Raw genomic sequence first — 72,089 nt, 5'->3', positions numbered from 1 at the left:
AAGGTAGATAACTCCTATAAAATTTCATCGAATCGCTTCGATCCAAATACGCCAAAAATTACTGAGGATGTAACGAACAATTTGTTAAAAGAATTTTGTCGCTATCTTGTTTTGTTACGAAGGAGATGCACACAGAGGATAAACAGTGAAAAGGGAGATAACTCTTACGTAGAAAATGGTTCGCCTTAGCAGGGTGAAATTTAAAAGCGCATAAACTATACGATACCATATGAGAAATATCTAAGCGACATATTGCGAAACAAACATTTTGCGCAAGAACAAAATTTGGCGGAAGAAAAAAAAAAAAAAAATAATAATAATAATAATAATAATAATAATAATCAGAACAAAAACAATAAGTCTTTCCACAGAAAAGTGGAAAGACTTAATAATCAGAACAAATACAATAGGCTTTCCACAGAAAAGTGGAAAGACCTAATAATCAGAACAAATACAATAGGCTTTCCACAGAAAAGTGGAAAGACCTAATAATATGGAAAAAACTGGAGTTGTCGTTCGTTTTCCGTTGAAAGGATAGATAGCACACAACCTATATTCAGTTGTAAGTGGAGGGTTAAAAAAAAAAGGGGGGGGGGGGGCAAAAGGGGGTCTCGGGGAGATTTTTTTAATTTTTTTATTAACGGAACAGAATGGTTAAAAAGGTTTTTTACAATATAAATCAATTGCTTTTTTAAAGCAATTGTAGGGGGTCTTTCCCCCTTTAAAATTAATTGAATTTGGGGGGGGGGGGGTGTTTGTTTGTTTGTTTGTTTGTTTGTTTGTTTGTTTGTTTCTGTATGGGGTCTATATTATTGTTACCGGAGAAGTTTCATGTTTAGTTTGGAAAGTTTTTCTTTTATTTTAGGTACAGCGCGCGCGCCACATCACGTGACACGGGTTTATAATAACGAAAAGATAGTCTTTTTATTCCTTTTTAGGTGGGGACTTTGAACAGACAACATGTATAGAGACGGAATGCACACAATGTAATTTCTTTTGTCATTGTAGGAAATTGACATTTTGATGACAGTTCACAAACAGTGCATGATTTGGATTTATTTGATCCGGTGTAACTTTAAAACACATTTATGGATTATTTTCTGATAATGTACATTTTTCAGCACCTGTTTGTAACACAGATTAGTATTTCAATCTCGGAGCGGACATTTTATTGTAGGCTTTTACTGAAATTTACGGACCTAGCAAGCAATTTTTACGGCATTGCAATTTTTTTTCTCTAGGAAAAGCTTTGAGAGATATCTGCACCAAATTTTTTTACAAACTTTTAGTACATGTATGCCCTGCTGACTGCAAATTTTGAGGTCGATTGTATTCGTAGTTTCAGAGTACATGTGGATTTTTTTTTCAGAAGTGACGCAAGAACAATATTAAATTTCAATTTTTCATGAAACATGATTGATTGATCATGAAACATGATTGATTGATCATGATCATGATTGATTGACCATGATTGATTGATTGATTTATTGATTAGTTGGTTGGTTGGTAAAACACGTTGGATAGGGCCAATTCAAACAGCGAAAAAGAAACAAAAAAGATCTTGGACCCTATATTAAACACACGAGACGGAAACATGATTGATTGATTGGTTGGTTGGTTGGTTGGTTGGTTAAACACGTTGGATAGGGCCAATTGAAACAGCGAAAAAGAAACAAAGAAGATCTTGGACCTTATATTAAACACACGAGACGAGACGGAAACTTGATTGATCATGATTGATTGATTGATTGATTGATTGATTGATTGATTGATTGATTGATTGGTTGGTTGGTTGGTTGGTTGGTTGGTTGGTTGGTTAAACACGTTGGATAGGGCCAATTGAAACAGCGAAAAAGAAACAAAGAAGATCTTGGACCCTATATTAAACACACGAGACGAGACGGAAACTTGATTGATTGATCATGATTGATTGATTGATTGATTGATTGATTGATTGATTGGTTGGTTGGTTGGTTGGTTGGTTGGTTGGTTGGTTGGTTGGTTGGTTGGTTAAACACGTTGGATAGGGCCAATTGAAACAGCGAAAAAGAAACAAAGAAGATCTTGGACCCTATATTAAACACACGAGACGAGACGGAAACTTGATTGATTGATCATGATTGATTGATTGATTGATTGATTGATTGATTGGTTGGTTGGTTGGTTGGTTGGTTGGTTGGTTGGTTGGTTAAACACGTTGGATAGGGCCAATTGAAACAGCGAAAAAGAAACAAAGAAGATCTTGGACCCTATATTAAACACACGAGACGAGACGGAAACATGATTGATTGATCATGATTGATTGATCATGATTGATTGATTGATTGATTGATTGATTGATTGGTTGGTTGGTTGGTTGGTTAAACACGTTGGAAAGGGTCAATTGAAACAGCGAAAAAGAAACAAAGGAGATCTTGAACCCTATATTAAACACATGAGACGGAAACATGATTGATTGATTGATTAATCATGATCATGATTGGTTGATTGATCATGATCATGATTTGTTGATTGATCATTATTGATTGATCATGATTGGTTGGTTGGTTGGTTGGTTGGCAAACACACATAAAAATCTTCAAGTCGTGCCCCAAATCACATATGTACATGACCTTGACCTTTGACCTTGTGACCTTTGTCAAGGTCATTGCTTCACAATGTCATTGCAAAAGACCCTATGGGTCAAGGACCTTTTGTTTAAGTGTTTTGCCTAATAATGGCTTTTTATAAACCATCAATGGGGGTTATGTCCCTTACATAATGGTAAAACCAATACAGTCATAATGTAACAAAGTTGCCCCTTGAAGTACTGAACATTTTTCACTGCTTAAATTTTCTGTATCTATAACCATTCAAGAATTATAGGGAAATCAAAGACATATGAAAATCTAAAATATGACCTTGACCTTTGACCTTGACCTTATTTTCTAAGTTAGGACCCAGGGGGCTCAAATAAAAACATTCCAGGGTTATACGGTTAACGGTTTATGAGTTAAAAAAACATACCGACAAATTTATTCCGTAAAGGTACATAACTCCTATAAAATTTCATCGAATCGCTTCGATCCAAATTAGCCAAAAATTCCTGAGGATGTAACGAACAATTTGTAAAAAGAATTTTGTCGCTTTCTTATTTTGTTACGAAGGAGATGCACACACATGACAAACAGTGAATAGGGAGATAACTCTTACAAAGAAAATGGTTCGGCTTAGCAGGGTGAAATTTAAAAGCGCATAACCTATACGATACAATATGAAAAAAATCTAAGCGACATATTGCGAAACAAACATTTATCGCAAGAACAAAATTTGGCGGAAGAAAAAAAAAAAAAAAATAATAATAATAATAATAATTAAAAACCAATTGTTCAGAGAACAATTGAAAGTCTTTCCACAACAAAGAAATTTGGATAAGAAGATAGTTTCTTTATACTGATGAGATAAATAATGGTTTAGATGATATGCTACTTCCGGTCTCATATGATAGCTTCTTTCACACTGATTCCAAATATATATAGTTTCTATATACTTTTGCATGTAAAATGGTAGATAATTGGGCACTTCCGGTTTGTTGGAAGTCATTTTTAGTCTTCAGTAATCAGTTTATGTATCTATATGTTAAAATATATGGATTCTGAGTACTTTTTTGTGAAAAAAACTGCAAAAAAAGCTACTTCCGGTTTTCTCAAGGTCACTTCCGGTAGCCATTTTTCAAGGTCATTTGTCACTTAACCTTTTGTTTAAGGTCAAATGTCTTTATAATGAACTTACTTGAAGTTATAATCAAATAACCTCATATCAAGACATTTCAGGGGCAACAACTCCTATAAAATGCAATTTAATTGTATAAGACTAAATGTAGCATATCTTCATTACTATTACGCAGACATTTTTCACTTGTTCTTTTATATGTATCTCTCAAAGTGAGGGAGAAAATGCAAAAACAAGTAAAAGTCACAATTGAGAATTTGACCTTGACCTTTGACCTTGACCTCATTTTCTAAGTTAGGACCCAGGGGACTCAAATAAAAACATTCCAGGGTTATACGGTTAACGGTTTATGTGTTAAAAAAACAAACCGACAAATTTATTCCGTAAAGGTAGATAACTCCTATAAAATTTCATCGAATCGCTTCGATCCAAATACGCCAAAAATTACTGAGGATGTAACGAACAATTTGTTAAAAGAATTTTGTCGCTATCTTGTTTTGTTACGAAGGAGATGCACACAGAGGATAAACAGTGAAAAGGGAGATAACTCTTACGTAGAAAATGGTTCGCCTTAGCAGGGTGAAATTTAAAAGCGCATAAACTATACGATACCATATGAGAAATATCTAAGCGACATATTGCGAAACAAACATTTTGCGCAAGAACAAAATTTGGCGGAAGAAAAAAAAAAAAAAAATAATAATAATAATAATAATAATAATAATAATCAGAACAAAAACAATAAGTCTTTCCACAGAAAAGTGGAAAGACTTAATAATCAGAACAAATACAATAGGCTTTCCACAGAAAAGTGGAAAGACCTAATAATCAGAACAAATACAATAGGCTTTCCACAGAAAAGTGGAAAGACCTAATAATATGGAAAAAACTGGAGTTGTCGTTCGTTTTCCGTTGAAAGGATAGATAGCACACAACCTATATTCAGTTGTAAGTGGAGGGTTAAAAAAAAAAGGGGGGGGGGGGGCAAAAGGGGGTCTCGGGGAGATTTTTTTAATTTTTTTATTAACGGAACAGAATGGTTAAAAAGGTTTTTTACAATATAAATCAATTGCTTTTTTAAAGCAATTGTAGGGGGTCTTTCCCCCTTTAAAATTAATTGAATTTGGGGGGGGGGGTGTTTGTTTGTTTGTTTGTTTGTTTGTTTGTTTGTTTGTTTCTGTATGGGGTCTATATTATTGTTACCGGAGAAGTTTCATGTTTAGTTTGGAAAGTTTTTCTTTTATTTTAGGTACAGCGCGCGCGCCACATCACGTGACACGGGTTTATAATAACGAAAAGATAGTCTTTTTATTCCTTTTTAGGTGGGGACTTTGAACAGACAACATGTATAGAGACGGAATGCACACAATGTAATTTCTTTTGTCATTGTAGGAAATTGACATTTTGATGACAGTTCACAAACAGTGCATGATTTGGATTTATTTGATCCGGTGTAACTTTAAAACACATTTATGGATTATTTTCTGATAATGTACATTTTTCAGCACCTGTTTGTAACACAGATTAGTATTTCAATCTCGGAGCGGACATTTTATTGTAGGCTTTTACTGAAATTTACGGACCTAGCAAGCAATTTTTACGGCATTGCAATTTTTTTTCTCTAGGAAAAGCTTTGAGAGATATCTGCACCAAATTTTTTTACAAACTTTTAGTACATGTATGCCCTGCTGACTGCAAATTTTGAGGTCGATTGTATTCGTAGTTTCAGAGTACATGTGGATTTTTTTTTCAGAAGTGACGCAAGAACAATATTAAATTTCAATTTTTCATGAAACATGATTGATTGATCATGAAACATGATTGATTGATCATGATCATGATTGATTGACCATGATTGATTGATTGATTTATTGATTAGTTGGTTGGTTGGTAAAACACGTTGGATAGGGCCAATTCAAACAGCGAAAAAGAAACAAAAAAGATCTTGGACCCTATATTAAACACACGAGACGGAAACATGATTGATTGATTGGTTGGTTGGTTGGTTGGTTGGTTAAACACGTTGGATAGGGCCAATTGAAACAGCGAAAAAGAAACAAAGAAGATCTTGGACCTTATATTAAACACACGAGACGAGACGGAAACTTGATTGATTGATCATGATTGATTGATTGATTGATTGATTGATTGATTGATTGATTGATTGATTGGTTGGTTGGTTGGTTGGTTGGTTGGTTGGTTGGTTGGTTAAACACGTTGGATAGGGCCAATTGAAACAGCGAAAAAGAAACAAAGAAGATCTTGGACCCTATATTAAACACACGAGACGAGACGGAAACTTGATTGATTGATCATGATTGATTGATTGATTGATTGATTGATTGATTGATTGGTTGGTTGGTTGGTTGGTTGGTTGGTTGGTTGGTTGGTTGGTTAAACACGTTGGATAGGGCCAATTGAAACAGCGAAAAAGAAACAAAGAAGATCTTGGACCCTATATTAAACACACGAGACGAGACGGAAACATGATTGATTGATCATGATTGATTGATCATGATTGATTGATTGATTGATTGATTGATTGATTGGTTGGTTGGTTGGTTGGTTAAACACGTTGGAAAGGGTCAATTGAAACAGCGAAAAAGAAACAAAGGAGATCTTGAACCCTATATTAAACACATGAGACGGAAACATGATTGATTGATTGATTAATCATGATCATGATTGGTTGATTGATCATGATCATGATTTGTTGATTGATCATTATTGATTGATCATGATTGGTTGGTTGGTTGGTTGGTTGGCAAACACACATAAAAATCTTCAAGTCGTGCCCCAAATCACATATGTACATGACCTTGACCTTTGACCTTGTGACCTTTGTCAAGGTCATTGCTTCACAATGTCATTGCAAAAGACCCTATGGGTCAAGGACCTTTTGTTTAAGTGTTTTGCCTAATAATGGCTTTTTATAAACCATCAATGGGGGTTATGTCCCTTACATAATGGTAAAACCAATACAGTCATAATGTAACAAAGTTGCCCCTTGAAGTACTGAACATTTTTCACTGCTTAAATTTTCTGTATCTATAACCATTCAAGAATTATAGGGAAATCAAAGACATATGAAAATCTAAAATATGACCTTGACCTTTGACCTTGACCTTATTTTCTAAGTTAGGACCCAGGGGGCTCAAATAAAAACATTCCAGGGTTATACGGTTAACGGTTTATGAGTTAAAAAAACATACCGACAAATTTATTCCGTAAAGGTACATAACTCCTATAAAATTTCATCAAATCGCTTCGATCCAAATTAGCCAAAAATTCCTGAGGATGTAACGAACAATTTGTAAAAAGAATTTTGTCGCTTTCTTATTTTGTTACGAAGGAGATGCACACACATGACAAACAGTGAATAGGGAGATAACTCTTACAAAGAAAATGGTTCGGCTTAGCAGGGTGAAATTTAAAAGCGCATAACCTATACGATACAATATGAAAAAAATCTAAGCGACATATTGCGAAACAAACATTTATCGCAAGAACAAAATTTGGCGGAAAAAAAAAAAAAAAAAAATAATAATAATAATAATAATAATCAGAACAAATACAATAGGCTTTCCACAGAAAAGTGGAAAGACCTAATAATCAGAACAAATACAATAGGCTTTCCACAGAAAAGTGGAAAGACCTAATAATATGGAAAAAACTGGAGTTGTCGTTCGTTTTCCGTTGAAAGGATAGATAGCACACAACCTATATTCAGTTGTAAGTGGAGGGTTAAAAAAAAAAAGGGGGGGGGGGGCAAAAGGGGGTCTCGGGGAGATTTTTTTAATTTTTTTATTAACGGAACAGAATGGTTAAAAAGGTTTTTTACAATATAAATCAATTGCTTTTTTAAAGCAATTGTAGGGGGTCTTTCCCCCTTTAAAATTAATTGAATTTGGGGGGGGGGGTGTTTGTTTGTTTGTTTGTTTGTTTGTTTGTTTGTTTGTTTCTGTATGGGGTCTATATTATTGTTACCGGAGAAGTTTCATGTTTAGTTTGGAAAGTTTTTCTTTTATTTTAGGTACAGCGCGCGCGCCACATCACGTGACACGGGTTTATAATAACGAAAAGATAGTCTTTTTATTCCTTTTTAGGTGGGGACTTTGAACAGACAACATGTATAGAGACGGAATGCACACAATGTAATTTCTTTTGTCATTGTAGGAAATTGACATTTTGATGACAGTTCACAAACAGTGCATGATTTGGATTTATTTGATCCGGTGTAACTTTAAAACACATTTATGGATTATTTTCTGATAATGTACATTTTTCAGCACCTGTTTGTAACACAGATTAGTATTTCAATCTCGGAGCGGACATTTTATTGTAGGCTTTTACTGAAATTTACGGACCTAGCAAGCAATTTTTACGGCATTGCAATTTTTTTTCTCTAGGAAAAGCTTTGAGAGATATCTGCACCAAATTTTTTTACAAACTTTTAGTACATGTATGCCCTGCTGACTGCAAATTTTGAGGTCGATTGTATTCGTAGTTTCAGAGTACATGTGGATTTTTTTTTCAGAAGTGACGCAAGAACAATATTAAATTTCAATTTTTCATGAAACATGATTGATTGATCATGAAACATGATTGATTGATCATGATCATGATTGATTGACCATGATTGATTGATTGATTTATTGATTAGTTGGTTGGTTGGTAAAACACGTTGGATAGGGCCAATTCAAACAGCGAAAAAGAAACAAAAAAGATCTTGGACCCTATATTAAACACACGAGACGGAAACATGATTGATTGATTGGTTGGTTGGTTGGTTGGTTGGTTGGTTGGTTGGTTGGTTGGTTGGTTGGTTGGTTAAACACGTTGGATAGGGCCAATTGAAACAGCGAAAAAGAAACAAAGAAGATCTTGGACCTTATATTAAACACACGAGACGAGACGGAAACTTGATTGATTGATCATGATTGATTGATTGATTGATTGATTGATTGATTGATTGATTGATTGGTTGGTTGGTTGGTTGGTTGGTTGGTTGGTTGGTTGGTTGGTTAAACACGTTGGATAGGGCCAATTGAAACAGCGAAAAAGAAACAAAGAAGATCTTGGACCCTATATTAAACACACGAGACGAGACGGAAACTTGATTGATTGATCATGATTGATTGATTGATTGATTGATTGATTGATTGATTGGTTGGTTGGTTGGTTGGTTGGTTGGTTGGTTGGTTGGTTAAACACGTTGGATAGGGCCAATTGAAACAGCGAAAAAGAAACAAAGAAGATCTTGGACCCTATATTAAACACACGAGACGAGACGGAAACATGATTGATTGATCATGATTGATTGATCATGATTGATTGATTGATTGATTGATTGATTGATTGGTTGGTTGGTTGGTTGGTTAAACACGTTGGAAAGGGTCAATTGAAACAGCGAAAAAGAAACAAAGGAGATCTTGAACCCTATATTAAACACATGAGACGGAAACATGATTGATTGATTGATTAATCATGATCATGATTGGTTGATTGATCATGATCATGATTTGTTGATTGATCATTATTGATTGATCATGATTGGTTGGTTGGTTGGTTGGTTGGCAAACACACATAAAAATCTTCAAGTCGTGCCCCAAATCACATATGTACATGACCTTGACCTTTGACCTTGTGACCTTTGTCAAGGTCATTGCTTCACAATGTCATTGCAAAAGACCCTATGGGTCAAGGACCTTTTGTTTAAGTGTTTTGCCTAATAATGGCTTTTTATAAACCATCAATGGGGGTTATGTCCCTTACATAATGGTAAAACCAATACAGTCATAATGTAACAAAGTTGCCCCTTGAAGTACTGAACATTTTTCACTGCTTAAATTTTCTGTATCTATAACCATTCAAGAATTATAGGGAAATCAAAGACATATGAAAATCTAAAATATGACCTTGACCTTTGACCTTGACCTTATTTTCTAAGTTAGGACCCAGGGGGCTCAAATAAAAACATTCCAGGGTTATACGGTTAACGGTTTATGAGTTAAAAAAACATACCGACAAATTTATTCCGTAAAGGTACATAACTCCTATAAAATTTCATCAAATCGCTTCGATCCAAATTAGCCAAAAATTCCTGAGGATGTAACGAACAATTTGTAAAAAGAATTTTGTCGCTTTCTTATTTTGTTACGAAGGAGATGCACACACATGACAAACAGTGAATAGGGAGATAACTCTTACAAAGAAAATGGTTCGGCTTAGCAGGGTGAAATTTAAAAGCGCATAACCTATACGATACAATATGAAAAAAATCTAAGCGACATATTGCGAAACAAACATTTATCGCAAGAACAAAATTTGGCGGAAAAAAAAAAAAAAAAAAATAATAATAATAATAATAATAATCAGAACAAATACAATAGGCTTTCCACAGAAAAGTGGAAAGACCTAATAATCAGAACAAATACAATAGGCTTTCCACAGAAAAGTGGAAAGACCTAATAATATGGAAAAAACTGGAGTTGTCGTTCGTTTTCCGTTGAAAGGATAGATAGCACACAACCTATATTCAGTTGTAAGTGGAGGGTTAAAAAAAAAAAGGGGGGGGGGGGCAAAAGGGGGTCTCGGGGAGATTTTTTTAATTTTTTTATTAACGGAACAGAATGGTTAAAAAGGTTTTTTACAATATAAATCAATTGCTTTTTTAAAGCAATTGTAGGGGGTCTTTCCCCCTTAAAATTAATTGAATTTGGGGGGGGGGGTGTTTGTTTGTTTGTTTGTTTGTTTGTTTGTTTGTTTGTTTCTGTATGGGGTCTATATTATTGTTACCGGAGAAGTTTCATGTTTAGTTTGGAAAGTTTTTCTTTTATTTTAGGTACAGCGCGCGCGCCACATCACGTGACACGGGTTTATAATAACGAAAAGATAGTCTTTTTATTCCTTTTTAGGTGGGGACTTTGAACAGACAACATGTATAGAGACGGAATGCACACAATGTAATTTCTTTTGTCATTGTAGGAAATTGACATTTTGATGACAGTTCACAAACAGTGCATGATTTGGATTTATTTGATCCGGTGTAACTTTAAAACACATTTATGGATTATTTTCTGATAATGTACATTTTTCAGCACCTGTTTGTAACACAGATTAGTATTTCAATCTCGGAGCGGACATTTTATTGTAGGCTTTTACTGAAATTTACGGACCTAGCAAGCAATTTTTACGGCATTGCAATTTTTTTTCTCTAGGAAAAGCTTTGAGAGATATCTGCACCAAATTTTTTTACAAACTTTTAGTACATGTATGCCCTGCTGACTGCAAATTTTGAGGTCGATTGTATTCGTAGTTTCAGAGTACATGTGGATTTTTTTTTCAGAAGTGACGCAAGAACAATATTAAATTTCAATTTTTCATGAAACATGATTGATTGATCATGAAACATGATTGATTGATCATGATCATGATTGATTGACCATGATTGATTGATTGATTTATTGATTAGTTGGTTGGTTGGTAAAACACGTTGGATAGGGCCAATTCAAACAGCGAAAAAGAAACAAAAAAGATCTTGGACCCTATATTAAACACACGAGACGGAAACATGATTGATTGATTGGTTGGTTGGTTGGTTGGTTGGTTGGTTGGTTGGTTGGTTGGTTGGTTGGTTGGTTAAACACGTTGGATAGGGCCAATTGAAACAGCGAAAAAGAAACAAAGAAGATCTTGGACCTTATATTAAACACACGAGACGAGACGGAAACTTGATTGATTGATCATGATTGATTGATTGATTGATTGATTGATTGATTGATTGATTGATTGGTTGGTTGGTTGGTTGGTTGGTTGGTTGGTTGGTTGGTTGGTTAAACACGTTGGATAGGGCCAATTGAAACAGCGAAAAAGAAACAAAGAAGATCTTGGACCCTATATTAAACACACGAGACGAGACGGAAACTTGATTGATTGATCATGATTGATTGATTGATTGATTGATTGATTGATTGATTGGTTGGTTGGTTGGTTGGTTGGTTGGTTGGTTGGTTGGTTAAACACGTTGGATAGGGCCAATTGAAACAGCGAAAAAGAAACAAAGAAGATCTTGGACCCTATATTAAACACACGAGACGAGACGGAAACATGATTGATTGATCATGATTGATTGATCATGATTGATTGATTGATTGATTGATTGATTGATTGGTTGGTTGGTTGGTTGGTTAAACACGTTGGAAAGGGTCAATTGAAACAGCGAAAAAGAAACAAAGGAGATCTTGAACCCTATATTAAACACATGAGACGGAAACATGATTGATTGATTGATTAATCATGATCATGATTGGTTGATTGATCATGATCATGATTTGTTGATTGATCATTATTGATTGATCATGATTGGTTGGTTGGTTGGTTGGTTGGCAAACACACATAAAAATCTTCAAGTCGTGCCCCAAATCACATATGTACATGACCTTGACCTTTGACCTTGTGACCTTTGTCAAGGTCATTGCTTCACAATGTCATTGCAAAAGACCCTATGGGTCAAGGACCTTTTGTTTAAGTGTTTTGCCTAATAATGGCTTTTTATAAACCATCAATGGGGGTTATGTCCCTTACATAATGGTAAAACCAATACAGTCATAATGTAACAAAGTTGCCCCTTGAAGTACTGAACATTTTTCACTGCTTAAATTTTCTGTATCTATAACCATTCAAGAATTATAGGGAAATCAAAGACATATGAAAATCTAAAATATGACCTTGACCTTTGACCTTGACCTTATTTTCTAAGTTAGGACCCAGGGGGCTCAAATAAAAACATTCCAGGGTTATACGGTTAACGGTTTATGAGTTAAAAAAACATACCGACAAATTTATTCCGTAAAGGTACATAACTCCTATAAAATTTCATCAAATCGCTTCGATCCAAATTAGCCAAAAATTCCTGAGGATGTAACGAACAATTTGTAAAAAGAATTTTGTCGCTTTCTTATTTTGTTACGAAGGAGATGCACACACATGACAAACAGTGAATAGGGAGATAACTCTTACAAAGAAAATGGTTCGGCTTAGCAGGGTGAAATTTAAAAGCGCATAACCTATACGATACAATATGAAAAAAATCTAAGCGACATATTGCGAAACAAACATTTATCGCAAGAACAAAATTTGGCGGAAAAAAAAAAAAAAAAAAATAATAATAATAATAATAATAATCAGAACAAATACAATAGGCTTTCCACAGAAAAGTGGAAAGACCTAATAATCAGAACAAATACAATAGGCTTTCCACAGAAAAGTGGAAAGACCTAATAATATGGAAAAAACTGGAGTTGTCGTTCGTTTTCCGTTGAAAGGATAGATAGCACACAACCTATATTCAGTTGTAAGTGGAGGGTTAAAAAAAAAAAGGGGGGGGGGGCAAAAGGGGGTCTCGGGGAGATTTTTTTAATTTTTTTATTAACGGAACAGAATGGTTAAAAAGGTTTTTTACAATATAAATCAATTGCTTTTTTAAAGCAATTGTAGGGGGTCTTTCCCCCTTTAAAATTAATTGAATTTGGGGGGGGGGTGTTTGTTTGTTTGTTTGTTTGTTTGTTTGTTTGTTTGTTTCTGTATGGGGTCTATATTATTGTTACCGGAGAAGTTTCATGTTTAGTTTGGAAAGTTTTTCTTTTATTTTAGGTACAGCGCGCGCGCCACATCACGTGACACGGGTTTATAATAACGAAAAGATAGTCTTTTTATTCCTTTTTAGGTGGGGACTTTGAACAGACAACATGTATAGAGACGGAATGCACACAATGTAATTTCTTTTGTCATTGTAGGAAATTGACATTTTGATGACAGTTCACAAACAGTGCATGATTTGGATTTATTTGATCCGGTGTAACTTTAAAACACATTTATGGATTATTTTCTGATAATGTACATTTTTCAGCACCTGTTTGTAACACAGATTAGTATTTCAATCTCGGAGCGGACATTTTATTGTAGGCTTTTACTGAAATTTACGGACCTAGCAAGCAATTTTTACGGCATTGCAATTTTTTTTCTCTAGGAAAAGCTTTGAGAGATATCTGCACCAAATTTTTTTACAAACTTTTAGTACATGTATGCCCTGCTGACTGCAAATTTTGAGATTGTATTCGTAGTTTCAGAGTACATGTGGATTTTTTTTTCAGAAGTGACGCAAGAACAATATTAAATTTCAATTTTTCATGAAACATGATTGATTGATCATGAAACATGATTGATTGATCATGATCATGATTGATTGACCATGATTGATTGATTGATTTATTGATTAGTTGGTTGGTTGGTAAAACACGTTGGATAGGGCCAATTCAAACAGCGAAAAAGAAACAAAAAAGATCTTGGACCCTATATTAAACACACGAGACGGAAACATGATTGATTGATTGGTTGGTTGGTTGGTTGGTTGGTTGGTTGGTTGGTTGGTTGGTTGGTTGGTTAAACACGTTGGATAGGGCCAATTGAAACAGCGAAAAAGAAACAAAGAAGATCTTGGACCTTATATTAAACACACGAGACGAGACGGAAACTTGATTGATTGATCATGATTGATTGATTGATTGATTGATTGATTGATTGATTGATTGATTGATTGGTTGGTTGGTTGGTTGGTTGGTTGGTTGGTTGGTTGGTTAAACACGTTGGATAGGGCCAATTGAAACAGCGAAAAAGAAACAAAGAAGATCTTGGACCCTATATTAAACACACGAGACGAGACGGAAACTTGATTGATTGATCATGATTGATTGATTGATTGATTGATTGATTGATTGATTGGTTGGTTGGTTGGTTGGTTGGTTGGTTGGTTGGTTGGTTGGTTAAACACGTTGGATAGGGCCAATTGAAACAGCGAAAAAGAAACAAAGAAGATCTTGGACCCTATATTAAACACACGAGACGAGACGGAAACATGATTGATTGATCATGATTGATTGATCATGATTGATTGATTGATTGATTGATTGATTGATTGGTTGGTTGGTTGGTTGGTTAAACACGTTGGAAAGGGTCAATTGAAACAGCGAAAAAGAAACAAAGGAGATCTTGAACCCTATATTAAACACATGAGACGGAAACATGATTGATTGATTGATTAATCATGATCATGATTGGTTGATTGATCATGATCATGATTTGTTGATTGATCATTATTGATTGATCATGATTGGTTGGTTGGTTGGTTGGTTGGCAAACACACATAAAAATCTTCAAGTCGTGCCCCAAATCACATATGTACATGACCTTGACCTTTGACCTTGTGACCTTTGTCAAGGTCATTGCTTCACAATGTCATTGCAAAAGACCCTATGGGTCAAGGACCTTTTGTTTAAGTGTTTTGCCTAATAATGGCTTTTTATAAACCATCAATGGGGGTTATGTCCCTTACATAATGGTAAAACCAATACAGTCATAATGTAACAAAGTTGCCCCTTGAAGTACTGAACATTTTTCACTGCTTAAATTTTCTGTATCTATAACCATTCAAGAATTATAGGGAAATCAAAGACATATGAAAATCTAAAATATGACCTTGACCTTTGACCTTGACCTTATTTTCTAAGTTAGGACCCAGGGGGCTCAAATAAAAACATTCCAGGGTTATACGGTTAACGGTTTATGAGTTAAAAAAACATACCGACAAATTTATTCCGTAAAGGTACATAACTCCTATAAAATTTCATCAAATCGCTTCGATCCAAATTAGCCAAAAATTCCTGAGGATGTAACGAACAATTTGTAAAAAGAATTTTGTCGCTTTCTTATTTTGTTACGAAGGAGATGCACACACATGACAAACAGTGAATAGGGAGATAACTCTTACAAAGAAAATGGTTCGGCTTAGCAGGGTGAAATTTAAAAGCGCATAACCTATACGATACAATATGAAAAAAATCTAAGCGACATATTGCGAAACAAACATTTATCGCAAGAACAAAATTTGGCGGAAAAAAAAAAAAAAAAAAATAATAATAATAATAATAATAATCAGAACAAATACAATAGGCTTTCCACAGAAAAGTGGAAAGACCTAATAATCAGAACAAATACAATAGGCTTTCCACAGAAAAGTGGAAAGACCTAATAATATGGAAAAAACTGGAGTTGTCGTTCGTTTTCCGTTGAAAGGATAGATAGCACACAACCTATATTCAGTTGTAAGTGGAGGGTTAAAAAAAAAAAGGGGGGGGGGGGCAAAAGGGGGTCTCGGGGAGATTTTTTTAATTTTTTTATTAACGGAACAGAATGGTTAAAAAGGTTTTTTACAATATAAATCAATTGCTTTTTTAAAGCAATTGTAGGGGGTCTTTCCCCCTTTAAAATTAATTGAATTTGGGGGGGGGGTGTTTGTTTGTTTGTTTGTTTGTTTGTTTGTTTGTTTGTTTCTGTATGGGGTCTATATTATTGTTACCGGAGAAGTTTCATGTTTAGTTTGGAAAGTTTTTCTTTTATTTTAGGTACAGCGCGCGCGCCACATCACGTGACACGGGTTTATAATAACGAAAAGATAGTCTTTTTATTCCTTTTTAGGTGGGGACTTTGAACAGACAACATGTATAGAGACGGAATGCACACAATGTAATTTCTTTTGTCATTGTAGGAAATTGACATTTTGATGACAGTTCACAAACAGTGCATGATTTGGATTTATTTGATCCGGTGTAACTTTAAAACACATTTATGGATTATTTTCTGATAATGTACATTTTTCAGCACCTGTTTGTAACACAGATTAGTATTTCAATCTCGGAGCGGACATTTTATTGTAGGCTTTTACTGAAATTTACGGACCTAGCAAGCAATTTTTACGGCATTGCAATTTTTTTTCTCTAGGAAAAGCTTTGAGAGATATCTGCACCAAATTTTTTTACAAACTTTTAGTACATGTATGCCCTGCTGACTGCAAATTTTGAGGTCGATTGTATTCGTAGTTTCAGAGTACATGTGGATTTTTTTTTCAGAAGTGACGCAAGAACAATATTAAATTTCAATTTTTCATGAAACATGATTGATTGATCATGAAACATGATTGATTGATCATGATCATGATTGATTGACCATGATTGATTGATTGATTTATTGATTAGTTGGTTGGTTGGTAAAACACGTTGGATAGGGCCAATTCAAACAGCGAAAAAGAAACAAAAAAGATCTTGGACCCTATATTAAACACACGAGACGGAAACATGATTGATTGATTGGTTGGTTGGTTGGTTGGTTGGTTGGTTGGTTGGTTGGTTGGTTGGTTGGTTAAACACGTTGGATAGGGCCAATTGAAACAGCGAAAAAGAAACAAAGAAGATCTTGGACCTTATATTAAACACACGAGACGAGACGGAAACTTGATTGATTGATCATGATTGATTGATTGATTGATTGATTGATTGATTGATTGATTGATTGGTTGGTTGGTTGGTTGGTTGGTTGGTTGGTTGGTTGGTTGGTTAAACACGTTGGATAGGGCCAATTGAAACAGCGAAAAAGAAACAAAGAAGATCTTGGACCCTATATTAAACACACGAGACGAGACGGAAACTTGATTGATTGATCATGATTGATTGATTGATTGATTGATTGATTGATTGATTGGTTGGTTGGTTGGTTGGTTGGTTGGTTGGTTGGTTGGTTAAACACGTTGGATAGGGCCAATTGAAACAGCGAAAAAGAAACAAAGAAGATCTTGGACCCTATATTAAACACACGAGACGAGACGGAAACATGATTGATTGATCATGATTGATTGATCATGATTGATTGATTGATTGATTGATTGATTGATTGGTTGGTTGGTTGGTTGGTTAAACACGTTGGAAAGGGTCAATTGAAACAGCGAAAAAGAAACAAAGGAGATCTTGAACCCTATATTAAACACATGAGACGGAAACATGATTGATTGATTGATTAATCATGATCATGATTGGTTGATTGATCATGATCATGATTTGTTGATTGATCATTATTGATTGATCATGATTGGTTGGTTGGTTGGTTGGTTGGCAAACACACATAAAAATCTTCAAGTCGTGCCCCAAATCACATATGTACATGACCTTGACCTTTGACCTTGTGACCTTTGTCAAGGTCATTGCTTCACAATGTCATTGCAAAAGACCCTATGGGTCAAGGACCTTTTGTTTAAGTGTTTTGCCTAATAATGGCTTTTTATAAACCATCAATGGGGGTTATGTCCCTTACATAATGGTAAAACCAATACAGTCATAATGTAACAAAGTTGCCCCTTGAAGTACTGAACATTTTTCACTGCTTAAATTTTCTGTATCTATAACCATTCAAGAATTATAGGGAAATCAAAGACATATGAAAATCTAAAATATGACCTTGACCTTTGACCTTGACCTTATTTTCTAAGTTAGGACCCAGGGGGCTCAAATAAAAACATTCCAGGGTTATACGGTTAACGGTTTATGAGTTAAAAAAACATACCGACAAATTTATTCCGTAAAGGTACATAACTCCTATAAAATTTCATCAAATCGCTTCGATCCAAATTAGCCAAAAATTCCTGAGGATGTAACGAACAATTTGTAAAAAGAATTTTGTCGCTTTCTTATTTTGTTACGAAGGAGATGCACACACATGACAAACAGTGAATAGGGAGATAACTCTTACAAAGAAAATGGTTCGGCTTAGCAGGGTGAAATTTAAAAGCGCATAACCTATACGATACAATATGAAAAAAATCTAAGCGACATATTGCGAAACAAACATTTATCGCAAGAACAAAATTTGGCGGAAAAAAAAAAAAAAAAAAATAATAATAATAATAATAATAATCAGAACAAATACAATAGGCTTTCCACAGAAAAGTGGAAAGACCTAATAATCAGAACAAATACAATAGGCTTTCCACAGAAAAGTGGAAAGACCTAATAATATGGAAAAAACTGGAGTTGTCGTTCGTTTTCCGTTGAAAGGATAGATAGCACACAACCTATATTCAGTTGTAAGTGGAGGGTTAAAAAAAAAAAGGGGGGGGGGGGGGGGCAAAAGGGGGTCTCGGGGAGATTTTTTTAATTTTTTTATTAACGGAACAGAATGGTTAAAAAGGTTTTTTACAATATAAATCAATTGCTTTTTTAAAGCAATTGTAGGGGGTCTTTCCCCCTTTAAAATTAATTGAATTTGGGGGGGGGGGGTGTTTGTTTGTTTGTTTGTTTGTTTGTTTGTTTGTTTGTTTCTGTATGGGGTCTATATTATTGTTACCGGAGAAGTTTCATGTTTAGTTTGGAAAGTTTTTCTTTTATTTTAGGTACAGCGCGCGCGCCACATCACGTGACACGGGTTTATAATAACGAAAAGATAGTCTTTTTATTCCTTTTTAGGTGGGGACTTTGAACAGACAACATGTATAGAGACGGAATGCACACAATGTAATTTCTTTTGTCATTGTAGGAAATTGACATTTTGATGACAGTTCACAAACAGTGCATGATTTGGATTTATTTGATCCGGTGTAACTTTAAAACACATTTATGGATTATTTTCTGATAATGTACATTTTTCAGCACCTGTTTGTAACACAGATTAGTATTTCAATCTCGGAGCGGACATTTTATTGTAGGCTTTTACTGAAATTTACGGACCTAGCAAGCAATTTTTACGGCATTGCAATTTTTTTTCTCTAGGAAAAGCTTTGAGAGATATCTGCACCAAATTTTTTTACAAACTTTTAGTACATGTATGCCCTGCTGACTGCAAATTTTGAGGTCGATTGTATTCGTAGTTTCAGAGTACATGTGGATTTTTTTTTCAGAAGTGACGCAAGAACAATATTAAATTTCAATTTTTCATGAAACATGATTGATTGATCATGAAACATGATTGATTGATCATGATCATGATTGATTGACCATGATTGATTGATTGATTTATTGATTAGTTGGTTGGTTGGTAAAACACGTTGGATAGGGCCAATTCAAACAGCGAAAAAGAAACAAAAAAGATCTTGGACCCTATATTAAACACACGAGACGGAAACATGATTGATTGATTGGTTGGTTGGTTGGTTGGTTGGTTGGTTGGTTGGTTGGTTGGTTGGTTGGTTGGTTAAACACGTTGGATAGGGCCAATTGAAACAGCGAAAAAGAAACAAAGAAGATCTTGGACCTTATATTAAACACACGAGACGAGACGGAAACTTGATTGATTGATCATGATTGATTGATTGATTGATTGATTGATTGATTGATTGATTGATTGGTTGGTTGGTTGGTTGGTTGGTTGGTTGGTTGGTTGGTTAAACACGTTGGATAGGGCCAATTGAAACAGCGAAAAAGAAACAAAGAAGATCTTGGACCCTATATTAAACACACGAGACGAGACGGAAACTTGATTGATTGATCATGATTGATTGATTGATTGATTGATTGATTGATTGATTGGTTGGTTGGTTGGTTGGTTGGTTGGTTGGTTGGTTGGTTAAACACGTTGGATAGGGCCAATTGAAACAGCGAAAAAGAAACAAAGAAGATCTTGGACCCTATATTAAACACACGAGACGAGACGGAAACATGATTGATTGATCATGATTGATTGATCATGATTGATTGATTGATTGATTGATTGATTGATTGGTTGGTTGGTTGGTTGGTTAAACACGTTGGAAAGGGTCAATTGAAACAGCGAAAAAGAAACAAAGGAGATCTTGAACCCTATATTAAACACATGAGACGGAAACATGATTGATTGATTGATTAATCATGATCATGATTGGTTGATTGATCATGATCATGATTTGTTGATTGATCATTATTGATTGATCATGATTGGTTGGTTGGTTGGTTGGTTGGCAAACACACATAAAAATCTTCAAGTCGTGCCCCAAATCACATATGTACATGACCTTGACCTTTGACCTTGTGACCTTTGTCAAGGTCATTGCTTCACAATGTCATTGCAAAAGACCCTATGGGTCAAGGACCTTTTGTTTAAGTGTTTTGCCTAATAATGGCTTTTTATAAACCATCAATGGGGGTTATGTCCCTTACATAATGGTAAAACCAATACAGTCATAATGTAACAAAGTTGCCCCTTGAAGTACTGAACATTTTTCACTGCTTAAATTTTCTGTATCTATAACCATTCAAGAATTATAGGGAAATCAAAGACATATGAAAATCTAAAATATGACCTTGACCTTTGACCTTGACCTTATTTTCTAAGTTAGGACCCAGGGGGCTCAAATAAAAACATTCCAGGGTTATACGGTTAACGGTTTATGAGTTAAAAAAACATACCGACAAATTTATTCCGTAAAGGTACATAACTCCTATAAAATTTCATCAAATCGCTTCGATCCAAATTAGCCAAAAATTCCTGAGGATGTAACGAACAATTTGTAAAAAGAATTTTGTCGCTTTCTTATTTTGTTACGAAGGAGATGCACACACATGACAAACAGTGAATAGGGAGATAACTCTTACAAAGAAAATGGTTCGGCTTAGCAGGGTGAAATTTAAAAGCGCATAACCTATACGATACAATATGAAAAAAATCTAAGCGACATATTGCGAAACAAACATTTATCGCAAGAACAAAATTTGGCGGAAAAAAAAAAAAAAAAAAATAATAATAATAATAATAATAATCAGAACAAATACAATAGGCTTTCCACAGAAAAGTGGAAAGACCTAATAATCAGAACAAATACAATAGGCTTTCCACAGAAAAGTGGAAAGACCTAATAATATGGAAAAAACTGGAGTTGTCGTTCGTTTTCCGTTGAAAGGATAGATAGCACACAACCTATATTCAGTTGTAAGTGGAGGGTTAAAAAAAAAAGGGGGGGGGGGCAAAAGGGGGTCTCGGGGAGATTTTTTTAATTTTTTTATTAACGGAACAGAATGGTTAAAAAGGTTTTTTACAATATAAATCAATTGCTTTTTTAAAGCAATTGTAGGGGGTCTTTCCCCCTTTAAAATTAATTGAATTTGGGGGGGGGGGGTGTTTGTTTGTTTGTTTGTTTGTTTGTTTGTTTGTTTGTTTCTGTATGGGGTCTATATTATTGTTACCGGAGAAGTTTCATGTTTAGTTTGGAAAGTTTTTCTTTTATTTTAGGTACAGCGCGCGCGCCACATCACGTGACACGGGTTTATAATAACGAAAAGATAGTCTTTTTATTCCTTTTTAGGTGGGGACTTTGAACAGACAACATGTATAGAGACGGAATGCACACAATGTAATTTCTTTTGTCATTGTAGGAAATTGACATTCTGATGACAGTTCACAAACAGTGCATGATTTGGATTTATTTGATCCGGTGTAACTTTAAAACACATTTATGGATTATTTTCTGATAATGTACATTTTTCAGCACCTGTTTGTAACACAGATTAGTATTTCAATCTCGGAGCGGACATTTTATTGTAGGCTTTTACTGAAATTTACGGACCTAGCAAGCAATTTTTACGGCATTGCAATTTTTTTTCTCTAGGAAAAGCTTTGAGAGATATCTGCACCAAATTTTTTTACAAACTTTTAGTACATGTATGCCCTGCTGACTGCAAATTTTGAGGTCGATTGTATTCGTAGTTTCAGAGTACATGTGGATTTTTTTTTCAGAAGTGACGCAAGAACAATATTAAATTTCAATTTTTCATGAAACATGATTGATTGATCATGAAACATGATTGATTGATCATGATCATGATTGATTGACCATGATTGATTGATTGATTTATTGATTAGTTGGTTGGTTGGTAAAACACGTTGGATAGGGCCAATTCAAACAGCGAAAAAGAAACAAAAAAGATCTTGGACCCTATATTAAACACACGAGACGGAAACATGATTGATTGATTGGTTGGTTGGTTGGTTGGTTGGTTGGTTGGTTGGTTGGTTAAACACGTTGGATAGGGCCAATTGAAACAGCGAAAAAGAAACAAAGAAGATCTTGGACCTTATATTAAACACACGAGACGAGACGGAAACTTGATTGATTGATCATGATTGATTGATTGATTGATTGATTGATTGATTGATTGATTGATTGATTGATTGGTTGGTTGGTTGGTTGGTTGGTTGGTTGGTTGGTTGGTTAAACACGTTGGATAGGGCCAATTGAAACAGCGAAAAAGAAACAAAGAAGATCTTGGACCCTATATTAAACACACGAGACGAGACGGAAACTTGATTGATTGATCATGATTGATTGATTGATTGATTGATTGATTGATTGATTGGTTGGTTGGTTGGTTGGTTGGTTGGTTGGTTGGTTGGTTAAACACGTTGGATAGGGCCAATTGAAACAGCGAAAAAGAAACAAAGAAGATCTTGGACCCTATATTAAACACACGAGACGAGACGGAAACATGATTGATTGATCATGATTGATTGATCATGATTGATTGATTGATTGATTGATTGATTGATTGGTTGGTTGGTTGGTTGGTTAAACACGTTGGAAAGGGTCAATTGAAACAGCGAAAAAGAAACAAAGGAGATCTTGAACCCTATATTAAACACATGAGACGGAAACATGATTGATTGATTGATTAATCATGATCATGATTGGTTGATTGATCATGATCATGATTTGTTGATTGATCATTATTGATTGATCATGATTGGTTGGTTGGTTGGTTGGTTGGTTGGTTGGCAAACACACATAAAAATATTCAAGTCGTGCCCCAAATCACATATGTACATGACCTTGACCTTTGACCTTGTGACCTTTGTCAAGGTCATTGCTTCACAATGTCATTGCAAAAGACCCTATGGGTCAAGGACCTTTTGTTTAAGTGTTTTGCCTAATAATGGCTTTTTATAAACCATCAATGGGGGTTATGTCCCTTACATAATGGTAAAACCAATACAGTCATAATGTAACAAAGTTGCCCCTTGAAGTACTGAACATTTTTCACTGCTTAAATTTTCTGTATCTATAACCATTCAAGAATTATAGGGAAATCAAAGACATATGAAAATCTAAAATATGACCTTGACCTTTGACCTTGACCTTATTTTCTAAGTTAGGACCCAGGGGGCTCAAATAAAAACATTCCAGGGTTATACGGTTAACGGTTTATGAGTTAAAAAAACATACCGACAAATTTATTCCGTAAAGGTACATAACTCCTATAAAATTTCATCGAATCGCTTCGATCCAAATTAGCCAAAAATTCCTGAGGATGTAACGAACAATTTGTAAAAAGAATTTTGTCGCTTTCTTATTTTGTTACGAAGGAGATGCACACACATGACAAACAGTGAATAGGGAGATAACTCTTACAAAGAAAATGGTTCGGCTTAGCAGGGTGAAATTTAAAAGCGCATAACCTATACGATACAATATGAAAAAAATCTAAGCGACATATTGCGAAACAAACATTTATCGCAAGAACAAAATTTGGCGGAAGAAAAAAAAAAAAAAAATAATAATAATAATAATAATAATCAGAACAAATACAATAGGCTTTCCACAGAAAAGTGGAAAGACCTAATAATCAGAACAAATACAATAGGCTTTCCACAGAAAAGTGGAAAGACCTAATAATATGGAAAAAACTGGAGTTGTCGTTCGTTTTCCGTTGAAAGGATAGATAGCACACAACCTATATTCAGTTGTAAGTGGAGGGTTAAAAAAAAAAGGGGGGGGGGCAAAAGGGGGTCTCGGGGAGATTTTTTTAATTTTTTTATTAACGGAACAGAATGGTTAAAAAGGTTTTTTACAATATAAATCAATTGCTTTTTTAAAGCAATTGTAGGGGGTCTTTCCCCCTTTAAAATTAATTGAATTTGGGGGGGGGGGGGGGTGTTTGTTTGTTTGTTTGTTTGTTTGTTTGTTTGTTTGTTTCTGTATGGGGTCTATATTATTGTTACCGGAGAAGTTTCATGTTTAGTTTGGAAAGTTTTTCTTTTATTTTAGGTACAGCGCGCGCGCCACATCACGTGACACGGGTTTATAATAACGAAAAGATAGTCTTTTTATTCCTTTTTAGGTGGGGACTTTGAACAGACAACATGTATAGAGACGGAATGCACACAATGTAATTTCTTTTGTCATTGTAGGAAATTGACATTTTGATGACAGTTCACAAACAGTGCATGATTTGGATTTATTTGATCCGGTGTAACTTTAAAACACATTTATGGATTATTTTCTGATAATGTACATTTTTCAGCACCTGTTTGTAACACAGATTAGTATTTCAATCTCGGAGCGGACATTTTATTGTAGGCTTTTACTGAAATTTACGGACCTAGCAAGCAATTTTTACGGCATTGCAATTTTTTTTCTCTAGGAAAAGCTTTGAGAGATATCTGCACCAAATTTTTTTACAAACTTTTAGTACATGTATGCCCTGCTGACTGCAAATTTTGAGGTCGATTGTATTCGTAGTTTCAGAGTACATGTGGATTTTTTTTTCAGAAGTGACGCAAGAACAATATTAAATTTCAATTTTTCATGAAACATGATTGATTGATCATGAAACATGATTGATTGATCATGATCATGATTGATTGACCATGATTGATTGATTGATTTATTGATTAGTTGGTTGGTTGGTAAAACACGTTGGATAGGGCCAATTCAAACAGCGAAAAAGAAACAAAAAAGATCTTGGACCCTATATTAAACACACGAGACGGAAACATGATTGATTGATTGGTTGGTTGGTTGGTTGGTTGGTTGGTTGGTTGGTTGGTTGGTTGGTTGGTTAAACACGTTGGATAGGGCCAATTGAAACAGCGAAAAAGAAACAAAGAAGATCTTGGACCTTATATTAAACACACGAGACGAGACGGAAACTTGATTGATTGATCATGATTGATTGATTGATTGATTGATTGATTGATTGATTGATTGATTGATTGGTTGGTTGGTTGGTTGGTTGGTTGGTTGGTTGGTTGGTTAAACACGTTGGAGAGGGCCAATTGAAACAGCGAAAAAGAAACAAAGAAGATCTTGGACCCTATATTAAACACACGAGACGAGACGGAAACTTGATTGATTGATCATGATTGATTGATTGATTGATTGATTGATTGATTGATTGGTTGGTTGGTTGGTTGGTTGGTTGGTTGGTTGGTTGGTTGGTTAAACACGTTGGATAGGGCCAATTGAAACAGCGAAAAAGAAACAAAGAAGATCTTGGACCCTATATTAAACACACGAGACGAGACGGAAACATGATTGATTGATCATGATTGATTGATCATGATTGATTGATTGATTGATTGATTGATTGATTGGTTGGTTGGTTGGTTGGTTAAACACGTTGGAAAGGGTCAATTGAAACAGCGAAAAAGAAACAAAGGAGATCTTGAACCCTATATTAAACACATGAGACGGAAACATGATTGATTGATTGATTAATCATGATCATGATTGGTTGATTGATCATGATCATGATTTGTTGATTGATCATTATTGATTGATCATGATTGGTTGGTTGGTTGGTTGGTTGGCAAACACACATAAAAATCTTCAAGTCGTGCCCCAAATCACATATGTACATGACCTTGACCTTTGACCTTGTGACCTTTGTCAAGGTCATTGCTTCACAATGTCATTGCAAAAGACCCTATGGGTCAAGGACCTTTTGTTTAAGTGTTTTGCCTAATAATGGCTTTTTATAAACCATCAATGGGGGTTATGTCCCTTACATAATGGTAAAACCAATACAGTCATAATGTAACAAAGTTGCCCCTTGAAGTACTGAACATTTTTCACTGCTTAAATTTTCTGTATCTATAACCATTCAAGAATTATAGGGAAATCAAAGACATATGAAAATCTAAAATATGACCTTGACCTTTGACCTTGACCTTATTATCTAAGTTAGGACCCAGGGGGCTCAAATAAAAACATTCCAGGGTTATACGGTTAACGGTTTATGAGTTAAAAAAACATACCGACAAATTTATTCCGTAAAGGTACATAACTCCTATAAAATTTCATCGAATCGCTTCGATCCAAATTAGCCAAAAATTCCTGAGGATGTAACGAACAATTTGTAAAAAGAATTTTGTCGCTTTCTTATTTTGTTACGAAGGAGATGCACACACATGACAAACAGTGAATAGGGAGATAACTCTTACAAAGAAAATGGTTCGGCTTAGCAGGGTGAAATTTAAAAGCGCATAACCTATACGATACAATATGAAAAAAATCTAAGCGACATATTGCGAAACAAACATTTATCGCAAGAACAAAATTTGGCGGAAGAAAAAAAAAAAAAAAATAATAATAATAATAATAATAATCAGAACAAATACAATAGGCTTTCCACAGAAAAGTGGAAAGACCTAATAATCAGAACAAATACAATAGGCTTTCCACAGAAAAGTGGAAAGACCTAATAATATGGAAAAAACTGGAGTTGTCGTTCGTTTTCCGTTGAAAGGATAGATAGCACACAACCTATATTCAGTTGTAAGTGGAGGGTTAAAAAAAAAGGGGGGGGGGGCAAAAGGGGGTCTCGGGGAGATTTTTTTAATTTTTTTATTAACGGAACAGAATGGTTAAAAAGGTTTTTTACAATATAAATCAATTGCTTTTTTAAAGCAATTGTAGGGGGTCTTTCCCCCTTTAAAATTAATTGAATTTGGGGGGGGGGGGGGTGTTTGTTTGTTTGTTTGTTTGTTTGTTTGTTTGTTTGTTTCTGTATGGGGTCTATATTATTGTTACCGGAGAAGTTTCATGTTTAGTTTGGAAAGTTTTTCTTTTATTTTAGGTACAGCGCGCGCGCCACATCACGTGACACGGGTTTATAATAACGAAAAGATAGTCTTTTTATTCCTTTTTAGGTGGGGACTTTGAACAGACAACATGTATAGAGACGGAATGCACACAATGTAATTTCTTTTGTCATTGTAGGAAATTGACATTCTGATGACAGTTCACAAACAGTGCATGATTTGGATTTATTTGATCCGGTGTAACTTTAAAACACATTTATGGATTATTTTCTGATAATGTACATTTTTCAGCACCTGTTTGTAACACAGATTAGTATTTCAATCTCGGAGCGGACATTTTATTGTAGGCTTTTACTGAAATTTACGGACCTAGCAAGCAATTTTTACGGCATTGCAATTTTTTTTCTCTAGGAAAAGCTTTGAGAGATATCTGCACCAAATTTTTTTACAAACTTTTAGTACATGTATGCCCTGCTGACTGCAAATTTTGAGGTCGATTGTATTCGTAGTTTCAGAGTACATGTGGATTTTTTTTTCAGAAGTGACGCAAGAACAATATTAAATTTCAATTTTTCATGAAACATGATTGATTGATCATGAAACATGATTGATTGATCATGATCATGATTGATTGACCATGATTGATTGATTGATTTATTGATTAGTTGGTTGGTTGGTAAAACACGTTGGATAGGGCCAATTCAAACAGCGAAAAAGAAACAAAAAAGATCTTGGACCCTATATTAAACACACGAGACGGAAACATGATTGATTGATTGGTTGGTTGGTTGGTTGGTTGGTTGGTTGGTTGGTTGGTTAAACACGTTGGATAGGGCCAATTGAAACAGCGAAAAAGAAACAAAGAAGATCTTGGACCTTATATTAAACACACGAGACGAGACGGAAACTTGATTGATTGATCATGATTGATTGATTGATTGATTGATTGATTGATTGATTGATTGATTGATTGATTGGTTGGTTGGTTGGTTGGTTGGTTGGTTGGTTGGTTGGTTAAACACGTTGGATAGGGCCAATTGAAACAGCGAAAAAGAAACAAAGAAGATCTTGGACCCTATATTAAACACACGAGACGAGACGGAAACTTGATTGATTGATCATGATTGATTGATTGATTGATTGATTGATTGATTGATTGGTTGGTTGGTTGGTTGGTTGGTTGGTTGGTTGGTTGGTTAAACACGTTGGATAGGGCCAATTGAAACAGCGAAAAAGAAACAAAGAAGATCTTGGACCCTATATTAAACACACGAGACGAGACGGAAACATGATTGATTGATCATGATTGATTGATCATGATTGATTGATTGATTGATTGATTGATTGATTGGTTGGTTGGTTGGTTGGTTAAACACGTTGGAAAGGGTCAATTGAAACAGCGAAAAAGAAACAAAGGAGATCTTGAACCCTATATTAAACACATGAGACGGAAACATGATTGATTGATTGATTAATCATGATCATGATTGGTTGATTGATCATGATCATGATTTGTTGATTGATCATTATTGATTGATCATGATTGGTTGGTTGGTTGGTTGGTTGGTTGGTTGGCAAACACACATAAAAATATTCAAGTCGTGCCCCAAATCACATATGTACATGACCTTGACCTTTGACCTTGTGACCTTTGTCAAGGTCATTGCTTCACAATGTCATTGCAAAAGACCCTATGGGTCAAGGACCTTTTGTTTAAGTGTTTTGCCTAATAATGGCTTTTTATAAACCATCAATGGGGGTTATGTCCCTTACATAATGGTAAAACCAATACAGTCATAATGTAACAAAGTTGCCCCTTGAAGTACTGAACATTTTTCACTGCTTAAATTTTCTGTATCTATAACCATTCAAGAATTATAGGGAAATCAAAGACATATGAAAATCTAAAATATGACCTTGACCTTTGACCTTGACCTTATTTTCTAAGTTAGGACCCAGGGGGCTCAAATAAAAACATTCCAGGGTTATACGGTTAACGGTTTATGAGTTAAAAAAACATACCGACAAATTTATTCCGTAAAGGTACATAACTCCTATAAAATTTCATCGAATCGCTTCGATCCAAATTAGCCAAAAATTCCTGAGGATGTAACGAACAATTTGTAAAAAGAATTTTGTCGCTTTCTTATTTTGTTACGAAGGAGATGCACACACATGACAAACAGTGAATAGGGAGATAACTCTTACAAAGAAAATGGTTCGGCTTAGCAGGGTGAAATTTAAAAGCGCATAACCTATACGATACAATATGAAAAAAATCTAAGCGACATATTGCGAAACAAACATTTATCGCAAGAACAAAATTTGGCGGAAGAAAAAAAAAAAAAAAATAATAATAATAATAATAATAATCAGAACAAATACAATAGGCTTTCCACAGAAAAGTGGAAAGACCTAATAATCAGAACAAATACAATAGGCTTTCCACAGAAAAGTGGAAAGACCTAATAATATGGAAAAAACTGGAGTTGTCGTTCGTTTTCCGTTGAAAGGATAGATAGCACACAACCTATATTCAGTTGTAAGTGGAGGGTTAAAAAAAAAAGGGGGGGGGGCAAAAGGGGGTCTCGGGGAGATTTTTTTAATTTTTTTATTAACGGAACAGAATGGTTAAAAAGGTTTTTTACAATATAAATCAATTGCTTTTTTAAAGCAATTGTAGGGGGTCTTTCCCCCTTTAAAATTAATTGAATTTGGGGGGGGGGGGGGGTGTTTGTTTGTTTGTTTGTTTGTTTGTTTGTTTGTTTGTTTCTGTATGGGGTCTATATTATTGTTACCGGAGAAGTTTCATGTTTAGTTTGGAAAGTTTTTCTTTTATTTTAGGTACAGCGCGCGCGCCACATCACGTGACACGGGTTTATAATAACGAAAAGATAGTCTTTTTATTCCTTTTTAGGTGGGGACTTTGAACAGACAACATGTATAGAGACGGAATGCACACAATGTAATTTCTTTTGTCATTGTAGGAAATTGACATTTTGATGACAGTTCACAAACAGTGCATGATTTGGATTTATTTGATCCGGTGTAACTTTAAAACACATTTATGGATTATTTTCTGATAATGTACATTTTTCAGCACCTGTTTGTAACACAGATTAGTATTTCAATCTCGGAGCGGACATTTTATTGTAGGCTTTTACTGAAATTTACGGACCTAGCAAGCAATTTTTACGGCATTGCAATTTTTTTTCTCTAGGAAAAGCTTTGAGAGATATCTGCACCAAATTTTTTTACAAACTTTTAGTACATGTATGCCCTGCTGACTGCAAATTTTGAGGTCGATTGTATTCGTAGTTTCAGAGTACATGTGGATTTTTTTTTCAGAAGTGACGCAAGAACAATATTAAATTTCAATTTTTCATGAAACATGATTGATTGATCATGAAACATGATTGATTGATCATGATCATGATTGATTGACCATGATTGATTGATTGATTTATTGATTAGTTGGTTGGTTGGTAAAACACGTTGGATAGGGCCAATTCAAACAGCGAAAAAGAAACAAAAAAGATCTTGGACCCTATATTAAACACACGAGACGGAAACATGATTGATTGATTGGTTGGTTGGTTGGTTGGTTGGTTGGTTGGTTGGTTGGTTGGTTGGTTGGTTAAACACGTTGGATAGGGCCAATTGAAACAGCGAAAAAGAAACAAAGAAGATCTTGGACCTTATATTAAACACACGAGACGAGACGGAAACTTGATTGATTGATCATGATTGATTGATTGATTGATTGATTGATTGATTGATTGATTGATTGATTGGTTGGTTGGTTGGTTGGTTGGTTGGTTGGTTGGTTGGTTAAACACGTTGGAGAGGGCCAATTGAAACAGCGAAAAAGAAACAAAGAAGATCTTGGACCCTATATTAAACACACGAGACGAGACGGAAACTTGATTGATTGATCATGATTGATTGATTGATTGATTGATTGATTGATTGATTGGTTGGTTGGTTGGTTGGTTGGTTGGTTGGTTGGTTGGTTGGTTAAACACGTTGGATAGGGCCAATTGAAACAGCGAAAAAGAAACAAAGAAGATCTTGGACCCTATATTAAACACACGAGACGAGACGGAAACATGATTGATTGATCATGATTGATTGATCATGATTGATTGATTGATTGATTGATTGATTGATTGGTTGGTTGGTTGGTTGGTTAAACACGTTGGAAAGGGTCAATTGAAACAGCGAAAAAGAAACAAAGGAGATCTTGAACCCTATATTAAACACATGAGACGGAAACATGATTGATTGATTGATTAATCATGATCATGATTGGTTGATTGATCATGATCATGATTTGTTGATTGATCATTATTGATTGATCATGATTGGTTGGTTGGTTGGTTGGTTGGCAAACACACATAAAAATCTTCAAGTCGTGCCCCAAATCACATATGTACATGACCTTGACCTTTGACCTTGTGACCTTTGTCAAGGTCATTGCTTCACAATGTCATTGCAAAAGACCCTATGGGTCAAGGACCTTTTGTTTAAGTGTTTTGCCTAATAATGGCTTTTTATAAACCATCAATGGGGGTTATGTCCCTTACATAATGGTAAAACCAATACAGTCATAATGTAACAAAGTTGCCCCTTGAAGTACTGAACATTTTTCACTGCTTAAATTTTCTGTATCTATAACCATTCAAGAATTATAGGGAAATCAAAGACATATGAAAATCTAAAATATGACCTTGACCTTTGACCTTGACCTTATTATCTAAGTTAGGACCCAGGGGGCTCAAATAAAAACATTCCAGGGTTATACGGTTAACGGTTTATGAGTTAAAAAAACATACCGACAAATTTATTCCGTAAAGGTACATAACTCCTATAAAATTTCATCGAATCGCTTCGATCCAAATTAGCCAAAAATTCCTGAGGATGTAACGAACAATTTGTAAAAAGAATTTTGTCGCTTTCTTATTTTGTTACGAAGGAGATGCACACACATGACAAACAGTGAATAGGGAGATAACTCTTACAAAGAAAATGGTTCGGCTTAGCAGGGTGAAATTTAAAAGCGCATAACCTATACGATACAATATGAAAAAAATCTAAGCGACATATTGCGAAACAAACATTTATCGCAAGAACAAAATTTGGCGGAAGAAAAAAAAAAAAAAAATAATAATAATAATAATAATAATCAGAACAAATACAATAGGCTTTCCACAGAAAAGTGGAAAGACCTAATAATCAGAACAAATACAATAGGCTTTCCACAGAAAAGTGGAAAGACCTAATAATATGGAAAAAACTGGAGTTGTCGTTCGTTTTCCGTTGAAAGGATAGATAGCACACAACCTATATTCAGTTGTAAGTGGAGGGTTAAAAAAAAAAGGGGGGGGGGGCAAAAGGGGGTCTCGGGGAGATTTTTTTAATTTTTTTATTAACGGAACAGAATGGTTAAAAAGGTTTTTTACAATATAAATCAATTGCTTTTTTAAAGCAATTGTAGGGGGTCTTTCCCCCTTTAAAATTAATTGAATTTGGGGGGGGGGGGGGTGTTTGTTTGTTTGTTTGTTTGTTTGTTTGTTTGTTTGTTTCTGTATGGGGTCTATATTATTGTTACCGGAGAAGTTTCATGTTTAGTTTGGAAAGTTTTTCTTTTATTTTAGGTACAGCGCGCGCGCCACATCACGTGACACGGGTTTATAATAACGAAAAGATAGTCTTTTTATTCCTTTTTAGGTGGGGACTTTGAACAGACAACATGTATAGAGACGGAATGCACACAATGTAATTTCTTTTGTCATTGTAGGAAATTGACATTTTGATGACAGTTCACAAACAGTGCATGATTTGGATTTATTTGATCCGGTGTAACTTTAAAACACATTTATGGATTATTTTCTGATAATGTACATTTTTCAGCACCTGTTTGTAACACAGATTAGTATTTCAATCTCGGAGCGGACATTTTATTGTAGGCTTTTACTGAAATTTACGGACCTAGCAAGCAATTTTTACGGCATTGCAATTTTTTTTCTCTAGGAAAAGCTTTGAGAGATATCTGCACCAAATTTTTTTACAAACTTTTAGTACATGTATGCCCTGCTGACTGCAAATTTTGAGGTCGATTGTATTCGTAGTTTCAGAGTACATGTGGATTTTTTTTTCAGAAGTGACGCAAGAACAATATTAAATTTCAATTTTTCATGAAACATGATTGATTGATCATGAAACATGATTGATTGATCATGATCATGATTGATTGACCATGATTGATTGATTGATTTATTGATTAGTTGGTTGGTTGGTAAAACACGTTGGATAGGGCCAATTCAAACAGCGAAAAAGAAACAAAAAAGATCTTGGACCCTATATTAAACACACGAGACGGAAACATGATTGATTGATTGGTTGGTTGGTTGGTTGGTTGGTTGGTTGGTTGGTTGGTTGGTTGGTTAAACACGTTGGATAGGGCCAATTGAAACAGCGAAAAAGAAACAAAGAAGATCTTGGACCTTATATTAAACACACGAGACGAGACGGAAACTTGATTGATTGATCATGATTGATTGATTGATTTATTGATTGATTGATTGATTGATTGATTGATTGGTTGGTTGGTTGGTTGGTTGGTTGGTTGGTTGGTTGGTTAAACACGTTGGAGAGGGCCAATTGAAACAGCGAAAAAGAAACAAAGAAGATCTTGGACCCTATATTAAACACACGAGACGAGACGGAAACTTGATTGATTGATCATGATTGATTGATTGATTGATTGATTGATTGATTGATTGGTTGGTTGGTTGGTTGGTTGGTTGGTTGGTTGGTTGGTTGGTTAAACACGTTGGATAGGGCCAATTGAAACAGCGAAAAAGAAACAAAGAAGATCTTGGACCCTATATTAAACACACGAGACGAGACGGAAACATGATTGATTGATCATGATTGATTGATCATGATTGATTGATTGATTGATTGATTGATTGATTGGTTGGTTGGTTGGTTGGTTAAACACGTTGGAAAGGGTCAATTGAAACAGCGAAAAAGAAACAAAGGAGATCTTGAACCCTATATTAAACACATGAGACGGAAACATGATTGATTGATTGATTAATCATGATCATGATTGGTTGATTGATCATGATCATGATTTGTTGATTGATCATTATTGATTGATCATGATTGGTTGGTTGGTTGGTTGGTTGGCAAACACACATAAAAATCTTCAAGTCGTGCCCCAAATCACATATGTACATGACCTTGACCTTTGACCTTGTGACCTTTGTCAAGGTCATTGCTTCACAATGTCATTGCAAAAGACCCTATGGGTCAAGGACCTTTTGTTTAAGTGTTTTGCCTAATAATGGCTTTTTATAAACCATCAATGGGGGTTATGTCCCTTACATAATGGTAAAACCAATACAGTCATAATGTAACAAAGTTGCCCCTTGAAGTACTGAACATTTTTCACTGCTTAAATTTTCTGTATCTATAACCATTCAAGAATTATAGGGAAATCAAAGACATATGAAAATCTAAAATATGACCTTGACCTTTGACCTTGACCTTATTTTCTAAGTTAGGACCCAGGGGGCTCAAATAAAAACATTCCAGGGTTATACGGTTAACGGTTTATGAGTTAAAAAACATACCGACAAATTTATTCCGTAAAGGTACATAACTCCTATAAAATTTCATCAAATCGCTTCGATCCAAATTAGCCAAAAATTCCTGAGGATGTAACGAACAATTTGTAAAAAGAATTTTGTCGCTTTCTTATTTTGTTACGAAGGAGATGCACACACATGACAAACAGTGAATAGGGAGATAACTCTTACAAAGAAAATGGTTCGGCTTAGCAGGGTGAAATTTAAAAGCGCATAACCTATACGATACAATATGAAAAAAATCTAAGCGACATATTGCGAAACAAACATTTATCGCAAGAACAAAATTTGGCGGAAGAAAAAAAAAAAAAAAATAATAATAATAATCAGAACAAATACAATAGGCTTTCCACAGAAAAGTGGAAAGACCTAATAATCAGAACAAATACAATAGGCTTTCCACAGAAAAGTGGAAAGACCTAATAATATGGAAAAAACTGGAGTTGTCGTTCGTTTTCCGTTGAAAGGATAGATAGCACACAACCTATATTCAGTTGTAAGTGGAGGGTTAAAAAAAAAAGGAGGGGGGGGGCAAAAGGGGGTCTCGGGGAGATTTTTTTAATTTTTTTATTAACGGAACAGAATGGTTAAAAAGGTTTTTTACAATATAAATCAATTGCTTTTTTAAAGCAATTGTAGGGGGTCTTTCCCCCTTTAAAATTAATTGAATTTGGGGGGGGGGGGGGGGGGTGTTTGTTTGTTTGTTTGTTTGTTTGTTTGTTTCTGTATGGGGTCTATATTATTGTTACCGGAGAAGTTTCATGTTTAGTTTGGAAAGTTTTTCTTTTATTTTAGGTACAGCGCGCGCGCCACATCACGTGACACGGGTTTATAATAACGAAAAGATAGTCTTTTTATTCCTTTTTAGGTGGGGACTTTGAACAGACAACATGTATAGAGACGGAATGCACACAATGTAATTTCTTTTGTCATTGTAGGAAATTGACATTTTGATGACAGTTCACAAACAGTGCATGATTTGGATTTATTTGATCCGGTGTAACTTTAAAACACATTTATGGATTATTTTCTGATAATGTACATTTTTCAGCACCTGTTTGTAACACAGATTAGTATTTCAATCTCGGAGCGGACATTTTATTGTAGGCTTTTACTGAAATTTACGGACCTAGCAAGCAATTTTTACGGCATTGCAATTTTTTTTCTCTAGGAAAAGCTTTGAGAGATATCTGCACCAAATTTTTTTACAAACTTTTAGTACATGTATGCCCTGCTGACTGCAAATTTTGAGGTCGATTGTATTCGTAGTTTCAGAGTACATGTGGATTTTTTTTTCAGAAGTGACGCAAGAACAATATTAAATTTCAATTTTTCATGAAACATGATTGATTGATCATGAAACATGATTGATTGATCATGATCATGATTGATTGACCATGATTGATTGATTGATTTATTGATTAGTTGGTTGGTTGGTAAAACACGTTGGATAGGGCCAATTCAAACAGCGAAAAAGAAACAAAAAAGATCTTGGACCCTATATTAAACACACGAGACGGAAACATGATTGATTGATTGGTTGGTTGGTTGGTTGGTTGGTTGGTTGGTTGGTTGGTTGGTTAAACACGTTGGATAGGGCCAATTGAAACAGCGAAAAAGAAACAAAGAAGATCTTGGACCTTATATTAAACACACGAGACGAGACGGAAACTTGATTGATTGATCATGATTGATTGATTGATTGATTGATTGATTGATTGATTGATTGATTGATTGGTTGGTTGGTTGGTTGGTTGGTTGGTTGGTTGGTTGGTTAAACACGTTGGATAGGGCCAATTGAAACAGCGAAAAAGAAACAAAGAAGATCTTGGACCCTATATTAAACACACGAGACGAGACGGAAACTTGATTGATTGATTGATTGATTGATTGATTGATTGATTGGTTGGTTGGTTGGTTGGTTGGTTGGTTGGTTGGTTAAACACGTTGGATAGGGCCAATTGAAACAGCGAAAAAGAAACAAAGAAGATCTTGGACCCTATATTAAACACACGAGACGAGACGGAAACATGATTGATTGATCATGATTGATTGATCATGATTGATTGATTGATTGATTGATTGATTGATTGGTTGGTTGGTTGGTTGGTTAAACACGTTGGAAAGGGTCAATTGAAACAGCGAAAAAGAAACAAAGGAGATCTTGAACCCTATATTAAACACATGAGACGGAAACATGATTGATTGATTGATTAATCATGATCATGATTGGTTGATTGATCATGATCATGATTTGTTGATTGATCATTATTGATTGATCATGATTGGTTGGTTGGTTGGTTGGTTGGCAAACACACATAAAAATCTTCAAGTCGTGCCCCAAATCACATATGTACATGACCTTGACCTTTGACCTTGTGACCTTTGTCAAGGTCATTGCTTCACAATGTCATTGCAAAAGACCCTATGGGTCAAGGACCTTTTGTTTAAGTGTTTTGCCTAATAATGGCTTTTTATAAACCATCAATGGGGGTTATGTCCCTTACATAATGGTAAAACCAATACAGTCATAATGTAACAAAGTTGCCCCTTGAAGTACTGAACATTTTTCACTGCTTAAATTTTCTGTATCTATAACCATTCAAGAATTATAGGGAAATCAAAGACATATGAAAATCTAAAATATGACCTTGACCTTTGACCTTGACCTTATTTTCTAAGTTAGGACCCAGGGGGCTCAAATAAAAACATTCCAGGGTTATACGGTTAACGGTTTATGAGTTAAAAAAACATACCGACAAATTTATTCCGTAAAGGTACATAACTCCTATAAAATTTCATCAAATCGCTTCGATCCAAATTAGCCAAAAATTCCTGAGGATGTAACGAACAATTTGTAAAAAGAATTTTGTCGCTTTCTTATTTTGTTACGAAGGAGATGCACACACATGACAAACAGTGAATAGGGAGATAACTCTTACAAAGAAAATGGTTCGGCTTAGCAGGGTGAAATTTAAAAGCGCATAACCTATACGATACAATATGAAAAAAATCTAAGCGACATATTGCGAAACAAACATTTATCGCAAGAACAAAATTTGGCGGAAGAAAAAAAAAAAAAAAATAATAATAATAATAATAATAATCAGAACAAATACAATAGGCTTTCCACAGAAAAGTGGAAAGACCTAATTAAAAACCAATTGTTCAGAGAACAATTGAAAGTCTTTCCACACCACAGAAATTTGGATAAGAAGGTAGTTTCTTCATACTGATGCGATAAATAATGGTTTAATTATCTTTTTGAGTGATATAAGGGAGATAATATGCTACTTCCGGTGAAATGAATGTCACATCTGGTCTCATATGATAGCTTCTTTCACACTGATTGCAAAAATATATAGTTTCTACATACTTTTGTATGTAGAATGGGAGATAATTGGCCACTTCCGGTTTGTTGGAAGTCATTTTTAGTCTTCAGTACTTAGTTCATGTATCTATATGAAAAAATATATGGATTCTGAGTACTTTTATGTGAAAAAATTGCAAAAAAAGCTACTTCCGGTTTTCTCAAGGTCACTTCCGGTAGCCATTTTTCAAGGTCATTTGTCACTTAACTTTTTGTATCAGGTCAAATGTCTTTATAATGAACTAACTTGAAGTTATAATCAAATAACCTCATATCAAGACATTTCAGGGGCGACAACTCCTATAAGATGCCATCTAATTGTATAAGACTAAATGTAGCATATCTTCATTACAATTAAGCAGACATTTTGCACTTGTTATTTTATATGAATCTCTCAAAGTGAGTGAGAAAATGCAAAAACAAGCAAAAGTCACAATTGGGAACTTGACCTTGACCTTTGACCTTGACCTCATTTTCTAAGTTAGGACCTAGGGGACTCAAATCAAAACATCCCAGGGTTATACGGTTATCTGTAAATGAGTTAAATAAACATACCGACAAATTCATTTTGTAAAGGTAGATAACTCCTATAAAATTTCATCGAATCGCTTGGATCCAAATACGCCAAAAATTACTGAGGATGTAACGAACAATTTGTAAAAAGAATTTTGTCGCTATCTTTTTTTGTTACGAAGGAGATACGCTTTGATGATAAACAGTGAATAGGGAGATAACTCTTACAAAGAAAATGGTTCGTCTTAGCAGGGTGAAATTTAAAAGGGCATAAACTATACGATACAATATGAGAAATATCTAAGCGACATATTGCGAAACAAACATTTATCGCAAGAACAAAAGTTGGCGGAAAAAAAAAAAAAATAATAATAATAATAATAATAATCAGAACAAAAACAATAAGTCTTTCCACAGAAAAGTGGAAAGACTTAATAATCAGAACAAATACAATAGGCTTTCCACAGAAAAGTGGAAAGACCTAATAATAAATAATAATAATAATAATCACAACAAATACAATAGGTATTTCCACAGAAAAGTGACAAAACCTAATAATAATAATAATCAGAACAAATACAATAGGTTTTTCCACAAAAAGTGGAAAGACCTACTTATCTGCCTTTTTCAACTGATTATTATAGTTCGTTTCTTATGTTGTACTGTTATACCACTGTCCCAGGTTGAGGGGAGGGTTAGGATTCCGCTAAAATGTTTAACCCCGCCACAATCTCTATGTATGTGCCTGTCCTAAGTCAGGAGCCTGTAATTCAGTGGTTGTCGTTTGTTAATGTGTGACATATTTGTTTTTCGTTCATTTTTTGTACTTCAATTAGTCCGTTAGTTTTCTCGTTTAAATTGTTTTATATTTTCATTTATGGGCCTTTTATAGCTGACTATGCGGTAGTGGCTTTGCTCATTGTTGAAGGCTGTACGGTGACCTATAGATGTTAATTTCTGAGTCATTTTGGTCTCTTGTGGAGAGTTGACTCATTGGCATTCATATCTTCTTTTTTATATAAACACAGACACACATTTTTCAATGACGTTCTAATGTTCCCTGACTCAAATTTAATTAATCAAAATAAATATTAAAATAACAACAGTAATGACTCCGAAGTATAATCAAGCCGTACCCGGAGTCTGGCCATAACTTGTAGAACAACAGAATATTTTCCTAAACGATCAAACCAAACTGCAAGAGTTACCAGTCAGTGACTGTGGAACAGCGTCAAACCGTTATAACCGACAGTTCTACAACAGACTATTCAAGATAACCAACCATACTGCAAACGTTACAGGTCAGTTTATATTAAAAACAATGAAACTATTCAAATTATGTTAACTTAACAGTATCTCGCGCTTATCTATGGCATTTTCCCCAAAGTTGTTGGCACCAACATTATGTTTGTGTCTACCGTTTCGGACTTTAGTTAATCATCGTATGACTGTTGTCTTCTGTTGGACATAGTTCTGCTTAACTAACTCTTTCAAGTCCTACAATAATAATAGGCTAGCACAAAGCCAAAAACAAAATGAACATACATCCTTTGGATTTTTTTTCTTTTCTTCCCAATTGTTTTATACGTCTAGTAAAACAGTTTTATACTAATATGTTTCTTTTATTCACATTCCTTTATTAGGAATTAGGTCGGTTGATACAAAAAAAAAATGGCAACAAAATGCACATACCTCGGCACATACACAATTATGCATATCTTTTCGTTCAATCAATTGGCAGTTGATGTACCATTACAACGTTGCTTATGTCAACTTTCGCTGTCTGAGCTTTTCTCCTGTACCGGCTTTTGTTGACTCCTTTTTTATGTTTTATTGTTTGTTTGTTCTATGAGTTGTAATATATTTCATTTGATTTACATTCAATTTAATTTTATTATTCATTTCTATTTATCAATTTGTTTATTTCTTAATTTATTTTGTATGTAAAAGTTTTGCTACTTTACTTTTTATTCATATAAGTTTTGTTTTGTCACTGAAATTATATCCATTATCTTGAGGTCGAAATAAATAATTTAAATGCGCCAAAAGGCACAAGCCAGGGTCGACCATGTAAGACCCGTATGTGTAGTCAATGTCTTAAACGTTTATAAACAAGTTAACAATAAATTTCGATAGAATGACCGTGTCTATTAAGAATAAAAATGACCGAAGTGTATCTGATGTCGTTACAAGTAGCACAAAAGTGAAAAAAATATAAATTACAGAAATGCCGCATTTCATTGAAAATTTAAAAAATGGATAATACTAATGAATTATAACGAAGGCTCATTTCAACAATCTCGTTCTTTATTTGGTCTTTTTTTATTTAAGATTCATAGATGGGTCTTTTGTAGACGAAAGTACATCTGGTTTATGAATTATTAAGTAAACACTGGTAAACATGCTGATTATATTAAGTAATTAAAGCATATAGAATAAAAATAAATGTAACAGTTTAATCTATTTAATTGTTATACAGATGTGTTTTATTGCTTCACTTACCACCATTAAGGCATAAGACATCATCGAGAGCATGAGGTACATGTATGTATCCAATGTATACCGAAGCCTAATTCAAATAGTATGAATTGGTTCTCCGCTACCCACAAAACATTCTACATCAAGTGAAAGACTGGTCGCAAATGTGTGCAGTGATATTTATGGGTAATTTAGTACCAATGAATAAACTTTTAATGAAAGACATAATTTCAAATTAACTGACACCTACTTTCGTACCAACTGCTGGTTGATATATAAGTATGTATCGATGACTGTTTAAAAAAGAAGGCATTAGTTTACCGATGTTCACAAAAAATGCGTACGCTTTGTACGATAAACCTGTATCAATCATATGAAACACGAGGTATTTTTTATTTCTACTTTTAAAGTAATTGATATCATGGTATTTTGTTTAAATTGTAAACTGTGACACGATATCGTGTTTACGGATGTCCACATAAAAAATTTAATCTACAATGATAAGGTATATCATATACCGATAATTACGATCACACACAAGAAGGTGGTTTACAGATTTGTGTAACTAGACTGAATTTTCGATGGAAACACTTCAGTGAAATGTGTTTTCTTTTCAAAGAGATTTAACTATTCTGTTTATTTATTCCTTTGGTTAAATGTATTCCAGTATAGGTGAATGCCCAGATGGGCAATTTGTATAACAAAAATCTATATTTGTACTATCTAAGGTTTCAACTCCCTGAGGCAAAGTTGTTCTTAGATGAATTCGGCTATTTGTTTTAGGTATGTTTGCAATATAGCTCTTCAACTGTTTCGGTACTTATACATCACTCGGATTTCTAATGTTTGGCCTTGAGCGTTCCTTATGAAGGGAAATACAGAGCAGCGCTTCGGACGCATGAAATTATTAAACGTGTTGTTTTCTATTTTTTGTAAAAGCCAGTCGACACTGAGGTTGAGAGTTACAAATGCGCTTTTGCGAGGTGATGCCTAGATGTACCAGTTTCCAATGAGCAGGTTTACAATAGTTCTTGCCATAGGTCGGTTGTTGTTCACAACATTGCGGCTTCCATCACAACTCAAAGTTCGTAGTCACAAGTGACAAATAGTACTGAAAATCGTGTGTTATTAAGCAATATTATCAATATCCAGTTAGGATATTATCTATTAAATGTTGCATTCATGAAAAGTTTTTTTTTTTATTAAAATGCAAACACACATCCGTGATTTATCATTGAGTGTTGTTTCCATAATATCACCGCGATGAACCACTATTCTATCATCAAGCTTTTCGTCATGAATGTACTTCCATGAACACCATAACACCATAGCAATAATTTAGTTATGACAATTGACTCATAAACAGTTTACTGATTGATGTTCTACAATGTCTTCTTTACATATTGTTTTATATGCAATATCATGGTTTACTTAATCAATGGTGTTTAATTAGAAATAATGCAACATAGACTAATTGAAAAATAGCAAGTAAATGAATGCAACATGAAAAGCTAAAAAATAAACAAAATGAGCTATTTGAAATATATTGTATCATATGTATTTAATTTTTCATTACTTCGGATGACTTTTTGGTTTGCACAAGCCTTTCTCAATAAAAAAAAACCAAACAAATAAACAAGAAACAAGTCCAAAATATTTCAAATCTTATAAGGATAAAATTGTACATGTTTCAAAAGCCAAACAGCTTAACGAAAATAAGGTATGTGCACAGGTGTTGTACATCTTAGGATATACAGATGGCATAAAATGTCAGTAATCAAATAAAACATTTCACATTCAGGATTGTATCAGCATTCAAAACTAACAATATGTCAACATTACTTGTTCTTTGTTAAAGGCAAATTATGTTTGCTCTCTCATAAACAGACAGTACAAATTGCATACATATTAGTTAGTAATAATAAGTGGAAATAATTTACTGTTTTATTATCATAAACATACAATAGTATAATAATGAAAATTAAGCTTTTTCACATAAAGCCAGTAAACAAATCGAAAAATCTTCAATATTTTATTACACTTTTTTCACTTCTTTTTCATACAACTTTTGAATATCGATATGCATCTATGAATGTACCATCATACATAACGGACATTTTCAAAGGTGGTTTAAATAATGTCACAGGTTGATTAGCATTATATGCATCAACTATCAAAGGTCAATCATTTGTTTAACAGATAGCAATCAAATGGTTAACAATAAATTGCGATATGACTTAAGCCTCTCAAAATGTCAATGCGTAGGACTATTTAGTTCTACACAAACGAAAACAAAGTTAAACAAGATACGCTAGAGTGTTATCATTAAAATGTACTTTTGATATTCAAATTTGGCCTTATATATTAAACAAAAAAATTAACAAAAATATAGGTAGCAAAATAAGAGATCTTAACCCTTGAACGTCTCCATAACAATTGAAAAAAATCAACGACAAAAACTAAACTTTAGTCTGTCCTTTTTTTTACTTTTACCACTAGTAAATCAATATAGCTCAGTGATTATTTCTATAGGTAAATATTATTCAAATTGGACCAATTGTGTTAATTTCTTGAAAAAGGACACACTGAACTTAAATGTTCAAAGAAGAAGTTATTTTCGATAGCATGTATAGGTTCTCATACTAACTTTTATGGAATCAACTATTCACAAAAATATATGCAAGGAACGTTGGTTCAAAAAAATCAATCTACCGTTCTTTCAAAAGACACGAACAATTATGCATGATATATCAACAATGATCAAGGTGGCATATCTTGTTTTTGGAACTGTTCTTTTAAATAAGGTATTCCTAGTACATATTGTTGGCCTAATGTTCAGTCGTCTTGTATTTCAGAAATATCAAGATGAATTGTCGTCATCAAGGTTTACAATTCAGTTAAGAAGTAATTTACATAATTGACAAAACTTAATTGTTTTTGAAGGAGACAATTTTCAGCAGCTGTGAATCTTGTTTGAACACGACAAACATTAACCGCGAAGGGACGTGCAACCACAATACAGGAGTTAACTTAATTGTTTGCGTAATAACTGAGTACAAAAGCTTCAAGCCGGCATATGTTTCTTTGAAAGACGTTCACACAGAGTAAACAGTTGCATTTGCTAAAAGTAAGTTATTTAAATCAATGAAATTCAACGAAGTAGCGTAGCATATATCTTGGGATGAAATAGCCTAGCGTTTTGTGTGAATTGTGCACATACACATTTATCTTATATTTTACGGTGTATTACTAATTTTGTTTTCGTTTCAACATTTTTTTGTTATTTATCATGTTTACTTAGTCTCGACCTAGTAATAGTCAGAGGCAGCTGGTGATGTTGTGTTATATGGAACGTGCGTCTGTTATGTAGCACAATATAAATTTGTTTAGTTTTGTTGTTTTTTTTAATTCGAAGGATGTTGGTGTTTCACGGTAATCCTTCGTATTTAAAACACTCAATACTCCGTTTTTTTCTATACCTTTTCTGTGAAAACTTTTATACATTCGGATAATAAGGTTTATTTCTTCGACGCATATTGAGCACTTGGTTTGAGAATTATTGGGCAAAAGTGCCCTTCAATTTTGTAATTGATGTTGTTCTATATTTCTTATTCAAATTGATCATTTGCAAAGAATCGAGGTACACAAATGTAAAAAACCAATTCACCATTTTCTACATTTGAAAATATATGTACCAAGTCAAGAATATAACAAACACTGTTGTGCATTTGTTTTTGCCATCTGATTACGGACTTTCTGAATTTTTTGAATTTTCTTCGGAGTTCAGTATTTTTTGTTATTTTACTTTTTACAAATTATAGGATGCCTTAGTTTTAGAATAGACCCAATAACTTATTGTACGATGCCGTATTTAAAGATAAAGCTCTTCAACCTTTTACATAGGAGTAACACGACGATTTGTTAACCCTTCATGATCATGATGATGACATGAGATCACCCCTACAACTGTTTGTCGGTTCATCTTGCTCAGTATTTTTGTTTTGAATTTTTCTCATAGTTTTGTATAGTTTTGTTATTTTACTTTTTCGATGTTGGGTTTTGTATACAGTATTCTTGTTCTGTTTGGTTTTGTCATGGCGATGTCATTTAATTTGCTACAAAAGAGTTTGATTGTTTCTTCGGTATATTTCGCCCATCGTTTTTGTCTTTGTCGCCGCTCATGTATAACATTTCGCAAATATGAAAGAAGTAAGAGATATCTGACAAAGCAAAAATGTTATCTTATTTTACAACTCAAATGTCACTTTAAAATACCTGTGATTCTAATTTTAAGCTTATGTGAATTAGATGTAACCTTCTTGATGTACCATGGATGTCAACAAACATAAACATTTATGTTATATGTATTAAGTAAAATCAGCTAAACGTTTTAATTACGTTGTGTTTTAAGGGAATATTAAGCTTCTCAATGATCAAAATAAATGTCTGTCAAACTGCTATATAACCAGTGTAATTTTTCTGATCAAACAGTTGGTTCAAATTTTTTGATATTTTTTTATTTTTGTCAAAGAGTTAAAGTAAATACTTTATCAAAATTTTATGAAAATTAAACGAGCCAAATTAATTTTAGTGAAGGTGTTGGGTACACCTTAATTTGGGATTTTTTGACATGTTGTCAATGTTCTCGTGAGAGGAAATTAGTTTTACAGAATGTTGTGGTTCGTAAATTCCTGTACTTACATGTTTAAAATGCTGTTATGATAGGAAATGAAATTTTAATGTAAACTAAAACAAAATGTGTAGACACGGCAAAAATAAAAAAAATAAAGCAGATTCAAACTAGAATGCACAATATTTCTGCTGTTGCTTTACCTCAACATAATTATAACTTTTCAATAAAAGAATGTGCAGCTATGTGTATACTTTTTGCAGCTTTTTTTTAAAAAGAGTGAGTGTAAAAAAGAAGAATGAAAGTCTCCGTTTGTTTGTTTATTTCTTTAATGTTTGTTTTTGCTGAAGGTATGAACATAAAATGAATACATCTGTTATAACATATACTGTAAATTTGTATCTTTTATCAATATTCGCACAAATATAATCACAATACAAAAGTTAATAAAGCAATAGTTGATGATTTTAACTTTTCCAATTACAAGTGTAAAATTCATCTAATGACATACGAATTGATTGGATGGTATTTTGTTTGTGTAATGCAATTGCCATCACAGCTGACAATATTATCGCTGGCGAATTTGGTGTTGGTAGAGGACTTCCCTGTTCAAAGAGTTTATCAAAGATAAAAAGATTAAAATTATGTCGACCAGAGACGCAATTCTCCACAATAAACTGGTCAGTGAAGCTTGAGAAATAAAGGCAAATAGAGAACAACCGAATTTCAGCAGATTTTTTTTAAATCAGAGACAAATAAACTACAGAGACTAGAATGGCATTGCCGACTCTTATTACATTGTATACATATAGATATTTTGTTCACAAATATGTATATCACTAAATATATGTTTGTCAGGGAAACACATATTAATAAAAAAAAACCTAGACAACATAGCAATACCAGCAACAGGTCACCATATAGCAGTAATGAGCAAAATTATTGTAAACTAAACTTTGGTCCATTAAGTGTTTAAGGGGACCACTTTATTAAAGTTGCGGAAAGTCTGAAAACAAGTCTATAGAGAATTTGTCATTCGTTGAACGTTCATTTTCGTGGTTCACCTTAAGCCATGAAATCCACAAAAATTGATATCCAACGAATAATAATAAATCCTCAGTATTTAATTACATGTGAAGCAACCGATAAGCCGTTATTAATATTTTTCATTTAAAAAATTCAAGTTAACATGGCAAATGAAGAAATGGTGGAAGACAATGGACTTCTCGAAAAGTAAGTAAAATATTCACATATCGTGGTGTGTTCCTTCTGTATAAAGTGTTATTTAAGGTGGCTCGGCCCTTTAACAATGCGCATATTTTAACGCATGTTTCTTACGACGAGTGCCTTGGAAACGGTCGCTTTCAGGGGTCTTCTCAAAAATAGCTTTGACGACCTTGGAACGTGGGCGTGTATGAAAGCACCCTTGACGATGTAAACAAGTGTACAAAACGTTCTTCAAAACAGGAAATACGAACGGTAAAAAATTCAGAGTGCTTTCTTCATTTTTCGCATAAAAGTCTAAAATGAGAGAAATATACATGATTTAAGCATAACAATTGACAAAAAAAGGAATAAATAAATACTGACAAAGTCACATGTATGAAGTCGACGGTGTCGCTTCGCTCCAAAAACGCATTCTCATTTTACACGGTCGCGGCCCCTTGGGTCCGTTCGTACCATATTTTGAATTCACTTAAATACCGGTTGAATTAAATGATGTCATGGAATTTATTTTTTGAAAATGTTTTGCCAATGACGCAATGATTAACTGTAAACAAGTGATAGCGATGTAAACAACTGCAAGTTATCGTACAGCTTCCAAAACTGACAGGTAAAATCCGTATAGTATGCTTTAAAGGCATCGGGGCGGGTTCATTTTCAAGCTATTCGTTTGGCGTTTTATAAAATTACAGTTTGTTTCTGTCATAAATCTCTTTATTTCCAAGTATTTTTAGAAGTTTATTCCCGATGATGCGATATATTTTTACACTGCAAAAAATTTTGATAATAATAGTTAAATATATTTTTTTTATTTTCCCCTAAACAAATTTAAACATGTCGAAATTCTATCAGACTTAATACTTGACAGGCACACCAAACATTTTCATTTAAAGATTTGTTTACCTTATCAAAAAGTTAGCACGAAAATCTTTTAATAAATTTTCTCGTATCACAATTCCATGATTTCCTGAACACTAGACCATGGAAGTATACTGACCGACTTTAGAAACGCAACACTAGATTATTTTGGTGTTATTTTTGAATGATTGTGTCCAAGTCAAAAGCGATGACTGCATGGTACAAACGCCAAAATAATTGTCAGAAAGGTCAACAAATTCTGTCTGACATGTTTTGGGTACTGTTTTACACCTTCTGGTATTGCATTTGTTCAACCCATTAATTGGTTTTGACAATTATGCTGTTTGAACTTGAGGGCTTTTAAGGTTTTCCTTCAGTCAATTCTGTGGCAATTCAGTTGATGTAAGACATTTATGGCATGAATCTGTACTCAAATGCAGTCAGCAATTGGATTAGCAGTTGACGTTGTGGCCGTAAACATGTCTGGCAAATGACGTTGCGTAATCAAATTCTGTTGACGTTTCATTGTCACTAAACGTGTATCTGTTAATTGATGGTCAGCAACAAATCATGTCTACTTGTATCGTTGTCGGAAGGATAGTAAGACGAGTTTCTGAAGTCATACAGTATGGTTGCAGCACGTTAATGTTTTAAAGTTTGCAGTATTCTTAAGGGGTAATTCAGTTTTTTGTTTCTCAGTCTTGGTAAAATGGAGATGCAACATTTTTAAACTGGTTTAAGTGAGGCAAAGGATTGAAAGAACTGTTTCACAAAGCAAAACAATTGAAACAATCTTTTATGGGTCCAAAATTTCGCTTTAAGAAATTCGAGCGACTTCCAAAATTCGGTATGTTCAATAACCACAGATTAGTCAGATTTTGATTTTTTGTACGGAGAAAGAAGTATGATAAGCATGCAAAATAGTTGAAAGAAAATCAAACAAGATTTGGTAAAAAAAATCAACAAAATGAGTGTTGCGTTTTTAAAGCCGTTCAGTATATTATATTGACTAGACTAAGTCCTATAAATTTAAAGACCTCGGGGCCAATGTTTTCTATTTTTATCATTTTTTGTATTACTAATTTTGCTAATTGTTATTTTGTTGATTTGCAATTTTCTGTTGTATCTATCAATATGTCAACCGAGTTCAAATTAAAAAAAAAGAAACATCATCTTTAAAACTTAAATAATTGAATCAGAGCAAGTCACCGTTAGTGTTTTATAATAGACTAATGGACCCAGCAACTTATTTAATTAATATGATTATTTGTTTTCCTGCAGAAATAAAACGACACTTCAATAATTTTCTGTTTTCCGCCTTTTCATGAAGATGAAAATTGATCAATCGGGGCCGATCCAGCCATTTTTTAAAAGGAGGTTCCCAATCCAGGACAAAAAGGGGGTGTTCCAACTATATTTCCCCATTCAACTTCCATCTTAATTTTTTACATGCTTTTTTAAAAGGTAAGCTAATAAGAAAAGTTCTTGATTAAAAAAAATATAGTGGAGTGATGTCATTGCGGCAAAAAATGTGAATGACAATTTTGTTTGTGAACACTGATTTGATCTTACCGTGGCAAAGAAATGTATAACTAATCATCCAGTGGCGGATCCAGAAATTTTCATAAGTGGGGCCCGGTCCAGTCACGCTTGTCATTCTCTATATAAGCAACCTAACTTTTTCTCCAAAAAGGGGGGACCGGGCCCCCTGCCCCCCCTAAATCCGCCTCTGTCATCGATCTATGCATGATGACAAAAGGAGATGATATTTTTATTTATAATATTGAATTTTAAATTTGAACTCTGGTAGATAGTTGTTTTATTGGCAATCATACCACATCTGCTTTTTTTCATATCGTATGGTTAACATAGAAATATGACTAATCTGACAGATAATCCCTTGCTTAGACAGAGTGTTCATACATCTGCATGTATACATACGAAGCCTCGTAGGGTCAAAAGGGGAATTTGCCTATACATGATCATACATGCACCAAGCATAATCATGATAATTGTCCATTCATTTTCTTATGGCAGTCGATATATCTAGCTCTTCTTACCTTGCACAACTTTCATAATTGATACTTGTCTGTATGTTGAGTTCTCATCCGTATTATGCTTTAAATATTTGCTATTGACCATTCAGTATGCACAAATTAAATTTTCATTATGTGCAATAAATAAAAAAAGTATTTTTTGGGACTTTTATTTGTTTGACTATGTGGTATATGGGTTTTTTGATAATTGTACAGGGACATAATTGTTATCTTCTATATAAATTGGTCTCTGGTGAAGAGTTGCCTAATAAACAATGATACCCCATCTTCCTATTTTTATACCCCACGCAAAGAAGTTCCACAGGGTATAATGTTTTTGACCGTCCGGCCGTCCGTCAGTCAGTCTTGTTTTTTGTCATCACAACTCCTCTCAAACCGCCCAACAGAATTTCATGAAACCTTTTCAGATAATAAGGACATACTATGCAGATGTGCGAATGGACAGGAAATTATGATTCAATTTTTTTTTCTTATACCTTTTTTTTTTCTAGCTTTTTTATTTCTCCAGTGACAATGTGAGGACTGACTGCCAAAGTAGGGCCGGCTTCAGTTATTCGCAATATAATCAACCAATGAGCCCACACCATATGTCGGACTCTCTCACAATCATCCCATCAACCAAATATATTGAAACATATTTAAAATTCAAGAAACAGACAAATCTATGTTAAGTTCAGATAAACCCTGCAAGACAGACATATTTATTTTTCTTTCATTATTTGGACATAAAATCACCCATCAGTTTTCTCATTTGAATTGTTTTAAATTGTTCATTTGTCATTTCAAGGCCTTTGAAACCAACTATGTAGAATAGGTTTTACTCATTGTTGAAGTCCTAATGGTGACTTACATGTATAGTTATTTCTGTGTTATTTGGTCTCTTTTGTCTCATTTACAATCATATCACATCCTCTTATTTGATATTTTAATTTATTATAATACATTTAATAATCAATTCATACACCAAATATACATGAAGATGACCTATTGATTACACAATATAGCATATTAAAAGAGGACTTACTGTTGACCAATGAACCATACAAATGATTATGTGGTCAATGACAGAATTGTAAATTATTGCACATAAATAGTTTATCTACCACATGTACCTTTTAGTATTTATAATTTTTGAGTATATGTCCAACATGTTGACGACTGAAAGTCAATGGTATACCAAAATATGTACAGAAAATGGGCGTAAAAAAAAAGGCTCAACTAAATCAAATTTTTGAAAAGTTATTGATTTTATTCCTCAAATGTCTATGAGATAATATATATAAAAAAAATTATCGATATTGTTAATTTCAATGTACTAGTATACATGTACAATCATTAGCTGATCAGCTCTACATTTTCATTATTTTTATTCTCCTTCACTGTTTTTTTTATAAGACTCAATATATATATATAATCTGTATTCATCATTGGGACAGTTAGATGAAGTAGGTCCTTTTGATCGGATTTTTTTAAGGATTTTGACAGCACTAAAGCATATACATGTAGTTCCAATTTATAGTTGGTCTTAGCTCCTCAAGTGGATTGTGGCAACACATATTGTATATACATGTAAAATGTTGTTCTTAAGTTTCAGCACTTTATACATAGTTTCTGGTTGCAAGACTAGATGATACTGGCTTCTCATAAAATACTGTCAGTACTTTGCCAATACTTTCTAAGTAAAGTTGAATATTCCAAGATTACTCCTTCCATTTGCATGTACATGTACAAATGTACTTGCAACCTGAAATTAAATATCAGAGTAATTCTGTCAGAAAATCAACAATTATTGATATTCAAAAGCATATAGATGTAGACTAATTCATAGACACAGATGAGCAGCCACACCACCCAAATTTGTACTTGATCTGAGTTTTGTTGTAGTAAGCATTGCATATGAGTTTCAAAACATTTAGATGTAGCAAACTTGTGTTAAAGAAAGGAACAAAAATTTAGCAATTTTTCAATTTGTAAAGGGGCATAACTGTAGAAAAATAAAAGCTACCCCACCAAAAATTCAAACTTAATGTGTGTTTGTTGGTAACAAGCATATATATGCATTAATTGTATATTAGTTTTATAACCTTGGTAGAGCCAAACTGAAGTTAGAGAACAGAAAACCAAATTTGGGACGTACATGCAAGTTTTATAAGACTGACGATGCAAGGGTAAAACTTAATGCCCCTGACGCTATGGTGTAAAGCTAATGAAGAATTTGTGGTGATCAATAATGAGCAAACAAAATATAATTACATGCACAACAAGTGTAAATAGTGATTTTGTTCCTATAGGTTGAATAAAGACTTCTTGCTGTTCGGCTGCCTTCAATTTTGAAAATGCATGCAGCTCAGTCCTCATGAAAAAATTATGCTAAGGCTTTTTGTACCCTGTTTGAAATATAGGATACACAAATTTTGTATTTATTAAAAATTACTATTCACAAAACAATAATGATTTTTTCAACTCAAAAAGTATTTTTCTGCTGTATATATTTCATATAAAAACACATTTCTTAAAAAAAATTTATTTTGATGGCTTTTACAAATGTATTGTTGGATTTTTATCTTTAAGGCCTTAAAAGAAGTAGAATGGTCTAAATTAATATGTGTTTATTTGATAATATCAGGTTCGTTTTCATGTGTTTTTGTTTTCCCTTGAGAACACATAAAATATTTTTTTATAAGTTAAGTTTGTTAAATATATAGCGAATTTCTTAACAGAAATAATGAAAATGAGACACAAAAAAAATAGAACAAATAAAAAACCTGTGACTATACTGCTTCTATTGGTACCATGTTGCTTCAAATCAACCCAAAATTACCCCAAAATATTTTTTTTTGGAAAAAATGTAGTTTTATATATACAATATATATATACCGCTAAAAATCTCAAGTGACAAATACTTATGGCCACACTCTGTACACATGTTTAAGCCTGATACTACTATTACTAGACCTTATGAAATTTTTGTATACCAAACAGAATTTCCGGTTGGGGGGGAGGGGGGGGTGTAATGCTAAACATATTGTGATTGATCAAGATGAATCCTTCAATAAGATGTATTGCCTCCTACTGTAGGGGTTATCATTTACAAATTAGGCCAATTATGTTGTAATCTCAAGAAAACAAACAAGTCAATCAAACCCCTTGAGGACCTTAATTGAGGGGGGTGGACAGGGGTAAGGAGACTCGGAAATGAGATATCAGAGAAAAGGATTGTTTTGTCATTTTAATTTTGTCTTGAAGCAAGGAGATTGAAGTATTGAAGTAAGAGGAGAAAATTGCAGGGAAGAAAGGAAGGGAAATATAGTTGGGGCTAGAGAGTATAGAAACTGTCCGAGGGAAGTTGTGGGGTACCCCACATACATATGACCCTAACTTTGCTACGAAATTAGATATTACAAATGATTATTAGAAAAGACTCATTCATTGATACTAATCTGCTAATGGTAGCGTAAAAATGATACTTCATAGTAGATGTCATCCCCTCCTCTTCGGTCGTTTGACACGGATATTTTTCCAAACTGGCCAGACATGTTTACAACTTGTCAGTAAAGGGTAAAAACACTAAAATAAACACATAAATAAGATACCAGCTATAACGATTAAACATGGAACAGCAATAGAGCCCGTGCAAGGTTTCAGCCGCAGCGATTTTCAACAGTAGCGAGTATTTTGAGACAACCCCCAAGTTTGTATTTTCCGTGATACTGATAACATTTGGCTGCCTAATATATCGAAATATATGTTTTCTTATATAATAACTCTACCTTCATCGTTGTATATTCCCCACTGTGTCTGTTATGCATGTACATGGTCGTATTCGTCTATTTAGTGTGCTTCTCGGCAATGGCGTCCTTGAAATTCCTGTGGTCCGATAATGGCGCCAAATTAGAGGGAAGCAACTCGCGCCAGACAAAATTACCGTATTTCACCAAAATAATCAAAATTTCGGTTTTTGATAACAAACAGTCATACGATAACCACATTTATATTCAGCCATCGTTTATTGATTTAATTACAAACATTATTTTATTAAAGCAATCAATAAATAATTCACAATTAAGTAATTTTAAAATGGAGTGCATTGAAATCAGACCTTATGGGGTAGAGGGGTTAAACAAAAGCTCGTAATTTTTTTTAAAATCTGGTGACCCCCATTTTTTTTACCTTAAAATGCTCAAAAAGTTCATAGCTTTGACATATCTGGTTTTTTTTTAAAATCTACCGGGGAAATTTTACGAAAAATCGATTAAATCAATATTTGTTGCCTAAAACTAAAATTAGAAAATGCATAATTTAGACATAAATCTGAAAATAAAAGGATTTTTAAGTCAAAAACAACCAAGGGAAAGGTTTACATTTAAAATTCTAATGGTTTTTTTACATAAAAATCATACGGACTTGGTTTTAAAAGTCTTTGAATTTGATGTAACCGTTGTTGTTGATAGGGTGGACATGTTTGGAAATAGGGTCAAAATCGCACATTTCGCTTCAATTTTAGGGGAAAACGAGCCTAGTGACCCCCTTTTTTCTTTGCATTTTTGGATTCAGCATAAAAAAATCTACAGAATATGTGAAAATAAAAAAAATCTACCGGGGGTCACTATTGGGGTGAGCCACCTTAAGTCTGACAAATATGTTTTATTGTAAAATAAGTCAGAAAATAAGCCTGTCATAATAATCACTGAAGATCAAATGGAAAAAAACTATATGTATTAAGCCTCTATATGTGTAAAACTTGTTTACCGAACCATACATTCATGATATGTTCCTAACTTTCTAGTGTGTTGCTCTTCCTTGGAAATACAGAAGATGAGTCGGATTTTATTTTTAAGCTAACTCGCATGCTAAATCACACTCTTGTAATGTTTTTTTCCAGTGAAATCTGATATATATAGGCCAGTCAGAATGTATGGTTATCGATGTTTATAGTCTTTCTAATTGAATATCAAATACTGTAAAAAAAAAAAAAAAAAGTCTTGTATTATAAATATTATGATTTGTTAAATCAATCGGTTAAATAGTCATCCCTTATTCAAGTGATTTACACCGAATGGTTAGACTTTGAAATTTACAATAAAAACAATGTATGATACTTAATGTTTTTCAACAATATACATTTCTATTTTTGTCCTGTTTTAGGCTTGTCAAAAGAAGTGTAGGGTGCATCGGTAGATCTTGCAGTGTTTTCCATCCGTGCTGCTTTAGACACAAATGTTCGTATGGACAATGCACCTACGGATACGGCAAATGAGCTCCAGCATGCAATACTTACAATTACTAGAAATCTCGAAGTAGCATACTTACGAAAATTATGTTACCTTAAATGTAGAACTTGTAAAAATAAAAATAACAGTATAATTAAAGGGTTGTATAGTTTCTTTCTCGCAGCAATGTGTATTGTTGGTGTTTTTTTTTTAATTATTTTGGTAAATATTTAAAATGTTTTTGCACTCACTAAATGAAAAAAAACATACTAATCTAACAATTACACAATTTAAGTAATGCTTGTATTCATCGCTTCGTATAGGTACCATTATTTTATACTAAGTCAGGAATATTACAGTTGCTATCCATTCGTTTGATGTGGTTGAGCTTTTGATTTTGCCATTTGTTAAAGGTTTCCTATTGGAATTTTCCTCAGAGTTCAGTATTATTATGTTGTTGTTTTTTTTGTAAGTTTTCATTTCCTTTTAGTCATGTGTATTTATGCAAATGCCTTGATTGGGGTAAAGCTGCCTGTTTGTTGTTAAAAACTGCACGTAATCATCTTGAGGCCTTATTTTTTTTATTGTGATGTTGGTTTATACAGAAAAATTTCAATTTGATTTTTGAGGCATAAAATATAGGTTACAATCTATGTTGGTTTAGAATGCGTTTCATGATATTAATTTAAAAACAATTAGACAAGCAATGAACTGATATGATCAATTGTGCGAAAGTTTTCTTGGTAGGCAAATAATTCGACTTTTCCCTGTATGTAAGGTTTGAACCAGTGCCCATAAACAACACTTGTATAAATACATGTAGTCAGACATTTCCAATTATACAGGTATCATAGAAATGTGAATCCTACGTAAAAGGAAACATAGCAACCTGCATTGTTATCGAAACGAAACCAAAGTATAATCGGACACCAACCAATCATAACCAATAGATTTCTGTTTCTAGGCTTCAGAAAGGCTTATTTAAAATATCGTTAGCGCTCTGCCAGTAAGATCGCTTTCCCAGCGCCTCTATCTTTCCTAAAACATGGGGATTAGAACAAGATATAAATTAACTATTCCAATGCCTGAAGGAACAGATCGTTACAGAACATTGAAAACAAAAGAAACAAACGAAAAGAGCAGGGATAGTATCTGCAGGTAACAAATGATGATTTTAAAGTCCAACAGTATCTCTTCAACTCTTTTGCCTCTATATAGCGTTGGTTTAGAATATATTTGGGTTCGAGCGTTACTGGTGTAAGTTAAATCCAACGAACATTTTGATAATGATACCTTGGACTTTTATGGAAAATAACTTTGCTTAATTTGTGTTCATAGTGTTCCTGTTGTTCCTTTGTTTTCCTCTTATAGTTGATGTGTTCCCTCGGTTTAAGTTAATAACCCAAATTTGTGTTCTTTCCATCGATTTTTGACTTTTGAACAGCAGTATAATAATGTTGTCTTTATAAGTATGTGAGTTTAAATTTGCATTGTTCGCTTTCACCTCTTTTTTACATATTAAAAAATAATATTCAAAACTCATGAGTAGAAATGTTGAAAACTTACATATTGACTTGTATTATTCATAGTAGCGTCATACCGTGTGTAGATAACGAAGAAGAAAAAAAGATTATACAACTATTACAAACAACATTCCCACTCATCATAATAAACCTACACGTTGAATAGAAAATAGGACGAAATACTTATTATGATCAGTAATACATAAACCACACTTATGGAATGACCTGACAGACATCATGTTTCATTATTACTTTTAATACATATATAATTAATGACTCATGTGAGAATCGAAAATACAAAATGCAATTAGTTATTGATTTCGAAAGTAGACTTGTATGCCTCATTATATACATATAGCTATACGATTATTAGACTTACAACTAAAACAATTTAAACACTTAAGCCCAAAGCAACTTTAATATAACAACAAACACTTTTGATCTGTCATAGTTATTACCAACTGGCAAAGTAATTTCACATAATGTGAAGTATTGATTGTTAGAGTCACATTACATGTATGAGGTCATTAAGTTAACGGAAATTAATTTTTCACTTTCATTAAATTGTAATTGGAACAAACAAATTTAACAAAAACATTCAAAACAATAGAACTTAGTATATGAAGTTTTGAAAATCAAATAGCAGGGAAAAAGATAAAAAATACTTTATATATACCGACAACACATGTTGAAGGAATTATAATTGCCCCTTTGCTTGAAGGCAATGATATGGATTTAAGTAATCAAAAAAACAATTAATTTCAAGGTAAGAAAATAAATGTTTATGTTTGTTATACATTAGATGAATATAATTTCTACTTATCAATAAGTAAAACACTTAAGCCCAAAGCAATATGTACAGAACAAATAATAAATAAGGGTTCATATAATATTTATTCCTTTGAGTGTTCTTTGTGCATGTTTTTGGGTTGCTTCGGATCATTTAGAGAAGATAGATTAATATTGTCTAGCCCACATTAATATCGCATGTTCAATCAAATAGAGAATTCAGAGTGATTCAATTCTAGTAGATAAAAGAAGATGTGGTATGAGTGCAATGAAAAAATCTCACCATCAAAGTCACCAATTGAAAAAGTAAACCATTATAGGTCAAAGTACAACCTTCAACACGGAGCATTGGCTCACATCAAAAGACAAGCTATAAAATTTATACAGAGCAAAAAAAAGAACTAGTGTAAAACCATTCAAAGAAAATGCAGAGTTGACTGTTAATAGATTTGGATATTTTCATGGACCTTTGTTAGTCAAACAGCTCATCTTATGTTTTTATTATGATACATACGTTGACATTACATATTCGACTGTGTGCGTTCCTGATTAGGATAAGCCTAGAGCAGCAAATCAGACGCATGCAACTTATTAAATGTTGTTTTTATTGTTCATGCAACACATAAATAAGTCATTGCTTTTGTTTGTAAGCGATGTATATAACTAAAGTATATCTGAAACACTTGTCACAGTTAAAACGTTAAAGGGTTAGATTATATATTGTCTTGTCCATACAGTGTATGTATTCTGTCTTCTCATTTATAAAGTAGTTCTTTATTTGTGTTGTCATTATAAATGTAACATGTATCCAACCATTATACTTGACATAACAATAACATATTATTTAACTGTACAACATTTGAAGGGATGATTCAAGAAAAGCTACAATAACGTAGTACGTTTTCTTTAAGTTATAAATTCAATTAGAATGGAGTGTTTACCGAATGCTGAAAATCAGAGTATGTTTTACTGCTACTTTATTAAAATTACAGTATTTTTACAATATCATATTTCATTAAGTGTTAAAACTAAACATAGTCTGTATACAAGTACAAACATCAACATATTAAATTCAAAAGCATAACAAAATACCGAACTCGAAGGTAAATAAAAGTCCATACAAACTGACATGAGCAGACGTTATTCATCAATGAAACCAGTAAACAAAAATAAGTGTGATAAATTGTCATGTACAAGATTTTTTACAATATATATATATATATATATATATATGTATTAGTACGTCTGAGTCAGTGACAACCCTACAACAGATGTATCCATCGGATCGCCATCAATTATGGTGATACATGGCTGTGTACATAATGTATATACAACTCGTCTAAACATCAACCCAACAATATTAGATCTGTAAATTTGCTTTCGCAAATGTTTGGTTCTTCCCTCGCCGAGATTCGAACCAATATAATTATTTTCTGTGACTGTATCGTACATTAATTTGTAGGATCCTTTACTATAGATAATTTAGCTGATCTGTAACAATAACATCTTCATGCCTTATATATCATGTACTGTAGTACGCCGCTAGATTAAAACTGACGTGGAAAGGTAACATATGGCCACCGAAAGCTCTTTTTTTGAGAGCCCAGGTGGTCGTGTGGTCTAGCGGGACGGCTGCAGTGCAGGCGATTTGTTGTCACGATATCACAGTAGCATGGGTTCGAATCCCGGCGAGGGAAGAACCAAAAATTTGCGGAAGCAAATTTACAGAACTTACATTGTTGGGTTGATGTTTAGACGAGTTGTATATATATATCTATATATGCAAAAAAAGATGTGTGGCATGGTTGCCAATGAGACAATTGTCTAAAAGATTTCAAATGAAGTGGACGTAAGCAATTAACAGTGTTAAACAGTCTTCCAAACAAACAATAAATCAATCAAATTAAAAACATTTTATACATCGGACAACATTACGAAAAGGGGTACATATCGCCTCTCTTAAATTCTCACTCATTACTAAATATACAATAAAATTTAGAGAGGAACCTATCATTACACTAAGAAACTGGAATTGTTTCATTTTTTCAAACCGTGTATGATATGGTTCGATTAAGCTAATTCCAGCCTGATAGTATTGGATAATTTGAACAATATTCAATATTTCAGACAAAATGAAAATGACACAAATGATTACTACTGTAGTTGCAGAAGCACGGTTCCTTTTCTTGACCACTGGGTTATCGGTCCAGGGCAAATTATCTCGGAGGCATGTTAACTTTCGAGTTATATAGATTGTACAGACAAAAACTACCAAAACCTCTAGTGTATTTAGAAAATCAACTACGATGTAAAGTTGTCCTAGGACTTTTGCTGTACTAATGTAAACATCTCTGACAAGGCAACATTTACCATCAACATCTGTTAATGTACTGAGACCAATTTTGATTATTGGAATATAGATAACAAAACTGATTGTAAATATCACAACAGAAAATATAAGGCTAGCTCTTTTGTTTAAGTTTCTCATTGCCCAAAAAGGATATTTGAGGGCAACCGTTTTCTGTATACACAAATAAACAGTAATATATACAGAAATTTTATGAAACATATTTGCTAGTGGGTTTACTGCCCCGTAGAAAACACAAAACGGATAGTGAAAAACATACACCGCTGGCATGATACCTCTATGATCGATATGGTGATCATAAAAATGGTAAGAGATAGCAAAATGAATGGTATAAAATATGGCAGTCAAGGAGTCAGACACAGCCAATGCCGATAGAAGAATAGTAACAGGGGATTGGTTCTCTTTTTTGAGAAATGCAAACAGTACAAATATATTTGCAATAATAATTAACCCTGTAATTGCCTCTTCTAAATAAACAACTGCCCTATCTGGAATATAGAGGAAAGGTTGTTGAAACGCATCACCAATGCATTGGTAATGAACCTCTAAACAAGAATACTCTTTTGTGAATATGTTAATATTATGTACACTTATAAGGACTTGTTCATTTTTCTTCTTGTAACCAGTCGAATTAATGTATTGAAGGAACGTTTGAATGCAATCATTTTGAGTTGAAGTAAAAAGAACTTTACTTAAATGATAAAGCGACCTTCCTGACTGCATGTTTCCGGTTACAAAATGTGTATTTGTCTCTGTAATGTTGCTTACTGCAAAATTAATTGTTTGCTGATTTGTGTGATACATGACGTCCCAACATTTAGTTGTATTCAGAAAGTTAATCAATAATGAATGAATACTTTGATTTGTGTTTTCTTCAATAAAGTAAATTAACTGTTTAGTGCAACGATCAACTTCATCTATAAAATAAACGTCGAAACCTGTGAAGTACGGAATTGTTTGCTTCTCATCAAAATGTACATTGTAGTTCCCAGGCATTCCACAAAACAAGGTTCCAGCCAAAGTCAAGTTTACAGAATTTTCCGCCATTAAATCAGTGATATGCAAAGCACTAATTCTTTCCAATGAACACTTTAAACTACATTTAAACAAAACAAAAATGTCATTTGATAACTTCCCAACAAATGACGTAGCGGTATTATCCATGGGAAATATTTCTGGAACAACAGAAGAATACAAAGAAACATCAATGTCACACATGTGTCTTCCGCCTGAATAAATAAATAAATCAAAACAAATCAAAAACAAGAAATACCTTAGTTTTAGAATATATAACGACTACTGTTGATACATGTTTAACTATCAATATCAAATAATTTTTAATACTAAGCTGAGAAAAAGTGCACATCAAAAATTATTTATGAACCAAACTATCTCAGGACTGATATATGTCACATATAGGACATTAATCATAGATTTTCAGACTTAAGCTGGCACTATATTGTGGCTTCAACCAAGTTCGAAATTTAATTTCATCCACATAAAATATTAACCAACTAACTAAAATTTGGATATGCAATAGCATTGTACAATGTTTACAGATATTTGAGAATAATAAAGAAATACAAAATTAGTATACCCATCTAAATAACAATGAACAATGATAAAGTTTAATATTGTTTTTATATTCATAAGGAACCTTAGACACGATAGTTCCGATGTTAGATAATCAACATAATAAATATATTACATGTTCTTAAGATCATGTAAGAAAATAAAATATGGAAACATTATGTCTCATTTTATAAGTCTAGCTAGACTCAGACCGAAAACAAAACTTGACGGGTATTGAATCTACAAACAATAAATGATCGTTCACCAATATTCAGGATGCATTCATCGCACGAACATTCGATAATATACCGTCCATTATGTTTTCAAGACAATTTGAAAAGAAAACACTGTGCTGAGATACAAACGTATTGGTGCTGATACTATGGTTTGAAATGCTAGTGCATTATTCGATACATACAGTCTCAAATTGGTTGCGCAGGTAGGTTAATGACATGGTTAGCGCCAAATCGTAAAAAAATGTTAAAGCACGAGTTATTTCCCTTTTTTCTATTACGTAATGGCTGGCGTTCGTCTCTCTCGGTGAAAAAAATATCTGTACACGATTCCCCTCGAACGCATTCGTGTTAAATTGTGGCTAATAAGATGCCAAATTTTATTATATTGACGTGCATGACAGAAATAAACTTCATTTGTGTTTTAAAACCCTATAGTTATCAAATATTCTTCGATCAGTCACGGAAGTTAGCTCCGCCCTCTAATACCATATTTGGCAAATCGGTGTAAATTAGAAGCTTGCATCCGGAACAAATTGTGAGAAGCACCTGTTCGCAGAAAATTCAGTATTTGACGAAGAAGTGCTCTTGTATGTAATTTTTAGACTGCAAAACGATCTTTGAGAAGTATATTTGAAAGATTTGAAAGATTTCGACGTAGGGAAGTGTAATTATTGAAGGTAAAATACAAGAAGGGACAAAATAAAGGCTCGATATTGTTGGTTAATTGGCCACACGTGGTTAATTTCCTGAGAAAAAAAAACCAAGCAGACGTCCCCCTTAATAACTTAATTTTTTTTAACTCCCATACTGTTGACAAAACTTGGTAAATATAAACAATTTCTATCAGAAGTTAGTTTAATTTACATCTGGTTCAAAATGCAAGTTCCATATTTGTTTTCAGAACCTGTTGGGTTTTAAAATAAAATGAACCATGTGCTCCGATTTTCAATCGTCTCAGAATAATTGTTTTTTTCAAGTAATTAATGAAATACTTCTTTTTTAACTATTCTCATGACTTGATTTGGTTTCTAAAGGTTAACATGATACAGCTGTTTTCCATGTTATAAGGTTTTTTTCATGCAATGAGCAGATGAAATAGACTAGTCCAAATTAATGATGTCTGGCAAGGCTATTTTTTTTTTATCTGGGATGCCTTGATGCCTTCCTTCAAAAAAATTAAATAGCCTTGCCAGACATCGTCCTAGAAAAAATAAATAAAATAGCTTTGCCAGACGTCGTTAATTATTTGGACATCTATGAAATTGAAAAAAAAAAAATATCTATTTCCCACTTCTGTAGTACGGTTGGGTATGGCACAGATTCCTTTCGTCTGTTATGTAACGGGTTTATCTGTGCATAAACTGGGCCCCCCCCCTCTTTTGTGTCAGTCAGTCAGTGGGCCCCCACTTATGAACATTTCTGGATCCGCCACTGAACTATTCCCTCTTGCTGTGGAGTTATGATTTAAATCCTAGGTTATAGTGATGCAGTCCTGTAGATGGTTCCTGTCTACTGTTCACAGTGCCCACAAAGATGGAGTTTTTGAACTGGTCGGTCTTGCTAATATGATAATGAACTATGACCGCATGTTTGTTCTTGTGGACTTGCTGGTCTGTAATATTCTTAGTTGCAACATTGTTATATGTTGTCGCTCTTATTTGTAGTTTGAGTCTGTGGAATTTTATTAGATCATCTGGTGGATTCTAATTTGTCCATCGCTTTCATAACTTTGTTTCCAGATTTTCATTACTTTAAAGGTCAAAACATAGACCTGTACATGCAATTCATACATGTGCAGCAATACCAAAAACATGATAGTAAATTACACTTTATTATAAATATGATGTGAAGGCGTTTTGAATTATAGGACTTTGTAAATGTTTCAAATATATATGTTGTTAGGGCCCTATCTTTCATGAGAAATATTTGGCTGATTATATTGGGTTTCACTGGAGCTGGCCCCCTAAGTTGGATCAGTCAGCCCCCCCCCCCCTTTATGAAAATTTCAGGATCCACCAATGGAACGCATTCTGTCATTCAATTGCATACAACTGCAGTCTGACATCCAGTCTAGTGAAGAAATAACAAAACAACAATTTTCAAGGTGGTGGGTTATTTTATACGACGAGGAATAAACTCCATGTACATGAAGCAACCCAAAATTTTATCTTCACAAATTTAAAATCTACCTCTCTGATGGATAGTCATGTCATTGGCAATCATACAAATGTTCCACACAGTGCTATATAATTCACATTTTCATTTTTTTAATATGTTGCATTTACCATGTTGATTTATATATACATTTTGTAGAAAAGATATAAAGGAATCAAACGAGAACAAGTACATGATGTTTTTGACACATTTATTATATATACAACATCAATTCTCAAATTACAATAATTTTGCTTAGAATTGATACATGTACTTAGAAACAAGATTCTAACCATGCCCCCCCCCCTCTTTTTTCCCATGGAAAAAAAAACCAAAAAGTTTCTGAACAAATGTCTACATGCAAATGACATGTATAATTTAATTATGTTTTTTTTTAAAGAATAACTTGTACATTTTATATATTAAAACAATGATAGTTTGACAGTATGCACCTTTAGTTTCAATACCCCAACTATTAACATCTTATCTAGATTAGTATGTTTTGACAGAATTTTGTTTATAGACGCATAACAAAAATGTATAATATGCAGAATACTTGTCTTTAAGTTTTTAATTGGAAAAAACTTTCATGCAGATCTAGACTTATATGATGCTATGACATACACATGGATTTCTTGTATTTGTAAGGCTTTTAATATTTAACGTTGAAAAGACCCCAGTATTTACATTATATCTTGTCTGTATGGAAGTCGAGCAGCGTACACCTGCTATTCAAATTAATTGTTTATACTCATGAAAGACTTCAATTATTGAAAGTAAGCTATAATTTTGCATATTAAATTAAATACATGTACCATGGTGTAAATAGTGGGTCTCATTTGGGTTTAATCGTGACACAGGATTGTAATTTTTTTGTGAGCTTGACAAGTGAAAGACAAATAATTGTGTTGTGAACACGGAAAATGAGCTCTAGTGGGACCCGAGAAATGACAAAATAAGGAGAATTTCTTACATGCATAGTATAAGTGGGATGTGGGAATCTTAACAAAATAGTAAGCATCCCAATTTCTAAAAGTATTATTAAATGAGGTCTAGTGGGACCCGAGAAATGTCAAAATAAGGAGAATTGCTTACATGCATAGTGTAAGTGGGATGTGGGAATCTAACAAAATAGTAAGCATCCCAATTTCTAAAAGTATTATTAAATTTGTTTATCAGAGGTTGTTTCCATGGGTTTATTTATTTATAACCAACCAAAGATTAAGGAGTAAGATTTATTTTTTTTACCAATTTAACTACTAATATAAATCCATAGATCTAACAACTAGCATGGCAAATAAGCATACAGAATGACACAATGATTTAAGCAAGACCCAACAATCATGGTTGCAATGTTATGTATATGTCTCTAGGGTTCCAAAAAATATATGAGCCACTGCAATCAGACATACATTTTTTCATATTTCTATTTACTTCATAAGGACCAAAGTTACTAAATGTAGTACTGGTAATCAGTTATTAAGCATCACATAAACAACGAATGACATAAAGATACATTGTTTTGTACGCAAGCTAAAATTTTGATATAAATTTGATATTCTCACTTACACTTTCAAACTGACTTATATCTGGGATATAATAGCTGCCTGTGAATTTTTATTTCTTCAAATACACTGTATTGTCAAACAAAATCTATTCTTTAAATATAGAATGCAAATTTTCTCTATACTTGATGTTGATTTTACTATGGTGAAATACATACAATGTATACAAAAATAATATGTATTTTCATGTTCGTTTATAAAGCAAGATTAAGTTTCAGGCAGCTTCCATATAAGAAAGTTAAAAACTCCATTAACTTAATTACATGTATGTTTGGCTTCAATCAACACCATCATGCAAATTTTGACTCTGATTAGGAATACACGTCTTACTGTTATAAAAAAGACTTATTCACATGTACAGTTCACAAAAGATAAATCTATACACATATTTTTTCACACAAAGGACATGTGCAATCATAAAAGAAAGACAGACATTTTGACAAAAATTTCTTCAAGTTCTTATGTTATCAACATGAAGTATCCTGATAGCTTGACTTCAGTATTTTTAAGGACTACATGTATATGTTTTTTCTTGATCTGTCCCAACATTGCCCCAAAAAGTAAGGCATTCTAATACATTGTAATACATGTGTAGCTTTTAAAAAAAGATTATTTTGGAATTGCTATACACTTAATAATTGACAGACATATATTTGTTTGTAAGGTCCCGCTAGGAAGTTGTCCTTGCCATATAGTTTTACCCTTGTCCGAAATTACGTCAGCTTGGCACAACACAATGTAAATACAGTACATTCCGGTTATTTGCATAGCCTATTTGTCAGACGAAATTATGCAATAAAGCGGAGTATGCTTATATCCGAAATGACAAATTACGGAGTCAAATAACATCGATAGTGCAGATCAGCAAAGAAGAAAGATGTACGTCCATAGTCCACTTACAACATAATGAATGCTTATTTATTCTAATAAAAGTTATTTGTCTTCTGTCATACATTTTATTTCATTGTGTATTTTTTCAATAAAGTTTATAAACACATTTTGTTTTAGTTTATTTATGTACCGACTTTTCCTTTACCTGAGATACGAAAATAAAATTGTTCTAAAAATAGATTTGTTTCTATGACCCGGATGTACAAATTAAATTGTTACGCTTTGTTTAAAATAAACTTTTTAACAATACACAGTTTATAATCATTGTAAACAATAATTGTGCAATGAACTGCCTTTGATATGCAGTATTTACCAATTACACAGTGATGTTACACTGTTACTTTAACACCGATAGTTTCGTTTATGCAAAGCAGTTAACAGGCCATGCACAGGTTATTTGCTGGACACGAGTGTTGAAAGTGAGAAAATATAATAATCAGAAGTTAATTTTCTTTTAGAAAAATATTAAAAAGGAGAGATTGATGTATAAAATTCTTCAACCATATATAAATGCCCTGTAATATTTAACATAAATGTAGATCACCTAAGCTGAATTACGAAATTACACATTGGATAATGATCGATAATTAGCAGGCGTTAATGTTTTAAAAATTCACCCAAAATATAATCTATGAACAATGTTTGAAATCCAATCAATAATTAACACCTTTTGAGATAGAAGATCATAGAATGGTTGTGTTTTTACAACAATCAGCTGATTGACATTTTTATGACCTCGAGGCTTAAAATAGAATATGGGAAACTTTACCTGTGTACACATTGAGGCCTTTTCTATAATCATATAAACACGAAAGATACTGTTTTAAAACTTTATTTGAATAACACACAAGTAAATGTGAAATAATAATGAAAATTATGATGCATTCAAGAAAAATATACTTACCAAATTGCCGTTTCCGGTCAAAAATCTCGTCAGTTTTAACTGAGCATATCTAGCTGGCGATTATTTTCTATGCAATAAACCGAAATGCCACTTGTAAGGCTATGCATATAACCGGACAATTTAACATTAGGTGAATGGGAAATGGTTTTGTGCAGGAGAAAAGTATGCAATTAACCGAATTATGCTATTAAGCGGTATGCAATTAAGTGGAATCGACTGTACAATTGAACAAAAAACTGTTCTGATAGTTGGGTATGTCTGATTCCTGCATGTCTCTGGATTTTCCTATAATTAATTCATTGTCCACTCAAATTCATACTAGTGCCTTTAATATAAGTTTATCATGTTTTAAATAGATCAAATCAATAAAAATATCCCCACTTGTCCATCAGTGTTTCTGCTAATTTTTTTTTAAACAGAAGGGATTTATTGTTAGGAGATATAGCAAGTTTGGCTCTGATCTCATTGTGATTCTTGCTAACCACTGTTTGTAATTTAATATAGTGTTGTTCCATTTTCGCCTGTATTGAGGTATTATCAGGACACCGCTCACATTTTTCCTTTGCTTCAATGTATAGCTTTACATCAGATATTTCGCCTAGCAACATTTTAATTTTGTCCAGTTCTGTCATTCTTCTTTTTTCTGAAAGATAACAAATATCAAGTAATTTCCAGAGTTATCGGTCTTTTGTGGATTGATGTGAAACTTTTGACATAAATCAATTTAAGGCTTTGGTTCTAAGAGAACCCTTATTTTCTATTCAAGAAAACAATATTTTTTGATATGTTTGTTGGTGATTGACAAAATGGGGGATGAAATTTGGTATCTTGTGAAAAAAGGAACTAGAAATAGTTACCTATCATGCCTATCATTGAAAGGAAATGTTGGTGATTATTATTTAAACAACAAGTGAATAAATATTTAAACGTTACAGCTTATTTTCTAATGCTTGTAGCCTAAAGGTTTGGTTGGCTTGCTTGCTCGCTCTGTTTGTATAAACATAAGCTCAAGCATTGTTATTATGCAAACAATAAAGACCGACATAGTTAAACATGAAAATGTATATATATTATATTTAAATTTGATTTAATGTTATTCAAATTACAATTGTAGAATAAGCAAGCTAACCAAAGTCCTACTCTACAAGCATTAGGAAATTAGCTGTAAGTACAATTATTTTATTAACAAAAGGTTCTTGTTTACATTGTCTATCAGAAGAAGCTATATATGTCGTCTGTCTACTATATCAGACTGATTTTGAGAATCAATAAGGTATAAACCTTAAAACCATCATAAATGTAATGGTAACAGTTAAGTGTATTCATTGATTTAATGATTACCTCTAGACAACCTTACAGACTGCACATAAGACAGCATTCTTTCCATCTTGTTAACATTTTGTAATTTCTGCACATTCTGTATAGATAGCCCATGTTGTCTTGCTGCAAAAGAAAACTTCTGGTAAATATGTGCATAACATAGGAAACATTTTTATATAAAAGCAAAATTCATGTAGTTGTTAAATAATTATCTTATCACTGTTATTTTGATGCGCTATTTAGACAAGAACTTAATAAGTGTATGACTCTTTGAAAAAGGTCAACAATGTTGAGATTAATTTAGGGGTTATCGTCCTAACTGTTCAGGAAAAAAGGAGCGAAGAACAAGTAATTTTGATGTTTAGGACAATGTGTGAATAAGGGTACGGCTCTCTGTGAAATCAATATTCAAAAGAAGTATTGGGATTGATTTAAGGGGTTTTTGTCCAAACCATTTAAGAATAATAGACTTAAGTGTGTATTGTTATGGGTTTACCTTTCTACATTGGTCAGAGGTATAGGGAAAGGGTTGAGATCTCACAAACATGTAAATCCCTGCCGCAGTTTAGAAAGACATCCATTATCACTTAACTGGTTCTCACTACATTGAAGACTCATTGGTGACCTTCATCTTATGTCTGCTCTATTGTCAGCTTGTTGTCACTTTAACACATTCCCCATTTCCTTTCTCAATTTTATTTTAAGCAAGGACAGAAAAAAAAATGGTTTCTTGACATTGATTGGAGTATACATGCACTGTTAGTCTAGATGGATATCTTTAAATGGTACCTCAAGGTTCCATATGAAGGTTTAAATGGATTTACTGTGTTATTTCCCTAAAATTCACCTGTTTCATTCTCCACAAATAATTTTCTTTTCACTTTTTCAACTGTCAAACAAGTTCTTTTCCTTGGTAAACTAGTATTCTCCTTGTCAGATACATCAACATTTAATTTTATCAGTTTTCTCTTGCTGCCTGTTGATACAAAAGAAGTTAATGTTAACAATATTTCAGTTTGAAAACATAAAACTTAAACATTACAATATAACAGTTTAATTTGGATTGAAAAACTTCACCAAATTCCTCTTGAAGAAAGTAAATCATTTTTTTTTATTTACTTTTTTGTAGAGGTTGCTACTTTTGTTGCAAAAGCAAGTTATAGCAATTCTACATATTTTCATTGGCATCGGCAAAAGTATGGCAATACCTTGGTTCTTTTGAACTGTTACAATTTTTTTTATTCATGAAATTTGTAGAGGCTTTATTTTTTATGGTCAACACTATGGTAACATATGATAAGTTACTTGTTGACATACGTACACATATGTTGCGGTATGACTATGTACATGATGTAAGAATGGGCTTATTGCCAAAAAAATTGTAAAAACATTAAATTTATTTATTCACAAATAACATAACAGCAATTACATTTTATTACCATAATGAACAATTTACAGTTACCTCGACAATTTCTAGTTTTTCTTGATTTCTCGTCCTGTACAAATATCTTATATTTTTCTTTAATCTGAATGTTATTTTTTTCTTGCAGCTGGGTATCTAAAATAAAAGTGATCTCATTTATATTTTCAGCTTATTTTCCTGCCCTAAAGGCAATGCCATATGCAATTAAAAAGAAATAAGATGTCAGTTACCTGTTTGAAGTATGAAGACTCAAATTTTCTTGATCAGGTATGTTCTTTTTCCTTTACCTCATTCTCATGGTTCTGTGACTTCTTAATAAACGGTTATTTTTTTATTGTCATTTGAAAATTCTATTATTACAAGATATCTGTTCCTTTACATTAATTTAAACAGCTGAAATGTATACTTACAATTTATAGCGTCCTTTTCTGTTTCAGTGCAATTTATCTCCCTTGGCAATTCATGGTCAATGCTGTGTCCATCACTCGATCCTGTGTCATCTTCTGAAAAATTAAGAAAGAAAATTTATTATCAAAGGTACATGTATATCGTAATATTGAAATATTAAAAGAGAGATATAAAATATCAAAAGTATACTTTTAACTCCAAAAAGCAACAGACAACCCAATGGGAAAACAAATCTTCACAATACACAACATAGAAAAAACACTATGGTAATCCGGACAACATAAAAAGAATATCTGTTTAAACGAATTTGCAAAATTGAAAATGAAGCCCTTTCATCTGCTCAGTGTCATATGGCTATTTCAAAAGTAAACTTAATTAAACAAAAAATAAATACCATGTGCATTGCTCAACTTCATATCAGGGCATCTATCTTGTCTACTATTCTGTCTTTCTGTTATTATTTCTCCAGGTCCACTTTGAGCTTCATCCACTGTAACAAAGAATGAAGATTAAAATCTTGCAGGTGAATGTTTTTTATATGGCATTTGAAAATAAGAATTAAACAAACATATACTAATTCATTGATAATGAACTTCTTACTTAACTCCAAATTATATGCAAGAAAGAAAAATAAGTTAAAATTATACAAGACTATCAATGGGCAGATGCTCCTGTTAAATATGTTTCATTTAACTAGTTGTACATGTATCAACATTTTTCACATTGGAGCATTATGTTTTTCGTGCAAAGCATCTATCTGTATGTCGCGCTTCATATTAACTTTTTAGTCGAATGTAGTTTTTAATGAAGTTGAAATCCAATCATCTTAAAACTTAGTACACTTGTTTCATGACATATGATCTTTCTAATTTTAATGCCATTTTAAAGTTATGACCCCAAACTTCAGGTCCATGAACATAATGTGTGGGTGTACTATGGGCACAGTCTTATTTTCTCTTATTCACATCAAACTTTGTTAAGAAAAAAGTCTTTTATTTTTTAGACCTAATTTAAATCAATGTATTATTGTATATATATTAATTCAAAACAGTAAGAAATGTATACATACAATTTATAGCGTCCTCTTCTGTTTCAGTGCAATTTATCTCCCTTGGAAATTTATGTACAATGCTGTGTCCATCACTCGATCCTGTGTCATCTTCTGGAAAAGTAAAGAAAGCAAATTTATTATCAAAGGTACATGTATATTGTAATATTGAAAGATAAAAAAAACACCATAAGGACAAAACTCGCAAGTTATAATAAAACTGACAGCCCAATGAGGAAAATTGAAAAACAATGCGCCAAAAAACTACTCAAACACAACATAGAAACACGCTCTGGAAATCTGGACATTATTATTTTTTGGAATTGATATTGCAAATCATTATAATTAATAAAGGTAGATTTATGGTATACCCCAACTTTGATTGTCCAATCACAGTACCAACTCTGCAAATTTGGGGACCAATTTGCAATTTAATGGTAAGTTGGCTAAATCATATAAAGAAAACTTGGTGATTAATTTTATATGTTATGCCAAATAATTAAATGCTTATC

This window comes from Mytilus trossulus, chromosome 9 (genome assembly GCF_036588685.1).
Source record: "Mytilus trossulus isolate FHL-02 chromosome 9, PNRI_Mtr1.1.1.hap1, whole genome shotgun sequence".
Taxonomy (NCBI): Eukaryota; Metazoa; Mollusca; class Bivalvia; order Mytilida; family Mytilidae; genus Mytilus; species Mytilus trossulus.
This window is presented reverse-complemented; position numbering follows the sequence as displayed.